Below are 72,089 nucleotides of genomic sequence, written 5' to 3'. Positions count from 1 at the left end.
TTGTTGTTGTATGGTTTAATTAGTGATAATCATATTTGTAAATACTCGGTATTTAGTGTATTGATGTAAATATCGATACTGGTAAATTTTTACCATGACTATTTATTGATCAAACGTTACACCTAAATGGTAAAGGGTGGAACAAAACATACCTATAGTAACATCACAATACAATCGTAGCATGACGATGAATATTTTTGCATAAATATCCAAAAAACATGTACACGCTATTTCTAGAATAAAATTCAATCTCCATGTCTCAGTAACTTCTTTGACCCCCCTTGCTCCATGAGCAAATATTTATAGTCAAAAGTTAAAAGTATTGCCCATTTACAAGCGGAAAGTAATATTCGTTAAAGTTGAAGTTCTGCCCATGGATAAACGGGTCAAAAAATCAAAATTGGTACCAAAATGTCCTATTTGTGCAAATCACTCCTATTAGTCTCTCTGGATGTATGGGCTGGGTAAGAGAATTGTCAAAGTTGTTTTATTTAGCACCAAAGTGTTTTTCTCCTTTTGTATGAAATATACTGCAGCCCAAAGGCTCTTCATTTCAAGTGAGGCTGACTTACGCAAATGTCCCCTTTTAGGCCCCTATTTAGATTTTATTTCTTTTTAAGAGGTTGTACAAATTCAGTCCTTGAAAAATTATTCTTTCGGGTCTAATGTTTGCTTACATAATTTTCAGTTTTCTCACAAAACATTAGACTGTAGTTTAGCGTTTTCTCATAAGATTTTTAATTTTCGCAAAAAATAAATTTTTAGATCGTGGCCTAAATAATCCATTTTTTGCAAGAGAAATAAAAAGAACACCATTTCCTAAACAGCATACAAAAAGGTGAAAATAGCACGGGCTAGCCAGTTTTCGGATTGGTAATTGAAAAACACCCAGCATTTGTAATGTTTTTGAAAAATAGTCATTATTTTGCTGCAATACGGAAAGTTCCAGCAAAATATACTGGAGATTGGTGCACCTGTGTATGAACTTCCAGCATATTATGCTGGAACTCCAGTATATTATGCTAGAATATTTTTCGGATTTTAGACAGTATTTTTGTTCAAATTTATCTTTACATAAAAAGTAGCTAAATTCGATTACTTTTGAAACTGTGACTATTTTTCAATTACCACTTGTTAATCTGGCTATTTTTGAATTTCATTCTACAAAAGGGACACTTGATGAAAATTTCACATCAAACTCTTTGGATGAGTCCAGCCCAAACAAAGGAAATCTTGGGCTAATAGAAACAAAATCAAGCCCATCTTCGGCTAATTGATTATAGAAGCCCATATTGGTCTCTCACAAAAGAGAAGTTAATTGAAAATTGATCGTACCAAAAAATGAATAAATAAATAAATGTTGGGCAGATGAACACATGATACTCAGAGTCCAAGAGGCATTGAATAAAGTGAAAAGCAATCCTCAGAATTTGTGAGAATTATAACGACAAAGTGACATACAAGATATACTTGAAACTACCACCAAAGGATGTGGTGCACTGAACGACACCGCTCTACCCTTAATCAGAGGTCTCGAGTTCGAGCTTTTAGTATGAAAAAATCCTTGGTAAGGAGCGCTTTTCCCCGAATAGAGCCCTACGCGGTACGAATCTGGATATTATAAGGCTCTAATGCTTACCTTTTCTTTAACGTGGTCCCTGTGATTACTATTCCAGAAATTTATAACAGGATGTATCTATTATTTTTTTCACCAATATAAATATCGGATAATTTTGTCTACAATCTTACTTTAAAAAAGGATTTTTTTTTATTTTTAACCCGTGCAAGATACTATTTATATTCGGTAATTAAAAAATTATATAAAATTTGTATATAACATACAAAATATATATTTATACAAGAAAATATATATTTTCGGCTATTATTTTGAGAGTGGCTAGGGAGTGTTATTTTCCAAAAAAAAGCCCATTGTGCTCTAGTTATAATCCGCCCTCTCAAGATCCATATTTTCAATTGAAAATGAAACTAATTACTCCTATTATTTAATCCTAATTTAGCTGGAAAATTATATTAGTGGAATAAGCCCTTGTGATTTTGTTTAGGTGGATCTAGCCTTTTTATTATATTCACTGCCTATGAGTGGCCTCATACATAAATCTGACAGATAAATTGTAGAAGGGAGCATGTGGTCACATTTTGTTTTTGTACTTAACTTAATGCTGTCTCATGTATTCAAGAACCTCACTATGCCCATGTATAATAGTTGGCTTGACAGGAGTAGCATTTAAATCACTCCTACATATATAGATCATAGTCACCATCATTTTTTTTGATTTCTCAAACGGCGTTCGATATTCGTATTGAGGCCTGAATATATCGAATTTACGCTGAAAAGTTTCATATTGGAGAGAAAACGTTCTCTAATAAAGGTAACTTGATACACACAAACCAGATACACATCGTTAAAGATAAAGAGGGTGTTTGGCTAAGCTTATTAGCTGATCAAACTGACTTATAAGCACTTTTTGGCTCATCTACGCGTTTGGTGAATACCCAAAGTGCTTATAAGCTAAAATCAGTCATAAGTCATAAGTTGGTCATCCCCAACCTATGACTTTTCAGCTTATACGCACTTTGAGTTTGAACAAGACTTTTACTAATTTATCCTTAATAACATTTTTTAATTCACAAAATATTTATACTAAAATAAATTTTCTAACTTTATCTTCATTCCATATTTATTTTTCATCCTTTTCTTTATAAAGAAAATTTATAATTTATAGTCTTTTGTAAAGTTTTGAGGTTATATTAGTCATAACAAAAGAATGGCTTATTAGCATTTCTCTACCAAACACATCAACTGCTTATTATCAGTTTCAATATGTCTATCCAAATATGTAAATGCTTATTTAAAAAATTAATTTCAGCACTTAAAAATGCTTTTTTGCACTTCAAGCTTGTCAGCTATTTGCAATCAGCTAATCCAAACGGGCTCAAAAAAATATTTATTTCTTTACCACACGTATTGTTGGTTAGACATCATTATTTTCAATTTGGATTAACCATGCGCAATAGCTTTCTTGCCCTCAATTCCGTTACAATGGAGTAAATAAGAATTGTCGAACATAAAAGCATCATTCAAATTATTCACCTCTACTACCACCATTCATCACAATCCATGGTAATTACCAATTATTGCGAAAGGTTTTCTTTTTTAGTGCGTAATTTAGAATTTTAAAAAACAATCCTTGGATATTATTTTTACCGTCTTGATCAAAGGTTTCCTTTGTCATTTTGCTTGAAATTAAAGTTGTTGTAACACTATCATGACTTAGGTTAGGGTGACTAGTGATTTCAGGTGAACCTAATACAATATACAAATTAAATGAACTAAAATCAATGAATTTAAATTATTCAAACCCTCATTTAGAGCTCACATAGTTAGTATTATTGTACCTAGGTATGCAAGAAGAATATTGACAAACATGCTTTACAATAACGGAAAAGGGTTCAAAATGCCCCTAAACTATTGAAAAAGGTTTAAAAATACCCTTCATCCACTTTTTTGGTTCACTTATGCCCTTTGACCGTTAGGTCAATGCTAAATTAAAAATAAGTATTATTCTTTTTGTAAAACTTAAAAAAAATATTTTGCAAAATATTTTCATTTTTTTAAACTAATGCACCAATAGTCCACTAATTTAGTAAAGTCTTTTTTTTTCTTTCAGTTTTTACAAAAAATAATTCAGTTTTTATACAAAACTATTTTTTTTCAGTTTTTTTTAAAGATTTTTTTTTTTGTAAAAACTAGTTTTTTTTGTTGTAAAAAACAGAAAAAAAATGTTTTTAATAAAATATTTTCATTTTTTAAAAACTGAAAAAAAAAATCAACAAAATATTTTCTGTTTCAGTTTTTTCAGTTTTTTAATGCATTTCATTTTATTTTCATTTTTCAGTTTTTTTTTAAAGAAAAAATATTATCATTTTTTTTAAAAAACTGAAAAAATGAAAAAAAAAGTCAAAAATGAAAATATTTTGTTGAAAATATTTTTTTCAATTTTTAAAAAACAAAAATATTTTATTAAAAACATATTTTTTCTGTTTTTATAACTTCTTCTCAAGTTTTTACAAAAAAAATGCTTTAAAAAAACTGAAAAAAAAAATATTTTTTTTGTAAAAACTAAATTATTTTTTTGTAAAAACTGGAAAAAAAGAAGAAGAAGAAAAAGAAGACTTTACTAAATTAGTGGACTGCTGGTGCATTAGTTTAAAAAAATAAAAATATTTTGTACAATATTTTTTTTTAAGTTTTACAAAAAGAATAATAATTATTTTTAATTCAGCATTGATCTAACGGTCAAAGGGCATAAGTAAACCAAAAATATGGATGAAGGGATATTTTTAGCTCAATAGGTGGATAAATGATATTTTTAAACCTTTTCCAATAGTTTAGGGATATTTTGAACCTTTTCCGTTACAATAATGATATTTGTGGTCCTATGTTTCTTGTGATAACAAGAACAACGAATCATTGACCTCACCACTATGGTTTTCGACAAGCCTTACAAAATCCAAAATCCAAAACCAAACTGCAAATGAAAATTCACAAACTGGCACAAGTCTGTGACTAGTTTTTGATTTTTATAAGAAAACAAAAAGATCAGAAGGGAAATTTTGGAGTAACGGTAAAGTTGTCGTCGTATAATTTATAGGTCTCGGGTTCAAATCGTGAAAGCAGTCATTAATATTTATATCATAATTGATTATCTATATCACATCTCTTGAAATACGACTCTTTTTCAATTTTTGCGTGAATACAAAATATTTTGTGCTTCGAGCTGTATTTAGGAAAAATAAAAGTGGATTTTTGTGGGGAATGGAGGAGAGAAAGAAACCAAAAAACAACCAAAGAATCAGGATAAGAGCAGAACTAATGATAAATTCAAGTGGGGTTTAATTTATTTTGGGGACCCTCTCACTGTTTCTCTTGTCGAGATTTTTTATGTTCCTTAGCTAATTCCTTGAAAATAACATTAGCATATCCTTTGACGGATAGTCCAATCTAACAATACAAAGTTACCTCAATTCAATTCTCTTTTAACACCATTTTGTTTGTCAAGACATTTTGACTAATTTTCCACATACCACGCTATACAGGTTAAATAATCACTATTTTTTTTTTATTGAAAAAGGGTTAAAATTACCCATATACTATCGAATATGATGTAAAAGTTCCATTCGTTATACTATTTGGTCGACTGAATCCCTAGCGTTATGCTTCCGTTCAAATTTGCCCCTAACTTTAACAGGAAGCCACGTGTCACTCCCACAGTCAATTAACCCATCCCTCAATATGTGGGGTGGGGAGGGGGTGACACGTGGCTTGCCGTTATTATTAGGGGCAAATTTGAACAGAAGTATAACGGTAGGGATTCAGTCGGCCAAAATAGTATAATAGAGGACACTTTTAAACAATATGCAATAGTACGTGGACAATTTTGACCCTTTTTGCATTTTTTATAATTGTGATGTTCGGGCCAGCTTACACGCATCTTGACTAATTCCACTGGATACCTACCACCTTTCGCTAGCAACAAGTACTAGGTAACTCTATTCACCAAAGTTTGGCTCAATGAGAAGAAATCACTTTGTGTGTTTATCTCCGTTGGAATTTAAACTAAAATAATCACTATATCGTCCTATCAACTTTATGGATTATGCTGTATTCATGTGATATACTTATTTGCTTTAGCTCAATTAAAATTTTATTCAAAAGGTTCTATATATGGTCCCAAATTTGTCGTAAAGGAGATGAAAGACTTATGAAAAGAGGTCATCCATACGTATAAAAAAAGCATAGTATCTAAACAAAATTAATTAAAATCCACTATTCAACATCTCTATCTCCATTGAATGCTCATTTCAAGCTTTCATTGCTATTTTTCTGTGTCTTTTTTCTCACTTCACAATCAAGAACAAATATATAATATAAAAAAATCTTGTATCAACCGCTATTCTTAATTTCTTATTACTCAATTCTTGATTTCTTGTCTATATGTGCTATTTGAATGCTATGGATTTTAGGCCCTAAAGGACAAACAAGTGAACCACACCACACCACTATATGGCAACTACTACTACACATCTCAAATTCCAAACCCAACCCATTAAACCCAAACGTCGTCGTTGCCGTGAGACCACCATTACTACTTCCTCCTCTTCTGTTGAGGAGTCTTTTAGCTCTTCTGTTTTTTCGCCTACCCCCTGTTCGACACAATGCCTGAACGAAACTCGTAAGATTGATACACCTACTATTGTTTCTCCTGAGAACTCATGGTGTTGTCCTGCTTCTAAATCTACTGTCACACCCCCTCCACCCTCGCCGCCGTCATCCATTTCCGCTTCCTCCTCGCCTTCAAATCTCAAGATCCGGTACTCGCCAACTACATTTCCTAAAGTTATGGAATCTCTCGGCAGTACAACAACAGCCACCTTTTACGGTAATGGAGGAGGTACTCCTATCCCAAACAACACCCATGAAGCATTTCCATCATCTTTCAGTAAATTCAACTCTGCACTCACAGCAGGGCTTTTAAACCCTATGTCACCGCCACCTTCTATGGACAATAAGACTCGTTCAAGCCCGACCCTTTTTGAAATGATGGCAAATGAACCCGAATGCATTCCGAGATCAACAATCAACAACACCCCCATTTTGAATGGGGGCTTAAATCAGAAGCTTTCTACTTCCCTTATGCCACAAGACAAACAGGCCTTAATGCAACAACGACTTCTGGATCTTTTAGCCTGTAGGAGCCCAGGGAATCAGTTTAATGATTCGGGTTCGAGTGATGTGAAGTTAACATTGAGTTCTAAGGATGGTTTCAGTGTTGCTATGAATGTTCATAGGCAGATCTTGGTGGCCCATAGTAGGTTTTTTGCTGTAAAGTTGTCTGAGAAATGGGTAAAGCAACAGCGGAATTCAGGTCCTTTCATTGTTGAGATTGCGGATTGTGATGATATTGAAGTGTATATTGAGACTTTGAGATTAATGTATTGCAAGGATTTGAGGAAAAAGCTCATGAAAGAAGATGTTACCAAAGTCCTTGGAATCTTAAAGGTAATGCTTATGCATCTAAATTTACTTTATTAGTTGCATAATTACCTAGTAATAGAAATCGTTTGATAAAATCTTCGCATTACAAAAGATGATGATTGAATCAGTTAGTGGTTAATGATTAGTAGTTAATGAAGTGGAAGGAGAACCGTTAGGTTTCAAGTTCATGGGCAGAATTATCCGGTACCTGTGTTGGTTTGAAATAGCCAGTACCCAGAATAATTGAGGTGCGCGCAAGCTATTCCGGACAACATCGGTATAAAAAAATTACTTAGTCAAATGAATGGGATAAAGGATTCATATAACTGACCGCAACTGATTTATGACTTAAACGTGGTTGATTATTCTTAAATCACTTAGCTAGATAGATTGTGACCTCAATGGTCAATAGTAAGTATATGCTTGGTCCATTTTGAACTGTGAATAGATGTGGTTACAACAACAACAACTTAGTATAATTCCACAAGTGGGGTCTGGGGAGGGTAATATGTACGCAGACCTTACCCCTACCCCGAGGGGCATAGAGGCTGTTTCCAGGAGACCCTCGGCTCAAGACAGCAACAAGAGACGATACATTAGTACTATCAATAGACTCATACTAAAATAACATAAAATAACATAAAATACATAATATAACATAAAATAACAAAATAACAACAATATAAGAAATATAGGAAATACGAAAAAGATGGAAGGTATACTAATATCCAACAGATACATCCCTGTATCAGTAGCTGATCAGTAGCATCCTAAGATTAACTCCTAACTGGCTAGTCTCACTCCAGTGCGCTGTAGAAATATCCACAACTTCCCCTATCCTACAACTTTAATGGTCGACCTCCACAACTCCCTGTCAAGGGCCATGTACTTAGTAATCCTAAGACGCGTCATGTCCTGCCTGGTCACCTCTCCCCAATACTTCTTAGGTCTCCCTCTACCTCTCCTCGTGCCCACCACAGCCAGCCGCTCACACCTTCTCACAGGTGCATCAGTGCTCCTCCTCTAAATGTGCCCAAACCATCTGAGTCTTACTTCCTGCATCTTGTCCTCCATGGGGCCACGCCCAGCCTCTCTCGAATATCTTCATTCCTAATTTTATCCATCCTTGTATGCCCGCACATCCACCTCAACATCCTCATCTCTGTTACTTTCATCTTCTGGATGTGTGAGTTCTTAACCGGCCAACACTCGGTCCCATACAACATGGCAGACCTAACCACTGCTTTATAAAACTTACCTTTTAGTAACGGTGACACTTTCTCATCACATAGGACTCCCGTCGCCAACCTCCACTTCATCCACCCCACCCTATACGGTGTGTGACATCCTCGTCGATCTCCCCGATCCCCTGAATAACTGACCCAAGGTACTTGAAACTACCCCTCTTAGGGATGACTTGAGAGTCAAGCCTCACTTCCACTCTCGCTTCCGTCGGCTCGGCCCCAAATTTGCACTCGAGGTATTCCGTCTTTGTTCTGCTCAACCTGAAACCTTTAGACTCAAGGGCATGTTTCCAAACCTCTAGCCTCTCGTTGACGCCGCGTCGTGTCTCGTCAATTAGGACTATGTCATCAGCAAATAGCATGCACCATTGCACCTCCCCTTGAATATGATGCGTTATGGCATCCATCACCAGGGCAAATAGGGAAGGGCTGAATGCAGACCCTTGGTGCAACACCGTAAGAACCGGAAAATGCTCGGAGTCGCTTCCTACTGTCCTAACCCGAGTCTTAGCTCCATCATACATGTCTTTAATCACCCTAATGTAGGCTACCGGGACCCCTTTAACCTCTAAGCAGCTCCATAAGACCTCCATAGGAACTCTGTCGTACGCTTTCTCTAGATCGATAAACACCATGTGGAGATCCTTCTTCTTATCCCTGTATTGTTCCATCATCCTCCTAATAAGGTGGATAGCTTCTGTGGTAGATCGGCCCGGCATGAACCCGAACTGGTTGTCTGAAATAGACACCGTCCTTCGCACTCTCATCTCTACCACTCTCTCCTAGACTTTCATGGTATGACTCAGTTATTTGATACCTCTATAGTTGTTACAACTCTGGATATCGCCTTTGTTCTTATACAACGGAACCATTGTACTCCACCTCCACTCTTCAGACATCCTATTAGTCTTGAATATAACATTAAACAACCTCGTAAGCCATTCCAAGCTTGCTCTACCCACACACCTCCAAAGTTCAACCGGAATTTCGTCTGACCCGGTAGCTCTGCCCCTCCTCATCTTACGCATTGCCTCCATGACCTCATCGACCTCAATGTCCCTACAATAACTTAATTCATGGGGGTTGTCTGCATTCCTCAATTCACCTAGTACAATATCCTGATCCCCTTCTTCATTTAGAAGTTTATGAAAGTAGGTCTGTCATCTCCTCTTAATCTGGTCATCCCCCATCAAAACTTTGTCGTCCTCATCTTTTATGCACCTCACCTGGTCCAGATCCCGAGCCGTCCTCTCTCTCACCTTAGCGAGTCGGAATAACTTCTTCTCCCCGCCTTTGTTCCCTAGTTCCTCATATAAACGAGCAAAAGCTGCCGTCTTAGCCTCCTTCCTAGCTACCTTATATCTCTCACTGTTCACTCTCTTCTCCTCCTCGCTAGTGCTCCCTACTAACCGCAGGTAAGCCGCCTTCTTCGCTTCCACTTTACCTTGGACAACTGCATTCCACCACCAGTCTCCTTTGTGGTCCCCGGCGCGACCCGAAGATATCCCTAACACCTCTCTCGCTGCCTTCCTTATACAGTTCGCCGTCGTCGACCACATAGTGTTTGCGTCCCCACTACTTCTCCAAGCTCCCATTGCCGATAACCTTCCTTCCAACTCCTGAGCTTTATCCTTAGTTAAGGCGACCCACCTAATCCTCGGGCGGCCTCGTATTGACCTCTTCTTCCTCCTTATCATAATGTCAATATCCATCACCAAAAGCCTATGTTGCGTTGCAAGGGTCTCACCTGGGATAACTTTGCAATCCTCGCACAACCTTCTGTCGCATCTCCTGAGGAGGAGATAGTCAATCTGAGTCTTCGCCACCGAGCTTTGGTAAGTAACCAAATGCTCCTCCCGCTTCGGAAAACTTGAGTTCGCAATCACAAGATCGAATGCCTTGTCAAAGTCCAACAGCGAAATGCCCCTCCGTTCTGCTCCCCGAAACCAAAACCGCCATGCACCTCAGTATAACCACCTGCAGACGACCCAATATGACCATTGAAATCTCCTCCTACGAATAACTTCTCGGTAGGCGGAATACTATGAACGATGTCATCCAACCCCTCCCAAAAGCGCCTTTTAATCTCCTCATCCAAGTCTACTTGCGGTGCGTACGCGTTAACGACATTTAAAGTACACTCACCCACTACCAATTTACTAGTCATTAGTCTATCATTCACCCGCCTGACCTCTACCACCGACCTTCTAAGATTGCTATCTACCAGGATACCCACTCCATTCTTACCCCTCAGGACCCCAGAGTACCATAACTTATACCCATCTGCGTTTCTCGCCCTCGATCCGACCCACCTAGTCTCCTGGGCACACGCTATATTAATCTTCCTCTTCTGAAGGATTTTCGCCAACTCTATAGACTTGCTCGTTAGCGAACCTATGTTCCATGACCCGATTCTCAACCTATAGGCTCCCTTGCCTCCTCTACCTCCCCTGCCTCCCGTCCCACACCCTGACCCCGGCCCCACACTCTGCCCCACTTGAGGACATGCCCTTAATCTATCATTCCAGACTGCAGCGACTACACCTACGACAAATCTAAAGAAGACTCGCTAGTGCCCAACGGACAACGAATCAAACTAGAAGGAAACAAGTGACTACAAGTACACTAGTTGAATGATTGAACTATTGTAAACTAAAGTAACATCAATTTAGCTAAAACCAAAAGGCAAACAGTAGAACGGGAGGTACCAACTCCCGAGAACCAAACCTGTGTTGATTTGTTGTACTCGATGTAGTTGTACGCTCACGCACCGCTTCCCACCGCCCTTTGCTGACGCTCGTCCAGGTTGCTCTCCTTTGCTAGTGCTCGTGCGCCCAACTTGTCTTTAACAACTTCGAGAAGTTCCCTGAAAATACAGAAAATACCACGACCCAAAAACCAAAAAGGGCTGTCACCGCTACCACTGATGTAGCCCTGACAGTAGTAGGGGAAATGTAGGGATAAAGCAGAGAACTACACCCAAAAGCCAAAAGCCTTAAGTACCTTAAATGGTAATTAAAAACAAAAATCTTAATCTAGAAATGGAAACCCTAATTGCCACTGATTAATATCCAAATAGCCTACAGATCCAAAAATTGAAACAGTATATGAAAAATAGATAAAATTGTGAAAATTTTCACGGAAAGAGATAAGGAAAATTGTGATTATACCAAACACAGAGGGGAAAATTTGAAATTCAACACTGTAAAGAACAAAGCATATGCAAGAGAAATTAAATGCCACAAAAAGGATAAGAAGATGAAGTAAAGAATGGGAGAAATTAAGCTCACTTGCAAAAGAACGCGCAAAAGAGCTGATAAATGAAAAGGCAGCAATTTGATTCTCCGTTCGATAGTTGTCCGTCGCCGGTAGAAGCTACTGTTCCGACGACTAATGAGAGCGTTGAGAAAATTAGACAAAGACAACAGAATTTTTACAGAGAGAAGATCCTTGTTGATAAGGTTGGAATAAGAAAATTGCTCCTCCAAGCTTGTTGCCCTGTAACAACTGTAGCAGCACGCGGCGACGTCAAAGACGCAAATGCCGGCGTGGGTGTATACTGTATATAGAGTTTATATACACTCTATAAATAGATTTTATACACTATAAAGCTAGTAAGCTGCAATGTTTGAGAGTTTGTGTATACTGTATATAGAGTTTGCTGAGGTGGGAGGAAATATAGTAAATTTGTGATAGAGGAATTTTGGAAAACTGAATTCCGGTACCGGAAAGTTGTATCGCCGGCGGAGGAAATAATAACGTTTTAATCCCAAATATATTTTATTGATTATTGTTAATCACTTAGCTAGATAGATTGTGACCTCAATTGTCAATAGTAAGTATATGCTTGGTCCATTTTGAACTGTGAATGGAAGTTAGCCATCAATATTGTTGTCTTTGTTCATTAGACATGCATATTGTTTGTGTCCAACAGTTATTGAATTGTATTGCTTGCCAATTTATTGCAATGTGCTATGTAAAGGGATAGTTCATTTTCCATGCCACTTTATTTAAGGATCATGAATTTTTTTGAGATAAAGTTTAGTCTTTATGCACATACACACACATACACGCATATGTGGGTAAATAGATATGTGCACGGTATTTTGGCCCTGGCTAACAAAAATGTGTTACAGGTTTCTGCAGCAATTGGGTTTGATGCGGGGGTGTTGTCGTGCCTGGAGTATTTGGAGGCTGCTCCTTGGGCTGAGGATGAAGAAGAAAAGGTGGCTTCACTATTGTCTGAGCTTCGTCTTGAAGGGGTAGGTGCTGGGGAAGTTTTAAGGAGGGTATCTCTTGATGTTACATCAGGGACAGAGAGTGCAAATGGGAATGAGGAAGTGCTTCTCAAGTTATTGCATGTGGTTCTTGAAGGGAAGGATGAGAAGGCGAGGCGGGAGATGAAAGGCTTAGTATCCAAAATGTTGCATGAGAATTCATCTCATAATGACTTGAGGAAGGAGTCACTGTATTCAGCTTGCAATGCATGTCTGCAATTGCTCCGCCACCATTTTTTACGGGCAGCAGATGCAGATATGGTGGATGTGGGTCAGATTGCTCGACAGGCTGATAATCTGCATTGGATTTTGGATATCTTGATTGATAGACAGATAGCTGAAGATTTTTTGAGGACTTGGGCTTCTCAGTCGGAATTATCTGAGGCACATCCTAAGGTGCCTGCACTTCATAGGTATGAGGTTAGTAGGGTTACGGCTAGACTGTTTGTTGGTATCGGTAAAGGGCAATTACTAGCTTCCAAGGATGCTAGGTGCTCTCTTTTACAGACATGGTTAGTGCCATTCTATGAAGATTTTGGATGGATGAGGAGGGCATCAAGAGGTCTTGACCGGCATTTAATTGAGGATGGTCTCAGTAATACTATTCTGACCCTACCAATGGCATTGCAGCAAGAAATTCTAACATCTTGGTTTGATCGGTTTTTAAACTCTGGTGATGACTGCCCAAATATCCAGAGGGGATTTGAGATTTGGTGGAGAAGGGCTTTCTGGAGGCGAAATGGTGAGCCTGAACGGCCTCGTCAAATGCGTGTCATGACTGCAACAATTGAGAACTCTTGAGACTTAACCAATGAAGAGAAGAAGGGCCATGGCCACTCTATGATTGTCTTGTTCCAACTCTTGCTATTCCGTAGCCCTCATCTTATACCAATACTGTCTTTTCCTTCTTCCTTTGAAGCAAGTAGCACAATTTGATACTGCAGAGTCAAACTTATGGAGATGATCATGATCCCAAGTTTAATCCGGGAGAAAGCAGGCACTTTTTTTCTGTTTAGGTGTCATGTGATATGAATATAGTTTCTTTCTAATCCATGTAGAGTTCTCCTGTCTGTGACTAAATTTCCTGAATTAGTGGTTTTAAGTTCACAAAAAATCATCCCACTTCAAAGTTGTGCAACATCCTGAATGCTAATTTCTGTTACTGGGATAATTCATATATTCAGTATATCAAGACATGGATAACTAATTTGAGCAAGCTAACGAAGTTGAGGTAATTTGGGAGATAATGGTGATTGTCACTGCTTATGAGGGGACATTGATACTGGTTTTGTGGTGGCAATGCCAAGGGTGCAGCAGGATGGTGAATTGCTTATTGTCTTAGGTCTTCATGGATCTTGAGATCATCTGCTGGCAAAGTGTGGAAGCAAGACTGATAGTCATCGCATTTCTGGTTGCTAATATTCTTTACATCTATGCACCTTTGTGAGCCAGTCTCTGCTTAGGACTAGATGCATTGTTTTTCCCTCGCGTGAATACTTCCCTAGTGTGAACTGTGAAGCTATTCAATGTTCATTCCATTGTTTCTCACCCCTTGCTGGCCAAATTTTATGAAGTTTTCCTTGTTGCGTGATGTTTAACTTTCCAATTACTAATTTTGTTTTGCATGAAAAATGAGTTTAATTCTATGATGCTGTTCTTCTATGTACTATCAGAGACTATTGACTGTTGTTCTTCTGGTTATTGATTAGGTTGGCACCTTTAGTGAAAGATAGTCATGTCTTCTTTTGTTTGACTGACTATATGCTGGTATCCAATTTTCCTCAACTTTTGGAGGAGATTCCTTGTCCTAGGATTGTAAGACATCTAGCTTTAGCTGTTTTATTTGAAAAAGAAAAGAGAGTTAGTTATTATTCTTATCTTTTGATTCCACTATTTCCACGTGCTTGAAATTCTGAGATGTATAATAGGCTGTGTTAGCTGCTGGTGATAAAGTAGCTATCAACATATAGTTTAATATACAATAAAATTGTTAAACCATCAGAGTCAATTACAGGTAACTTTTTACAGAAACATGGACTGAGAGCCTGCAAAACATGGTAAATGATAAATTACAGCAGGTAAACCTACATTATAGTGTGAAATTCTTTTGTATCGTCGGTGTATATAAGTCAAACTCTTCTCTTTAAAGCTGATGCATTTTCACCAAGTATGGTTGTGGTTTCCAGCAGCTCTTAGCTTCAACATCTACTTTCAAGAGTTTCTCCTATTTTCTTCCCTTAATAATCTCACAACTCAAAATCCTTTTCTTCTTCATCATCAAAGTGAGTAAAGTAAGATGGTCCAGTAATCAAACAATCATAATTCAGTTCACCTGGCTTTGCTGTCTTTTGCCTTCATTAAAAAACAATAAATTTTGATAAACAAGAAACCCAGTTAATTTCAAGCACAAAAGATGAGCAGTGTGTTACCATTCTTGGTCAATTAGCATCTCATCAGTCATCCCAAATTTCTGCAACTCCTCCCTTGTATGGTGCACTGACAAGCAGTACCTGCAGATTTTCACAAGTCAAAATTAGTTCAATTTTCCTAGTTTTGTTGTAGCTGGACTTCATCATAAAACTAGGGAGAGCACCACCGAAGGTTGTGGTAGAGTCGTAAGTACACCTTCATCCTCAGCCAGGGGTCTCATGTTCGAGTCTTAGTTATGGCAACAACAACATACCAAGTATTATCCCACACCGTGGGGTCTGGGGAAGGTTGTATATACGTAGACCTTACCCCTACCTTGTGAGGATAGGGATATTGTTTCCAATAGACCCTCAGCTCAAGAAAGCATAGGTACCACATTAATGAAAATATAGACAAGAAGGGACAGTACTAAAAAACGATATAGAAGCAGAATAAAAATAACAAGATAGTAAGGTAATCAACAATGAAATAAAACAATGGCTAGTCACAAAAACCTACTACCAACAGAAAGCGAAACTGCGTCCCAATACTACTGTTATGAATACTCTACACTGCCTACTCTACTACTCTAATCCTCGACCTCCGTATCTTCCTATCACATCCTCGAATCTTGGTTATGAAGCTGCTTTTATTAGGGAGCACTTTACCCCTCTCCCTCCCCCCCAACGTGGGACTTCCGTGCACGGATTTGGATTTAGTAGAGTCCCAATGTGGGTATCAGACACCAGGTGGATAGCTAACAACAAGAACAACATACCTAGTATACTCCCACAAGTGGGGTCTGGGGAGGGTAGTATTTACGCAGTCCTTACCCTCACAAGGTAAGGAGACTGTTTCCGAAAGATACTCGGCTCAATACAACAGAATCACAGCAAGTTACGACAGAGAACTACAACAAACGAAATAGTAACAACTAAAAATAAAACGAAAATATGTTTGTTTACCTTCCACCATAGCCTCTTTCCATGACAATCATGCCCCCATTACTCATATTATGAAGTCCTTCAAATTGCTCAACTGTCCATTTATACCATCTCATCAAGAAAACTCTTAGAGTAAGTCCATGAGAAACTATAACCAAATTCATATTTGGACTCTGCTGACCAGGTGGTTGAAATCTTCCTATGTCAATATCACTTCTAAGAGTTTCTCTGAACCCTGCAGCTCCCTTTTTCAAACAATCTCATCACCAAACAAAATGCTCAAAAAACTCAAATGAATCTTGAAAAAACAAACTCACCTGTGATTCTATCATAGACATCTGCTGCTGATTCTCCATTAGGAAATCTATAAAAGAAACGACCATAACGAGCTCTCACAGCTTTCTCAATCTTCATTTGTTCTTTGTCCTGAAAATTTCCTACATAAACACAATTCATAAGATGCTACTACTACCTCCGATCCAAAATAAGTGTCATTTTAGCAGAACCAATTTAGTCATGAGTGTCGCTTTAGGACGCTAACAAAGCGAATTAATTATTATTATTTTCTCAAATCTATCCTAGCTGCAATAGATGATCTAAAAATCTGAGGAAAGATAACAAGTAAGTTGAGGAGAATATAAAAGGCTATTCATTCAAATAATCTTTTACTCCTATAATTAATGCTATTAACTTTAATTTGTATGCGCGTCAAAACACAAATGACACTTATTTGGACTAAAGGGAGTAAAAAGAAAGCCAAGCAATGTTAAGAAAACAACCCTAAAAGCTAGTTCATGATCATATAAAAAGACAATAGCGCATTCCCTCAACCAATCCATCGTACACTTAAGGATGGACATATGGAGCGCGAACGACGTGGCATGAGAGTCTAACAACAACAATAACAAAAAACCCAGTGTAATCTCATAAGTTGGATTTGCGGAGGGTAGTGCGTATGCAGAATTTACCCCTACCTTATGAAGATAGAGGGGCTGTTTCCGATAGACCCCCGGCTCAGAGTTCAACATTGTATAAACCAATAAATGGTGAACCTAGCTTTGATACCCGTCAAAAATTAAACTTTGCGCCTGATTCAACCCTAAAAATTAGCTCATGCGTTGAAGATTACATAACAAACAATACTACGTAATTCCATTTCCTAGACCAATATGAAACATTTAGCAAGTAAAAAATTTATAGACAAAACTTGTTCATACCAAAGTCTTGCTCTCTTAGTCGAGGCTCTTCTCTAACACCAGCAATTCTTGAACGTTCAAATGACTTAGCCAAATTACGCAAAGTTTCAATACCTCTTTTATAAGGTGATACATAGAAATAAACCTTCCAATCATCTCCACCATTTTTCTCAATTATTTCCCTCATTTTCCTTCCACATTCCTCTGCTTCTTCTACTCCTTTTTCTGTCAATCCAACTTTAGGATCAGCTACTCTTGTATATACACTTTCATCTACATTTCCTTCACTCTGTCCATGTCGTACGAGAATAATTCTTTTTGGCCTAGGTGGTTTGACAATACCTGGATATGATAATACTAGGTTCTTTTCTGGGAAACTGCTAACCCAACCATTTAATTCTGTTGATTTATGTTGCACTTTAGAATATTCATCATTGCAACATCGGATGGCACTAGATTTTGGGTGAGGCTTTTGATGATTTACTCCAAAAGAAGTTGGATAAATCTTGGAGAAAAGATTACTCATTTAGATAAAATGTAATTTAGCACATAAACATGGTATGTTCCTAGAACTTTTCAGTACCTAGTGCTATCTAAGATTTTTCAAAATATTTCCTGCTAATTTTGATGCAAATGTGGCTACATAGTGTAATGAAGAGAGGTGAGAGTTTAGTGTGCTTTATTTTTGTTGTTTGTGCTGCGAAAATAAGAATGGCCAAGCAATTTTTGCCTTATCTAGCATGATGCAAGTGTGCGGTGGAGGATGGACTTGTGACATTGACAATAACAATGGTAATATGTTAGTAGTAAAAGGTTTTTGGCATGTAGTACGATGTCACATAAGGTTCGTTGTTGATTAGTGTCTATCCAAGTATGCACGCACCTCGACTAATTTTGGGAGAGAAATTCAAAAATAGCTAGATTTACAATTGATCGTTCAAAAATAGTCCAGTTTCAAAAGTAATCGAAATTTAGCTACTTTTCATGTAAAGATAAATCTGAGCGAAAATATTGTTCAAAACCCGGAAAATACGCCAGTATATTATACTGGAGTTCCAGCATAAGTATGCTTGAACTCCAGCATATTATACTGGAGTTCCAGGATAAGTATGCTGGAACTCCAGCATAATATGATGGAGTTCCAGCATAAGTACACTAGAACTCCAGCATAATATACTGGAGTTCCAGCAAGTATAATTGTCCAGTATAATATACTGGAGTTTGGAGCACCGGTGCTCCAGTCTCCAGTATATTATACTGGAGTCAGCAAAGTATACCGGTCCAGCATAATATGCTGGAGTTCATACACAGGTGCACCGAACTCCAGTATATTATGCTGGACCGGTCTCTGTTGCAGCAAAATAGTGGCTATTTTTTATTGACTTCGTAAACGCTGGCTATTTTTGAATGACCAGTCCGAAAACTAGCTATACCGTGCTATTTTTACTAATTTTGGTCAGAGGTGAATCTAGGATTTGATGGATACGAGTGCCATTGTATTTGAAGCAAACTTACCGCTAGTGGATGAGGTTACATTTGGTCGGTTCGCTTTGCATAATTCGATTCGGTTCGACCTATTTTAAATTAATTCGGTTCAATTTATAAAAATTTTGAGCATAGATAAATATGTGATAATCAAACAAAAAATATTTAGTCATATATTTGAAATCAAGGAAAAAATAACATTAGATGAATAAAAATAATAATTAAAATCATATTCAAATAAAATTTTTGAGATGTAGAAAAAGAAAACAGAAGAAAAATCTAATTTTATAATTTAAATAAATACTAAAAAAGGGGTTGTATAAAGAGAGAAAAGATAAAGAGAATAAGAAAAATAAAATAAAAGAATAGAGAATGGAAAAGGGAACAAGTAGAGGAAAAGTAATATTGAAATTGCATTGAGGAAAAATATTAGGTCATTTATTTGAAATCAAAGAAAAAATAACATTAGATGGATTAAAATAATAATTAAATCCTATTAAAACAAAATTTTGAGATGTAGAAAAAGCAACAGAAGCAAATTTAATTTTATAATTTAAATAAATAAGAAGTTGGGGTTGTATAAAGAGAGAAAATACAAAAATGAAGAAAAAAAGAATTGAAAAAAGGAACAAATAGAGGGAAAATAATATATATTAAATTGTGTTGAGTGCAGCTAGATTCGAACTTAGGTCTTGAAGCTAGCATTTCCATACTCTGAACATGGCACCTACAATCACATTATACTTGGGTGCCAATGTTTATTTATATACGTTTTATGTAAGAAATACTAGTACATACATGTAATTTTATCCGAGCAACCGGGTGGCATACCACCTCATATCCCCTACATAGATCTGCCCCTAATTTTGGTGGATACTTACTAACTTTTGTCGGTAAAAATATCGGGTAACTCTTTTCAATAACAATTATAATATTGACTTGGATAAGGTTATTACTAACACTTATAACCATTATCTAACAACAACAACAACAACTAATATTAGAGTTGTACCTACTACTTGCACCTTTGTATTAAACTCATTACTTGCTGCTCGAAATAAGTATATGGGATTAAACTCATTCTTAACTCAGACACTAGATGGACGGTTCTTATTGGGTAATTTGTAAGAATGACCTTGAAAGTGGGTGATCTTGATTTTTTGACTCTGCTTGTTATGGACAGAACTTCAAGTTTAACAAGTGTTGCCCCTCGTTTGTCCCTTCGTTTAGATCTGATTATAAATTATGTTTCAAGAAAGATCCGGTAGATAGAGTCAAAATTGAAGTAAGTCTGTATTTTTCAACCAAATGGCGTATAATTTATCTACTCCACATTAAAGATTTGAAGAATTAGTTTTCAACTTCACCATTCCTTTCGTGGGAATACAATTCGAGAATGAACGTCATATTTGGAACCAGACCGGGTAACTTTAAAGGTAGTCCCGGTGTTAGATTCTGAAGAACCGACGGTTCTATTGGCGACCCATTCAAAAAAAGCTGGCCGCTATGACTTTAATTAGCCAATCAAGTGCGGAGGGTGTTGTGCTCCTCTTCATTTTTTTCCGTTAATGACCACAAAGCCCAATATTGCTCTTGCTCACTACTTGCTCACTTGCCCTTTTTTATTACTTTAACTAGCGCCCGGCGCAAAGGAATGATTTTTTTCCAAAGCTGACTTCCTTTATCGAGCGACTCTCTCTATTGACGATAAAAGTGATGGTCTGGCCTGTCTGAAATAAGAGATAATTTTTCTCAGTCCTAATCCTAATAAATATCAAGTCGAGATTAAACAGTTCAAAAACTATTTTCTTCCAAAGAATAGATTCAAAATTAAGTTAAGGAATGAGAAATATGAAATAAGAGCTTATGTTTGTAAAATTTGTAAAAATGTCGACTAATCTGTTCGAGGGAACGAACTATAGTAAATTGTTCCAACACAAGGCTTCTTATGGGTAACACTTTTAACTTTTTGCCTTAAAGGCCTGCCCATAGGACAAGTCAAAAAATTAAGATCATCCATTTCCAAGTTCATTGGGTGTACCTTTTTGGTTCTTATCAGTATGAGCTTCACATGGCTTGAGAAAAAAGTGAAAATAGCACGGGCTAGTCAATTTTTGGACTGATAATTGAAAAATAGTCAGCATTTGCAAAATCATTGAAAAATAACTATTGTTTTGCCAAAACACAGAAAGTTCCAGCATAATATGCTGGATTATGGAGCTCGAGCGCATAAACTTCCAGCATATTATGTTGGAACTCTAGCATATTATGAAATTCCAGCACATTATGTTGGAATCTCATATGTAAAAAATTCAAACTCCAGCATATTATGCTTGAATATTTTCGGATTTTAAGGGTGTTTTTGTCAAGGTTTTATTTTTACATGAAAAAGTGACTAAATTTCGATTACTTTTGAAACTGTGGCTATTATTCAATTACTAGTTGTAAATTTGGCTATTTTTGATATTTTCCCCCGAGAAAAACGGCTATCATGGACAAGATTTAATCAGATGGGCTTTTGATAGCCCAGAAAGGTTTGCTCACCTTCAACGAGATAGTGTATTGACTTGCCTACGGAAACATAATTCTAATGGGCTTACAGATCGGCTCTACAGATCCTAGCCCAATTTGGTAAACTGAAAAACTTTTACTAATATTTAATGAGGTTTTTTCACTGTTAGTTCGCGCCCGAAACTATTTATACTCGATAATCGAAAAAATATATAAAATTTGTAAAATTTTATATATAACATACAAAGTATATATATATACAAAAAATATATTTATTTTCGAAGCGGCTATGTAGTGTGTGACACTTTTTTCCCATATAACATAAAGACATTTGTTACACTTTTTTCCCATATTTATCTTTTCCTTCATGAAAGGGTTGCGTAATTCGGGTGCTAAGGAATAATATGATATGGAAGTAAATCATTAATTCGTCTTTTTCCAAAGAACAATTACTTGATACTCTTGAGTTTTTTTTAAGTTTAATTTTTTCTTCTTTTTTTGGAGGAAAATTCTAGGTTGTGTTGTTGAAAGTGATTACTTTAAGACACATTCAGACAAAATATGATGACATTTATGCAAGGATAGTTTTATTGGTGAAAGTACCAATCATTGGATGACAGACATAGAAATCTCCCAATTATTCTTAATTATTGTAGGGAATAATATATAGTATAATAAGTTGACTTTGAGTCAAGCGACAAGTGCCCTAGTTTGCTTCTTAGGGCATATGTACCTTTAACATTAAAAAAAATGTGTCCCTCTATTTTATTATACTGTTTATTCTGTCCCTTCTTCATATAATCATTGTAATTTATGGCCTGCCCCTTCATTTGTTGATATTTCTCTTTTAAAAATTCTACTATTGTTTATGTATGATATAAGTATTTCAACATCAATTATAATCTTAAATTCATTAACTATTACCTTAGAGCAAATTTATAATCACATACATTTTTTCAAAATTTTGTTATCGGGGAAGAGAAGTAATTAGGCAAGAGCCGAAATTTTAACTATTACTTTATAAAATATTTAGTCGCGTTAGATTAAAAAGAAAAAAAGACAGGATGATGCATGAAGTATTGCACTTTCATGCAAGAATGGAATGCACCACAAAGGGTGTGATATAGACAACCTACCCTAATATAAATATGAGTGGTTGATTTTACGATTCGAACCTGTGATCTATAGGTCACAGGAAGACGACTTTACCGTTGCTCCGAAACTCCTCTTCAGTCACAGTAGATGTTATATCAAATCAAATAATTTAATCATAAGAATCAGAAACTAGTGCGAAGTGGAAACAACCTCTTGCAGAAATGCATGCAGGGTAAGACTGCGTACGAAAGATCCTTGTGGTCCGACCCTTCCCCGGAACTTGCGCATAGCGGGAGCTTAATATACCGGGCTGCCCTTTTTTCTAATCAGAAACTAATGTAATTATACGTATAACTTATCGATAATTAAATAATACAAATTTATCTACACAACACATATCTTGCATCAAGTTCTTTTCTTAAGAAAATACAGCGAAAGAAGTGTGGCTTGCTTGATGTGGAGTAGTAGAGAAAAGATACTGTTATTTAACTACAGTCAAACATCTCTATAACAATCTCGTTTTGTTTTGATAATTTTTTGGCTATTATAATAAAATGTTATTATAGAGGACATACATTATAACATAATATAAAAATCAATTTCGAGAAAAACATAATTTTTATTGGAAATGACTATTATATGGGGATGTTATAAAGAGGTCTGACAGTACTTGAAAACCATTCTATAGAATGTAATTTTACTTATATAAAAATGGTTATTTGTTTCCCCACATGAAGAGGGCCACATATTTGAAAATTGAAGATAATGTCTAATAAAACAAAATGGTCGAATCAGACTAAAATTGGCAGTACTAGAAAAAATTTCAAAGAAACTTCTTGTGATTGTCTACGGGGAAATTATTATTCTAGGAGGATTCGTGCAAGTTTAAACAACTTCTTTAGAAAAGAATTTTAAATTTTGTTGATATTGAAATCTTGTGTTTATATTAAATAGTTTATGATTTTGTATTTGTCATTTGCATTGACCGTAGTCCTGTCGGAGACTTCTTTCTTCCTTGTTAAGAAAGTAATAGGTTCAAGATATATACTATAACGCATTAATCTACCTATTAAATTTGGATCTTCGCATTGCATAAGATGGTATGAATATATATATATATATATATATATATATATATATATATATAAATTTATATATAAAAAATCACTATTATTTAGCATTATAAATTAATGAGTAATTAGACCATTAAGATGGGAATTGAATGTCGTATAGCATTTGAAGTTGCAAGTTACCTAAGATATTATTATTTTCAAGGAAAAGGATAAGAAAACTTGACTTACCATAAATCCACCAACCCCCCCCCCCCAATCCCCTTTCTCCTTTAGGAATTTTAGTCAATGTTTCACATGATGAGATATTTCCATTTTTCTGGTATATGGACTTTTAAGGTGATAACAATATCGACAAGTACCCTGGCGTAGTTATTAGCCAAAGAGAAAATTAAATTCAATATTTTATGGTAAGTAAAAATTAAAATAAAAAAATTCTATAGTTTTTAAAAAGTAATTTTGTAAACTAGCCGTGTAAAGATGTACTAGCAATCTAAAGATGTAATTACCATTTTAGTAGGTTATCCATTAATGTTTATTATGATATTATCTTTCAGTTACATTATACGTGTAATTATGTAAATATTTTTATACCGTCATTATATAAAACTTGAAATCTTATTTGATTAATGATGTCACGACTAGCGGCGCGTACTACATGCAAAAACTTACTGCAACATGTTCAAACAAAAAATTTCAATGCACCTAAAAGTAGCATTGACATGTATGTATTAATGTTTGTCTAATATGAAGATACTTACCTAGTTAATGAAAATGTGAAACAATTAAGGGAGAAATGGATGACTTCATAAAAAAGAGACCCACATAGCTTAAAAGTAGAGGTTTCACACACAAAAAGGAGTGTGAAAAAATTGCTTTAATTTGTGAACTAGACTTAATCGTATTGAAAGTGAAGTTGATTCAGGATTGACTTTGTACAGTGCAGTCCAGACATAAGAGTTATGCCAATCGGAGGAAGAGTTGATGAGGTGGCCTACAGACTTGCCGCCCAGCTTATCGGGAGTTCATCCGGTGTTCTATGTTTTCATGCTCTGAAAGTATTGTGGTGATCCATCACATGTATTAGATTTAAACTCAGTGTAATTGGAGAAGGATTTGACCTACGTACGTTGAGGAACCAGTGACTATATTGGACAGGCAAATTCGAAAGTTGAGGTCAAATAACATTGTATTGGTGAAGGTTTAATGGAGAGGTCAACCAGTCGAGGAGGCAACTTAGGAGACCGAGCACGATATACCGAGCGTTACTCTCATCTTGTTGACACTTCAGTTATGTCTCTATACTCGTTAGAGGACGAGCTTCTAATATTTCTGTAGTTTAGATATTGTATCACAAATTAAAATATTTTTACCGTATTTTAACTTCTCTTTTGATTACATAGATTTAAGAGAAAAACAAAAAAGATGAAACACTTCATTTAACAAATAAATGATAAAGAGGTATTATCTTGTACAAAATAAATGTTTCATTTGCACATTCTTCTTCCTTTTGCACCCACATGTCATAGGAAAGATTTCAAGAGTTTGTGTTATTTGGAACATGAAATTCAGACGTTTGGTGGAAATGTCTAATCCTAATTCTTGGGGATGATGGAGTGTTTTAAGAGATTTATAAAGTTGGAGGGAGATAATCTAATCCCTTAAAAGGTAAAATTTATTTAATGGCATATAAATATATTAAAGATGTAAAAACTAAATAAAGTTTTATAAAGTAGGTGTAGAATGTAAAACAAATATTTTAAATGTATATGAAGTTAACTGGCATTTTCAATGGGTATACCGTGTAGATTAACCCCTAAAAATATAGCATTGACATGTATGTATTTATGTTCATCTAATTGAAGATACTTAGTTAATGAAAATGTGACCACAGAATGGCTTTCATAAAAAAAAAGAAGAAGCCCACATAGCATAAAAGTAGAGGTTTTCACACACAAAAAGGAGTGTGGAAAAATTGCTTTAATTTGTTAACTAGACTTAATTGTATTGAAGTTTCTATACGGCAATCTCGCCATTTGATGGTTCTTGAGGTCCACAAATTCTGATAAGATTATGCATTAAAGAGGCAATTTTGTCGTAGAGACATTTTTTGGATTAGCCATTGGCGGAAAAAAGAAGGATATACCAAATACCAATGGTCACGAGCTTTCTTGAAGTGTCTTGGAAGGGCGACGTAAAACAAAGTAATTAATATCCGACTCACGTTTTGCCTATCGAGTCTCTATCCAGAACGCTTAGTCTAGATTGCGAGTGTCATATCGGAAGACTATGTCAAGAAAAGTTGTGCACAACATTAATAACAAACTCAGTGTAATCCCCACAAGTAGAATTTGAGAAAGATAAGTGTGTACATAAAGTTTACTCTATTTTGTGCAAGTAAAAAGATTGTTTCCGTTAGACTTTCGGCTCAAGAAAAGCATAAACTCAGCAGTAATAAAAAAAAATAGAATAGTGAAGTAGCTTGTGCACAAGAGAATTGTATGAAATTTAGCTCATATTTAAAAAACGATGATTATAAGATAGCTAGCGTGGTGCCCAGTGGAGTCAAGAATTCAAAGTTTTCTAGCAAGTCTAATTTAGTGAAAAGTAGTAAGTTTTGAGCAGGATCTAATATTAGTTACAAATAGGTTTAACTTAAGAAAGATGATTTATTTTGCTCTTCGTGTAATTTCTAATTATATAAATTTCCTTTTGAAAAATTAAGAGATTCATGTTAATATACGCATACAAATTAAATATAAGTTTCCTTTTTTCTTTGGCGGAATACATAGACAGCCCCTAAAACTAGTTCATATTTTTCATCTAGACACTTTAACTAAGGCAATAACCTATTGGACACCTAAACTCTATTTAAAATGTGCCAATTAAACACAAGTTGAACATTCTATGAACAAAAAAGAGGGCGTGCATTACAGGCATTTAACGTGGTAAATGCGACCATTAAAAAAATGACATGTCAATACATCCTCACTTTTCTCTCTATCTACCCATCTGTTCCCTACTCTCTCTAAGATAAAATACATCATTGTTCATCCCCTCTAATTCGTCTCAACTTTTATCCTTTTCGTGTTTTTATCTCAAAAAACCATTAGCCATATAGCAGGAGGACCATCATATGTTGGCTAGGACAAAGAGCTAAAGAAAAATAGAAGAAGATTTTGGCCGGAAAAAACTATCACGCCGACGAACACATTTTTTTCGACTAGAAAATTTAAATTATTAAAATACAATTCCTAGAGATTTGATTACTTATCCACCATCGATGTCTTTCTTAACAACTGCTTCAATTATTTTCTAATGAATGACAAGAACATAATATGCATCTCCTAAAAACTAATCACTCGTTGTTGGAGTCAAGTTGTGCGGTGAAACATGCTTATGAACCTGGGGCTGTGTTTGGCCGATTCTCGTTGTTTATTATGTTCCTTTTTTTTTTTAATTTCTCTGTTTGCATTAATTGTGGCTTGCAGAGAAACGGATTTTGCGGGATAGATTGGGTTCCAGCCAAAAATCTTTTCTCATTTATCATCTATTTTATCACTTCACTTTCCTTTCGTTTTTCAGATCTTAGAGGTCACAAAATATTTGATTTGTTTGGGAACGTTAAATTTTTCATCCATTCACGCACCTAACTTTGGGTGTGAAACACGTGCTATGACATGTAAGCAATGAGTGTCTAATAAGTACACTTCCACATGAGTTTAGGGGTTTAATTGGTCACTGTCTCAGTTGAAGTGCCTAGATGAAAAATATGGACTAGTTTAGGGACTGTTTATGTATTCTGCCTTTTTCTTTTCATAAATATCACTTCTAAAGCTGGGCCCGCCGGGATTTAATGTGGGCCACCAAAACGCGGAAGTCCAACCAAAAAAGACCCGTCGTACTCCTCCAAGTCCTTTCCCGGCCCAAAACTGGCCACGCCCCAAAAAGAAAGTGTAGAATGGTTAATTCTTCTAATTTTAAGTTAATTGTTTCTTAATTTGCTCAAATAAAATTTTATAATTCAAAAATTAAATTAAAGTTGCAATACCTCATAACTTTTTCAACATAAATTTTAATTATAATGTAGTTGATAAACAGTTTAACTTGCCGAATCTAAATAATTCGGACGGAGGAAGTATTTTCTTTAGTAAAATTTAGGCCAATATTTTATTGGCAGACTATTAACATGCGAAAAAAAATAAGAGTTTGTACTGATTCAACAAATGAAATCCTTAAATATTCAATCAATAATAGTAATTTTGAATAAAATAACATTATTTTAGTAATACAAAACCAAATAAATATTTATCCTAGACTCCTAATCGTAGTTTCTTGCTTATTATTGCTTACAAATAAGGAGGTTCGTAAACTAATTTAACCTATAGTAATTTGTCACTTTATGATGAAATTAAAATCAACGGGGTCGTGGACTTTGCAAAACCTAAATATAACTGGAACTTCTCACTGAAAACATTGTGTATTTGTTTCTTGAATTGATCGTAAAACTTTTGGGACGAAATTGCAACGACAACCATTTTTTGAAATTATATTAGGAAACTATGAATAGAGATGTTGAAAATTGAAATTGAGCGCAAAGCAAATGTCAATTTCATGCTCGCTACATAACTCAAGGTAATTCCTAGTAACGACAAGATTGAAAAAGGAATTGAATACTTTTAGTAATTGTCCCCCAAAAAACAAAAAAGAAAAAAGAAAAAACGGCAGCCCGGTGCACTAAATTTTCTGCTATGTGCGGGGTTCGGGGAAGGGCCGGATCACAAGGGTCTATTGTACGCAGCCTTATCTTGTATTTCTTCAAGAGAATGTTTCCGTAGCTTGAACCCGTGACCTCCTGATCACATAACAATAACTTTACCAGTTACGTCAATGCTCCATTTCAAACAAAAGAAGAAAGTAGATAAAAGAAAAACGAAATCACCTTTATATTTTGCTTTCTTACTTATGTCTCGATAGAGAAAAGGTATATTATTTAAAGTATAAGGATGACGAACACTGTTAATTTGATGAGACGAAAAAAAGAAATTGTGGGGTATTGATGTCTAGAAATAACTACATGAATATAACACCTATCAAATAGGAAGTAATCACTTAATTTGAAGTTCCGACTTGTTTTGAGATATTAAAATCATACTCATTCACAGTTTTAAAGAAGAAAACTCAGTTTCCTCTTCCTTTTGTCTACGTGTATACAATATGCATGTAAGCATCAAAGGCGGATCCAAAAATTTAAGTTTATGAGTTCCTATAGAAATTTTAGGTTAATATACAATAATGACTGAATTAACGGACGGGATTTCAAGCTATATATTTTTATACATTTAATAAATTTTTCAATGAAAATACCGAATGTAGACAAAAATTACTGAATTCACGGGAACCCATAACTAATGCACTGAATCCGCCCCTGGTAAGCATCACAACTATCACTATAACCAAACCCCCTCCCCCCAAACAAAGGAACAAAACTCAAATACATACATACATATATAAACACATTTACGATCATTGATGATTTGTTTAGTAAATAGTTTTTTGTGTGTCTGAATCAGTGTCCGATGATTGCATTAGGCCCCACTAAATACATATTCAAAGTTGTTAAAATAGTTGGCAGAAATGTTTGTCCCACATCGGTGGGAAATGAATAGTTGGGGGGGATTTTCCCCCTATAAAAGAAGGCTTAATGTTTAGGATTGAAACACACCTCTCATTTGCCTTCTCATCTGTTTAAGGCATTTGTATCTTCTCTCTTTAGTATTATTTCACTTGTATTTTTGGAGTGAAATAAAATATTGGTTGTGTCCGAGGAGTAGGCAAAATTAGCCGAACCTCGTAAATTCTGGTGTTCCCTTTATTGTTGTTTTATTGTCTTATTTATTATTTGGTGGCTGTCATAATTTTTGGTATAGTAGTTGTGACTTATTCACACTATATACATTTGACTTCCGCAACAATTGGTATCAGAGCCAAGGTACTGTCTTAGTATGCTCTGTGGTTGCAGCATAGTCTGATCTTCCACATCAGAAAAGATTTATCTTGGTAACTATGTCAAGATTCTGTCTTAGTATGCTCTGTGGTTGCAGCTTAGTCTGATCTTCCACACCAGAAAGGAAATAATCTTGATTTGTGTCGTCAGCTATTAAATAATATTTGTGTCAAATATGGGAGACAATAAACAAGAAGAATCTACATCAAGTATCAACAATACGTCATCATTGACATCTTCGCTTATGACAAGAATTGTGTCAAATGCGAAATTTGCGGTAGAAATTTTTGACGGGTCCGGACATTTTGGGATGTGGCAAGGCGAGGTTCTAGATGTCCTTTTTCAACAAGGGCTAGATATGGCCATTGAAGAAAAGAAACCAGATGTTATTGGAGAAGAAGATTGGAGAATTATCAACCGTGTTGCTTGCGGTACCATTCGATCCTACCTTGCTAGAGAGCAGAAATATCCATACACAAAGGAAACTTCTGCAAGTAAATTATGGAAAGCACTGGAGGATAAATTTTTGAAGAAAAACAGTCAAAATAAATTGTACATGAAGAAGAGACTGTTTCACTTCACCTATGTTCCTGGTACCACGATGAATGAACATATCACCAGTTTCAATAAGTTGGTCACAGATTTGCAAAATATGGATACAACTTATGATGATGGTGACTTGGCCTTAATGTTGTTGGCGTCACTTCCTGATGAGTACGAGCACCTTGAAACTACTCTACTCCATGGAAATGACGAAATTTCTCTCAGAGAAGTTTGTTCGACTTTGTACAGCTATGAACAAAGAAAGCGAGAAAAACAGAAGAACGGAGAAGGAGAAGCACTGTTTATGAGGGGTCGTCCTCAAAATCAAACGAGGACAAAGAAGGGAAGATCCAAGTCAAGATCCAGACCCAGCAAAGATGAATGTGCCTTTTGTCGAGAAAAAGGGCACTGGAAGAAAGACTGTCCGAAGTTGAAGAATAAGGCCAAACATAACAATGGAAAGGCTATTATGGATTCAAATATAGCTGACTGTGATGATTCAGACTTCTCATTAGTTACAACAGAGTCATCAACATCATTAGACATATGGTTGATGGACTCGGCTTGTAGCTATCATATGTGTCCCAACAGGGACTGGTTCGTGGAATTTCAAGAAGGAGAATATGGAGTCGTCCACACAGCGGATAACAGCCCTCTTACCTCATATGGCATTGGTTCAATACGATTAAGGAACCATGATGGAATGATCAGAACATTGATAGATGTTTGATATGTACCGGATTTGAAGAAGAATCTCATCTCTGTGGGAGCCCTAGAATCAAAAGGGTTCAAAATCATTGCAGAAAATGGAGTGATGAGAGTATGCTCCGGTGCACTAGTGGTAATGAAGGCTAATCGGAAGAATAATAATATGTATCGCTATCGTGGCAGTACAGTTATTGGGACAGCGACAGTGACATCCAGTGATGACAAAGAAGCAGAAGCAACCAAGCTATGGCACATGCGCTTGGGACATGCTGGAGGAAAATCCTTGAAAACTCTATCAGATCAAGGATTATTAAAAGGAGTAAAGGCTTGCAACTTGGAGTTTTGTGAGCATTGTGTTAAAGGGAAATAGACAAGGGTTAAATTTGGTACAGCGATCCATAATACTAAAGGCATTTTGGATTATGTACACTCAGATGTTTGGGGTCCTTCCAAAACACCTTCATTGGGTGGGAAGCACTATTTTGTAACCTTTGTTGATGATTTTTCCCGAAGAGTATGGGTGTATACAATGAAGAGCAAAGATGAAGTGTTGGGAATTTTTCTCAAATGGAAGACGATGGTGGAGAATCAAACAGGCAAGAGGATCAAGTGTATTCGCACAGACAATGGAGGTGAATACAAAAATGATCATTTCAATAAGGTCTGTGAAAATGATGGCATCGTCCGACACTTCACTGTTAGACATACACCACAACAAAATGGAGTGGCAGAACGTATGAACCGGACCTTGCTGGAGAATGTACGGTGTATGTTGTCCAATGCTGGCTTGGGCAAAGAATTTTGGGCTGAGGCAATTACATATGCATGCCACCTCATTAATCGTCTACCATCTGCTGCTATTGATGGCAAGACACCATTTGAAAAATGGTATAGAAAACCTGCTGTAGATTATAACTCTTTGCACGTGTTTGGCTCAACTGCATATTATCATGTGACGGAGTCAAAATTGGATCCAAGGGCAAAGAAGGCTATTTTTATGGGAATTACTTCTGGAGTCAAAGGATATCGCTTATGGTGTCCTATGACAAAGAAAGTAATATTCAGCAGGGATGTTACCTTTGATGAATCTGCTATGGTAAATAAGGTAACAAAAGATACCAAACAAAATAAAGGTGCTTCTAAGCAGGTGGAGTTTGAGGGAAAATTTATTTTTCCTACACAAGAAGCAGAGGAGGAAACAAATGAAGATTACCCTCTGGAAGGAGAGCCAGTAGAGGAGATTCCAACTCAAGAACCTCAACAACAACTTGAATCAATAGCAACCAGCAGGCCAAAAAGAACAATAACGAAACCTGTTCGTCTCATAGAGACAGTTGCTTGTGCAACCTCAATTGTAGCTGATGATGTTCCTACCACTTATAAAGATGTTGTCCAAAGTTCAGAAGAAGATAAGTGGAGGATTGCCATGAATGATGAAATACAGTCCCTTCATCAGAATCATACATGGAGATTGGCCAATCTCCCGAAGGGAAAGAAAGCAATTGGGTGCAAATGGGTATTTGCAAAGAAAGAAGGATTTCCTAACCAAGTAAATGTTCGCTACAAAGCAAGATTGGTGGCCAAAGGATATGCTCAAAAGGAGGGAATTGATTACAATGAAGTGTTTTCTCCAGTTGTAAAACATTCCTCCATTAGAATTATGTTGGCTTTGGTAGCACAATTGGATTTGGAACTAGTTCAGATGGATGTAAAAACTGCGTTTTTACATGGAAACTTGGAGGAGGAAATCTACATGACTCACCCAGAAGGATTCAAAGTTGCTGGAAAAGAAAATATGGTGTGCAAACTTGAAAAATCGTTGTACGGATTGAAACAATCTTCTAGACAATGGTACAAGCGATTTGACGAGTTTATGTTGCGGCAAGGGTACAAGAGAAGCAAATACGATCATTGTGTGTATTTGCACAAGCTTAAAGATGGTTCCTTTGTATATCTTCTCCTATATGTTGATGATATGTTGATAGCTTCCAAGAATTCGGAAGAAATTGATAAGTTGAAGATTCAACTGAAGAAGGAGTTCGAGATGAAGGATTTGGGTGAGGCAAAGAAAATTCTTGGCATGGAGATAATTAGAGATAGGCGTTCAAAGAAACTCTGTTTATCTCAAAAGGAATATTTGAAGAGAGTACTTCAACGTTTTGGCATAGATGACAAGACTAAGCCAGTTAGTACTCCACTTGCTTCCCATTTTAAGCTAAGTACTACTATGTCGCCAATGGATGAAGCTGAACGAGAGTATATGTCAAAGGTACCATACGCAAATGCTGTTGGTAGCTTGATGTATGCAATGGTTTGCACAAGGCCTGACATTTCACAAGCTGTTGGAGTTATTAGCAGATATATGCACAATCCAGGGAAGGAGCATTGGCAAGCTGTGAAGTGGATTCTACGGTATATTCATAATACTGTAGATGTCGGGTTAGTTTTTGAGCAGGAAGACAATCAGTCTGTAGTTGGATATTGTGACTCAGATTTTGCGGGTGATATGGACAAACGAAGATCAACTACTGGTTATGTGTTTACTTTTGCAAAGGCACCAGTTAGTTGGAAGTCTACTTTGCAGTCAACAGTTGCTTTGTCTACAACAGAGGCAGAGTACATGACTATTACAGAGGCTGTGAAAGAGGCAATTTGGCTTCAAGGATTGCTAAAGGAGCTTGGTGTTGAACAAAAAGGTATCATAATTTTTTGTGATAGTCAAAGTGCTATTCAATTAGCGAAGAACCAAGTTTATCATGCAAGGACGAAGCACATTGATGTTCGGTATCATTTCGTACGAGAAATCATAGAAGAAGGTGGAGTCACGGTGAAGAAAATTCATACTACGGAGAATCCTGCTGATATGCTGACAAAGGTGGTGACTGCGGTCAAGTTTCAACATTGTTTGGATTTGATCAACATTGTTGAAAACTGAAGATTGAAGATGAAGACACAATCAAAATTTGTTATTGAGAGAAAATTGAAGATGTGGAATTTTTGCCAAGGTGGAGATTTGTTAAAATAGTTGGCAGAAATGTTTGTCCCACATCGGTGGGAAATGAATAGTTGGGGGGGATTTTCCCCCTATAAAAGAAGGCTTAATGTTTAGGATTGAAACACACCTCTCATTTGCCTTCTCATCTGTTTAAGGCATTTGTATCTTCTCTCTTTAGTATTATTTCACTTGTATTTTTGGAGTGAAATAAAATATTGGTTGTGTCCGAGGAGTAGGCAAAATTAGCCGAACCTCGTAAATTCTGGTGTTCCCTTTATTGTTGTTTTATTGTCTTATTTATTATTTGGTGGCTGTCATAATTTTTGGTATAGTAGTTGTGACTTATTCACACTATATACATTTGACTTCCGCAACAAAAGTAACGCCCGTCCTAACAAAGCCGGTTCCATGTATAGTTGTATTCTCATAGCTCGAACTCGAAATCTCTGATTCAGGATGAAGGAATACTACAGGCTATACACTCCACCGGATCACCATATAGGTTGTTACTACTATATGATACCATATAAAACAATATCAAACTTTTTCATGACCATTGATTCGATGCTGATATTACTTAGACCGTTAGACGCAGTGATTACTAGGATTAGGTTTATGTGCCAATATTAGGGTATATAAGCATCAATTATCAAACCGGATCTTGACAATCCATTTAAGAACAAAAGTATGAAGCTTTGTCAAGTAATAATAAAGAAACAAGCATTGGTTTAGGCATCAAAACATAAAAACTAAGCTATTTTTATAAGTTTATTCGATCACGTCCATGTCATTATTTACATGTAAATTAAAACTTCCTACGTGGGCCGCCTTTATATGTTTTATTATGAAGCACACTTATGCCAAATTGCCAACTTCACTTATGTATGATTCGTAGGGGAAACAAAAAGGATTGTATTAGTAAGAAAATGATTAATGATCTAGCTGGAAACTTTCTGAAACTGAACCACATCTATACTAAAATTATTATTTTTTTTTGTTTCATTTTAATATTTTTTATTATCATTCATTTAAGATATGAATGTATAATTAAAATTTGACCTGGCGAATTTTGTTAGTTCGGACTTGAATTTTATATAGTGACAAAGCACTGACATGGCAAGTTGTTGGGCTAAACTGGCCCAAATACCCTCTTAACATGGTGTGATATTGTCCGCTTTGGGCCAAACACGTACGGTTTTCCCAAAAGACCTCACACCATTAAGAAATCCCTACACCTTATATGTAGGCTCCCAGTCTTTTCAGCTACCAAAATGGGATTTTATTCGCACATCCAACAATCATAACCCAGAGTCGAAGACTTGATCTTCAATCATTTATATTTTCTGAACAATCCTTCAATTACTTTAGCGTGAAAAAAGATACGATCCACGGATCAATTTATGAGATTCACTGTGTGTCACCCACATTGTTAGAGTATTTATGGCAACCGAATCCCACAACTAGCTTCTTTTTGAGTGCGCGCCTCCAAACCGAGTCTCGCACTTTTACTCTGCCATCGCCATACTCTTTGCGTTGAACCTGGGCTCTGATACCAGTTGTTAGGCTAAACTAGCCTGAATACACTCTTAACATGGTGCGATATTGTCCGTTTTGGGCCAAGCCCTCACGATTTTTCCAAAAGGTCTCACACTATTAAGAGATCCCCACCTTATATGTAGGCTCCCAGTCTTTTCAGCTACCAAAATGGGATTTTATTCGCACATCCAACAATCATAACCCAGAGTCGAAGACTTGATCTTCAATCATTTATATTTTCTGAACAATCCTTCAATTACTTTAGCGTGAAAAAAGATAGTCTTAAGACTTTACTATAAATTAAAATTTTGATTTTGCTATCCTTTTCTTTTCATGATCAGCTAAAAAAGATGGATTAATTGATTGCGACCCTAAGCTTATAAAGCTTTAGGGTTTTCAAGGTTTTGCCCAGGAAGAGGAAGGCATAGAAAATAACTATGTGGATCTTCTAACGTACGAAAAACTCTTTTAAAAAATAATGGTAGGGAATAATATAGGCAAGGATTTCCTCAAACAACTGTAACCATTATTAACTCATGATTGACGTGAACTTTTCATTGAAAGATTAAGTCAAATAATAAGACATATACAAAACGTAACAATTAATTTATATCTTCGAACCAATCCATGGGATTGAATTTTTAAATAACTTAAATTAAGTTTTCGAAATCTAGTGCTTATTTAATTGATAATATGCCAAAGGGTTGGTAGGAAAAACATTTTTCCTGGTAGTGATGAAAATGACTTGTTTTACGATTTAATATGAATCATACAACTTGTTGTGGTATTGAAAATTGTACCACCAAGAGTTGTTGTGGGTTGTGGATACATAGGATCACTCCACCCTTAATTAGAGACTTCGCGAGTTTTAAATCCCAAGAATTAAAAAAAAATCTGGTAGCTAAGGAACGCTTCATTCTTTAATGTGCTTGACAGTGCAAGAATCCGAATTATTCGGGAGCCCTATGCATGTATTGGATACAGGGTGAGAAATAAAAAATAAAAATAAAAACATGTTGGTTGGTTGACTTAGGTTGTGCCTTATTCTTTGTCAGCTAGCTTTTAAAATTCCCTTCCTCAAACATGTTTTTAGTTTTACGACTCTATTTTTGTTTTTACGCATGGAAGATTTATTTTCACACGTAAGAGATCCGTTTTTTACACATATAAGAGATCTAAAGAGACTATTTTCTTAATTTTAAAATTGTAAAGGGGCATGCATGATGTACAAATAGCACGAAATGGTTGGGGAACTTAAAAGAAGGAAATATGCAATGTTATTTACTACTATATTTTTGCCCCTAGAAATACATCCGAGAGAACCAATTGATGGATTATTATATGAAGCAATCCCAGCATCAAAATCACATGTAATCTAGATAACTAGTATAAACGGGATTTACGGATTACCTCTTGAAGCGTGAACAAAGCTCCTTTATCACGTGAGCCTCCAATTCCACAACAACTGAATTTTCCACCACCCGAACGTTCACGATCTCCGAACATTTCACGGTCTTCTACTGTGTTACCCAAATAATATTCGAAAATAGTAATTTCGTGTGGGCGAAATTTCTAGGAAAATAGGCTGAAAAATTTCGGCCACCATGACTACTCCTCTAGGTGGAAAACCTTATATATTTATAGCACAAGTTTTAAGGGTTAAAACCCTTTTTCCAAAACCTATTGGTTTTCTTTTCCACCAGAAAAAGGATTCATTTATTTCTTATTATTTAGGCACAGTAGGGACCATATAATTTAATTAACAAGGCTCCAATTATGAAATTAATTTCTAATTTTCGAAATTAATATCCACCATAATTAATTACGAATTATCAAAAATTCGTAATTGCACTCCTTATTCAATTTCGAAATTCATCCATTAAATCTTATTTAATTCCCCATGTTAAGATTCAGATACTAATCAATTAAATTAAATTACTGACGATTTAATTTATTGATTATTTTCTTTAGACTTTCGCTTAACTTATTTCATGTGTCGGATACAAAATCCACCGGCCGGGTTTACATATGAAAACTTATAAGTTTTCATAAAGGTGTATCATCAATCTCTAAACCGAGACATAGATTCCATCAACTAACTATTACTTCGCCAATGTAGATTATTATTATCCAATTTACCAGGCATATTGACCCGCGAAAGAATCTCGCCTTTTAATAAATCAAAATAATAATAATGTTCACAGCTAATAATAATTATATTAAGATTAAGAGTATAAGTACATTTAATGGCTAGAGAGTTTATTTTATTAAGTCAGTATAAAATACTTATCTCTACTTGGTCCGTTCAATACATACAAAATGTACTAGCACATGAAGTTGGAATTAAACCATTCCCATAATCAAGATAAATTACATTTAATCTTGTGCTACAATCATTCCTGATGGTTTGTCCAATTCCATCATTAGATTGTGAACTCAAACTTTATACTTATAAAAACCGATGATTTAATCTTTCGTTTATCAGCTAAACTCTATACACTAAATCATTTATTATATAAGCAAAGGACACAGACTAATATATGATCTATTTAAAACTTTATTAAAATTGAATAAGTAATTATTTCATAATAAATACTATATATCTAAACCAAACTTATGGTTAATAGTATATATATCAACACTAAAACCATACTGAGAATTTATTTGTATGATTAAAAGGCACTACTCAAAAGCACTTGCACCTCGTTAGGAAATGTTGTAAACACTATATTATAAATTACACGTACAACAAAAATTACTAAGCAGTAACTATCTTCATTTGTCTTAATCACAAGATGTAAACCTAACACTTGAGGATCAATAGGGTCAGAAGCCTGCAATCATTACTGCAGTACTATTTATAAAAATATTTATTACAGAGTCAACGAAAGGTAAAATGACCAGAATTAAGTTACTATTTCAGTGTGGGATTTTTTAAACAACATAGGGCACGTAGGATGGTCCATATATATAAAGTGCTATGGACCACTCTAACCCAGAAAAGATAAAGTTATAGCCTATAGGCAAAGCTAGTGCAGTGCTGTCGACTGTACAAATAACTTTGCTCAACAAAATTTCTAAAAATATAGCTGAATCCTGTATACTGTTGCTACTTGAGAAAAATCAATTTCTCAAACCATCTCCGACATTTTTGGGTGATCCTTTCTGGTTTTCAGCCTTGAAGCAACGGTAAAGTTATTTTTGTGTGACCTGTGGGTCTCGAATATGAACCGTGAAACCAATCACTAATACTTGCATTAGCGTAAGCTGCCTACATCCCATCCCCTAGAGTGCGGCCCTTCCCAAACCCTGCGTAAACGCGACATACTTGGTGCACTGGACTACACTTTCTAGTTTTTTACGTAGATGTCCCTAGAATTTAACTTATATGCATTTAAAATATTATTTTGTTTACATTATTAGCTTATTTTAACATGTTATAATTTTGTTTAGCTTATACGTATTAATCTTATTTTTCATGAAGTATTACATGTAGTTATTTTTTATATGATCTATTCGTGTGAAATTTGTTTTACACCATCCACATATAAAAGTTATTTTCGGCTTCTGCTCAAGTTATATATACTATATAATTATTACCTGTAGTATGCTATATTAGATTCTTTTGTGACCATTTCTCTCTTTTCCTATCCAAATTACTTATAAATAATTTAAATTTAGAGCAACTTTGATGTTTGGTAACATCATAATTAGCTTTTATTTTCGGGTGTATGAAATATGTTGTTGAAGTTATATAACTTGTCCATCAAATAACATGTTATGTTAATGGTAGGATTAGATGAATTAATTTCTAGCTGTACATTAAAACAAACTAGAAATAGTGTTATTAGATTGTGAGAGGAATGTAGAAACAATCCACATATCCATATAAAGCTATAGATTCAACCAGATCCACAAAGCAAACCAGATAAACATTATCCTACACTATCAAGATCTTATATATATTGAGAAATGAACAAAAAGTAATTAAGCACATGTTGGAAAACAGTACATGCAATAGCTAACAAACCTTGCAATAATATGGACCTACATAAAAAATCGAAGAGGAGAGGGGACCTAACACATAAAATCACAAAAAATAAAAAATAAAAACCAAAAAATAATATAATAAAAAATTGCGTGAGGCAAAGGGACTTGTTAACACAGTACACAACACAATGCCACCCCCACTGCAATTAAAGGTTGTCAACAAGCGCTAGTGCACAGAGGCGAATTCAGGATTGAATTTTTATAGGTTCAGAACTCAAGTTTCTGATCACTTTATTTAAGTTCTAGGTTCATAGTTCTATATTTTTAGCAGTTTTAATTTAATAAAATTTACCAAGATAAATTCAAATATATAGGATAAAAATTATGGGTTTTACATCAATAGTGCTAGATCCGCCCATGCTAGCGCATATTGTTCCTTAACCTAAAAATTAGTACCAACCAGTATACATATAGCATGATGTCATTTGTGCAATCATTCTTGTACCTATATGTATACAATGTACCACCTATGGAATATGCACTATGCACCCCTTGGTACACAAACGACCCGATGCAGAGGCGGATCTAGAATTTTAGTTCTATGGATCAACATTTAAATTTATGGGTTCATACATACTATTTATTATAATTTTAGTAATTTTTTACACCTAAATTTAAGCTCCGAATCAAAAGTACTGGATTCAATTGAACCCAATAGTTCTATGTTGCATCCACCCCGGCTCGAGGAGAGTGAGTAGAGTCCAGCAGCACAGTAATGGATATAGAATTTAATCTGATGTGAGTTTAATTTCGAGTTAAGAGAATGAATTTTGAAACTAATTATTTCTCTGCACATATATATCAAACATCAAATACAGCCAGACCAAAAACTCATTTTTGGAAGGAAAAAAATTCAATTATTTATTTATATATAAAATTCGAGTCGAAAATAATAAATGAATTTCTATCTAAAAAGCTGCATCTGGCATGGGTGGAGCCCGTGAGGTGGGTGGTTTAAGGAATAGAAGAAATGACAAACGACGAAGAAAGCTTAGTTACAGGACCACCTTTGCCTTTAACAGACAAAAATTAAAGTTAGGAATAAAAAAGAGGGAGGTCCACGCACGTGATTTGAGCGTGGGCACATCCCCCACTGGTGTGATTCTAGCAACTATTTGCAATAGTGTAGTCACTAAGCCAAATATAACCAAATTCATCATGTGATTTTCTTCAACAAGTGTTACTTTTGTCTTTTTGATTTTTGGCCCCCACAAAAAAAATCAATCACAAATTTATTTCCTTTCTCTAAAGTTATTTTTTATGTTAATATTTTTTTTGTTTTTATTCCGTGTCTGTTTTGGGGCTTAATTAATCTGAATTTGCGCCACAAAATTTCATTTTAAGAGTAAAGGCTCCTTATCAAAGACAACTTTCTTTTCAAGGCCCGAACACAAAATTCTTATTAAGAAAGAATGATTATTGGCTTCCTATCCAATGTTCGCTACCCTTTTTTTTTTTTTAAATTTCCGATATTTATTTTTTATGTTATGGAGAATACTATTATTCTCATGTGGCCTTTCCCCCCTTCGATTCCTTTGAGTTCTCTTGTCTTATATATGGAGATATTTCTAGTGTCCACACATTGAAAATGAGACATGTTCGAAGAGCTAGTTTAATCAATAATAATTAGGTTTTGTGACATTATTTTGAGAATATTTTACAAGTTCTTTTCTGAGTTGTGTGGAATATTTGATGTTATATTAAACATTTTAACAAGTTAGAGTCCTCTTCTTACTAGCTCATCTATCTCGCAAGATGCTGCTTATTTAATGTGCTACCTCTAATCTTAAACTACGGGTCGTTTGGTTTGAATACAGGCTATGCTGGGATAAGTTATGTTGGGATTAGTTATTCTGGTATTGTTTTTTATCCACTGTTTGGTCTGTCGTATTAAAAATGATGTTTGCATAATTTCTAAGAAGAAGGTATAAGTTATTCTCGCACTAATTATTCTACCCCCTGCAAGGTATAAGTTATCCCGCTACTAATTTTAATCCCGAGATAACTTATCCCAGGTTTTCTAACCAAACAAAGTATTAAGGTGATATTAAATTTTTATCCCAGCACTATTTCTACTTATACCTCATACAAAACGACCCCTAAAGATGCGGTGGCATGAATAGAATTCATTCGCCCTTAATCAGACATCTCAAATTAGAGTCTAGGAATGAAAACAAAATTTAGTTATGGAGCATTTTCTCTTTTAACTGACTCACACGGTGCAAATTCAGATTAGTATCCACCCCATTTCGAGTATTAAACACCGAGTAAAAAATAAAAATATAATAAAAAAAATAAAAGAGAAATTAAGACCAATAGAAAAAAAAATTGATGGTCCCAAAATTTGGAGAGAGAAAAGATTGGTGGGTGGCTTTAATAGAAGGGGGTGTGTTTAATTAGAATTAGTTGGAAAAACTGGACCACCTCATCTGATGACAATAGGGCCATAGTTTTGGGAATATTTTGCACTGCACAATGTTTAATGGCATCTAATTCTCAGTAGTAGGCTGACTCTTCTCACTCTTTCTGTCTTTACCTCTCCCCACCCCCAACCCCCACCCATCCAAATTCATGTTCTAAAAGGTCTAGTTTTGGAATTTTTGATCAGATGGTTAGCCCCACAATGAAGGAAGAAAACAGGCTAGGGGGAAAAAAACCATCTGAAAAAGCCTGGTTACAACTATAGCTTAGCTTCAGTTCTGGGGATTTGTATCTTTTCTTTTTGGGACTTTCCCCCCTGTGATGATAATGATATATGGGCATATAACAATTAACCAATAATGACATAATGAGTTTAGGGTTTCAATATAATATAAGTATAATATATGGTAGTAATCAAGAACCACAAAAATGTAGTCTTGGAGCTTGTAGGATGTGTACCAGGGATAATATATATAGGATTATGATCTTTTTCTGACTCATGGTTCCAGTATTTGATGTTTACTTCACCAAGCAAAGTTGATCTTGGAATTTTATCTAATACTCATTCCTATTCATTTTATGCTAATTTGACATTAGAGTTTAAGAAAGAACAAAAATCTTTTAGAACTTTGTTGAACATGTAGGAGGGGAGCTTTTGACATAATTGGTAAAGTTATTGCCATGTGATAAAGAGATTACGGATTTGAGCCGTGGAAACATCCTTTGCAGAAATACAGGGTAATGCTGCGTACGATAGACTCAAGCTATAATTGTAAACCACGATCGAATCTATGGAAGCATTGGTTTATACACTCCTCTTAGTCTTGACTCTAGGGATAATTTTTTCGCTATTTTTTTTGGAGAACCGCCTAAAGCTCCAACTAAAAAGAACGGAGAAGGTGATATAATTTTTCATCATTTCAGTTGAAGTACGAGTTGTACTTCAACTAGTCTCCATGTTCCTCGAATGGGTCTCTTAGTTGTTGGTTTAGTCCTTCCCTGGACCTCGCGCATCGCGGGAGCTTAGTGCATCCGAGCTGCCCTTGAATCTTGAACATGTCGTAATATTTGTGTACTTGTAAAAATATATCATTAAAAGTATAATAAGAAAATTAAAGCTAAATTAATTTCAATATAGAAAAGTGTTATTTCTCTTTGAACAAATTAAAAAGAGAAAATATCACATATAATAAAATAAAGGAATTAGACAGTTTGATGAATGATTAGTGTGGCAATATTTTAAAGTCTATGTTCCATGCACAATATAGTAAAAGATGTTTCTATAAAACCAGGTCAATTAAAAGCCGATTACATGTTACTTTATAATTATCATGATTAATGACTTAGAAAAAAAATTGTTGTATAACTTAAATCATATTTTAAAGCAGAGGCGGAACTAGAGTGCCGGGAGCAATCTTGGTCGAACTCAGTAGCTTTGATTCAAATTTTGTTTTTGTTTTAAAAATTCATTGAATAGGTATAAATTATTCTAATTTAGAATACACTAACTTAAAACGATTAAAATATCGAACTCATAAGCTTTAAATTCTTTTGTTTTAAAGGTTGTCGATTGAATTCAATTTACATCGTCTTTTAATTGGTTAAAGATTAATTATTGAAGGTGTCATTGATTTTCTTTCTAGGAAGTCTATTTTGTACGTATATTGATATCTTGTTTGCATGAGAGAGAAAGTGAGAGAGTGCAAAAAAGCATATATCAATGAAAAACATGGCTTAGAAGTCATCATCACCCCACCCCCACCCCCACGCCCACCCCCACCCCCTCGGGCCACATCTCTCTCTCCTTAACCCCTGGAACTCCATGTAATTTTCTCCTTTCCACAGTACTACACCATTGAATTTTCTGATCATCTTGTTGTGTTTTTAATGATGTTTGATCTTGTTTGGATTTTGATAGAACATGTCTGAGAAAACTAAGGTCCATTTCTTCTTCTTCTTCAGCTTCTCAACAACCGTCTATACTTCTTTTTTTATTCTTTATCATCATCAAACACAAGTTGGTACAAGCACTTGAGTGACTAAAAATCCAATCTTTTTAGTCAAAAAAGGAAAAAAAAACCCTTTTTTAGTTCACTTGATCTTTGCTTTTTGATGTTCTTCTCATTTCTTTCCTTTTTGGGTTGTTTTAATAAAAGATGCAGATCTTGGAACAAAGCAGAAAGCTGTAACAAGTAACAAGAAACAAGATTTGTATATGTTATATGTTATGATGGCTGGTCAAGAAAGTGAAGAGATTAAACCAAGGTCAATGGTTACAACTACTGGTTATTGGTATTCAGATCATACTTCAACACCAAGTAATAATATTCCAAATCTAGTAAATCATCAGTTACAAAGCTTTGAAACTAATCCAGAGATTTACAACTTGACTTCTGGTATGGAAATGATAGGGTTTCCATCAAACAACCCTCAAGTTATGTGGAAAGGTAATTTCTTTAACAAAAATAGTAGTAATACCATTGTTGGTCCTTCATCTTCCTCTTCCAAATCAACAAATGAACTGTTTTACCAACATGGTAATTTTACTACAAGTGAAAATATGTTAGTTTCACCAACAGAAGATCAAGGTTGGAATGAGAATAATAGATTACTTGTTGATGATCCATCTTTAAGATGTGTATTTCCTTGTGAAGGAAATGAAAGACCAAGTCAAGGACTTTCACTTTCTCTTTGTTCATCAAATCCATCTAGTATTGGTTTACAATCTTTTGAACTAAGACATCAACAACAACAAATAATTCAAGATGGTTTTTTGGGAAAAGCAGCAGCAAATATTCAAGGGTATTATCATCAGATTAAGGACTCAAAATATTTAGGTCCTGCTCAGGAGCTCTTGATTGAATTCTGTAGTCTTGGTACAAAGCAAAATGATCATTCAACAAAAGTATTAAAGCAACAAAAGTCCAACCAATGGGAAGATGAGAATGCTAGTTCTTCAAAAAAGCAAACTTTACATTCTCTTGACCTATTAGAACTTCAGAAAAGAAAATCAAAGCTGCTTCAAATGCTTGAAGAGGTATATACTTTATTCTCATACACTTTATTAATTCTAGCCTGCAGAACAAATATATTCTTTTTATTGTTTCTTTCTATGTTGCTCGGACTCTGCAAAAATATCACCAAATACGTATCGGATCCTCCAAAAATAATATATTTTTGAAGAATCCGACACTAGTGCGGTAGCATTTTTGGTGAGTTCATGCAACATAGGTTTCTTTGAATCTTTTACATGGAATAGTTGAGGTTAAAGATTTTTAACTGTTGTAAAATCAAATCTTGAACTAATTGAGAGACTGAAAGGCCCTCTCAATTAATGCTCACATGGTCAAAATTTCACTATTCCATTAATTTTTAGAACCCTTTATTCCTGTTCATTACTCATGCTAGCTACTCACTTTCTTTCACTATATACAAAAAGATAAAAATAAAAAGATTCATTTTTTTTGCTTTTCTTGGTTATTTTTGGACTGATTATTTACATGGGGTTTGTTTGTTTATTTATGTATATAGGTGGATAGAAGATACAAGCATTATTGTGATCAAATGAAAGCAGTTGTATCAACATTTGAAGCAGTGGCTGGAAATGGAGCAGCAAGAGTTTACTCAACCTTAGCATCAAAGGCAATGTCAAGACATTTTAGATGTTTAAGAGATGGAATTGTAGGACAAATTAAGGCCACAAAAAAAGCAATGGGAGAAAAAGACAGTGTTATTGTTCCTGGTACAACAAGAGGAGAAACACCAAGACTTAGACTTCTTGATCAAACATTAAGGCAACAAAAAGCTTTTCAACAAATGAATATGATGGAAACTCATCCTTGGCGACCTCAACGTGGTTTACCTGAAAGATCAGTTTCTGTTCTACGTGCTTGGCTTTTTGAACACTTTCTTCACCCGTAAATATCTCTTTTCTCTTCACTAGTTTCTCCTTATGCAGTTCAAGATTTAATTTTGATGAGTTCAACTTATAAGATTTTTAACACTGAACTCATTGTATTTTTTCTATTAGGATCAAAATTTAATATTTGATGACTTACCCTCCTTATAATATTCAGAGATTATTCAAAAGATTTGAACTTTATGTTCACTTCGTTAAGATTTTTACCACTGCAATCATCATTTTTAACTTTTAAAGTTTTTAGCGCTGAACTATCCTGCTTTTTATGTTAAGATCAAAATCGAGTATTTGATGACTTACCCTCCTTATAATATTCAAAGATGAATTCAAGATTCAAGATTTGAACTTTATGAGTTTATCACTTCTTTAACGTTTTTACTAGTGTACTCATTGTACTTTTTAAATTATGGTGCAAAGTCTAATATTTGCTGAAATTTAGCGATGATCAAAATCGAGTATTTGACGACTTACCCTCCAAATAATATTCAAAGACGAATTCAAAATTTGAACTTTATGAGTTCACTTCTTTAACGTTTTACTAGTGTACTCATCGTACTTTTTGAATTATGGTTTAAAGTTTAATATTTATTGAAAGTTTAATGATTTTTCTCACGCATATGTATGTGTATTCTGTTTAGAAAATACTGTTATAAGCTACAATTTTTGACTCTTTATTAATACAAACTATATATATTTACAGAGAGAGAATCAAAGTTTTTATATAAAACCAAAAGGAAACATCACAACCCCACTTGTAGTTCTAGTATCAAGGATCTTTCTTTGGGCCATCAATCATTGTTCACAAATATAGCTAAATATTTTGGGAGTTACTCTCTATCTGTTACAATAGTAACTCTTTTTCCTTTGTCGGTTTTAACTACCAGCTTTACACCCCCACTACCCCAGAAATCTGCATGCATAAGAATCTTTGTTAATATTCATTTTGTTATCACATAGTAGAAGTACAAATGTTTTTAAACTGATAGTCAGAAGTAGTTGTAGTAATAGACTTTATAAGTACAAACTATATTTACTTTCTTCTTTATGGTAAAAATTGCAGGTACCCAAGTGATGTTGATAAACACATTTTAGCTCGCCAAACTGGTCTTTCAAGAAGCCAGGCATGTCCCTTTCTCACCAATACATTATTTTACTCCATATATGAACAAAAAAAATTATGTTATCAATGGAAGCATATCTTCTTAGAATACTCCATTTCATAATATATAAAATTATTACATAATCAATATTTTGTAAATATTTCCTTTTATTGTCTTTGAATTAAAGTTATATACACTCGTAAATTGACACCGAAGGGGATCCTTGGGATAATTGGTAAAGTTATTGTCATGTTAGTGGCGGATCCAAGATTTTAAGGTTGTGGGTGCTTACTTCCTTTAACATAAAGTTGCTACCAACCATATAGTATAAGTGTACAACTATTCGAATGCAACGGAGAAAAAAATTAATAAGAAAAATATGGTTAATATTATCATTATCAAAAATGACTTCTAGTCACACGTCAAGCAGGAATCGAACCCACGCCTCTAACTTCAGACACACCTTTACTTCAATCTCAACATCACAACACCCATTAGTCTTTTTGGTTCCTGCGTGCTTGCTAGCATCTTATATTTTTTTTATATAACTATACACAATTTATGTGGAGGTCAATGGGTGCTAAAGCACCTAAAATTATTGCATAGATCCGCCATTGTGTCATGTGATCAGTAGATCACGGGTTCGAGCCGTGGAAACAACCTCTTGCAAAAATGTGGGGTAAGACTGCATACAATAGACCCCTGTGATCCGGTCTTTCCCCGAACCTCGCGCATAGCGGGAGCTTAGTGCATCTGGCTGCCTTTTATACACTCGTAAATCATATAACACCATCCGCGTAATTTAATCTCTTATAGCATGTCACTTACCATTTATAACAAATTGGAGTACCAATGCATACTTGTTAATAGAGTTAGTTACACTTACTACGTAGAACTTAAACTCGTTATCGTTTGCCAAGTGTCAGCATGTAAGTTCTAATGCATTTTTCTTTTGGGCAGGTGTCTAATTGGTTCATTAATGCAAGGGTAAGGCTATGGAAGCCAATGGTAGAAGAAATGTATTTAGAAGAAACCAAAGATCAACAAGAGAATCTTGAATCTCCAGATGGATCTAAAGGCCTTGATCATGACATGAATGGTATAAGTGTAGGCAGGCAAATTAATCAAAATCCTCAGTTACACATTGAAGATCAAAAGCCAAATCTTATAAGAATAGACTCTGAATGCATTTCTTCTATCATAAATCACCCTGAGAAAAATGACACCACCAACAACAATAACAAGAATTGTCTTCAAGATCATCATCAAGCTCATAACTTTCATAGTTTTGGAAGAGGTGGGGATCATTCTTTTGGCGCGATAGAGCTGGATTTTTCATCATACAATCATAACTCAACTGGAGCTATTGCTTATGGAAATGAAAATGTACAACATAATGTTGGAGGGGGTGTGTCTTTGACATTGGGTTTAAACCAAAATGGTGGAAGTGGAATGGGGTTAAGTACATTTTCACAAGCATCTCAAAGTTCACTGTTTTATCCTAGAGATGATCATACTGATCAAGATTGTCAACAAGTTCAATATTCACTTTTGGACAGTGAAAATCAGAATTTGCCTTATAGAAATTTGATGGGTGCACAGCTGCTTCATGATTTGGCTGGTTGAAAAGGAAGAAGAAATGGTTCTTGAATTAGTAGTTTAGTACTAGCTAGTAGTTATATGGGGTATAGATTAAAGAAATGATTTGAAATCATACAATTAAAATCTCTACATTTTGGTTTTAGGGTATTTTGATGACATGCATGAATTTGTTTCTGTAGCTGGTAATTGTTTGGGATGCTTGCTTTTTGTGACATTGGAAGAAATATTGGTAAGTGTGGCTATGCATCCAAAATTGCCAGTAATTGAAGCAAATTTCAGTATATACAGATTCTGCAGTTGTAATTTGACCAAAAAAAAATTAAAAAGGAAAAAAGTACTATTAGTAAATCTCTCTCTCTCTCTCTCTCTTGTTTTGAGATTATCTGCTAGCACAAGTGATGGAATCATATGTGGCTCAAATAATTCAAATCATAAAAATTCAATTTTGTGAGGATGTTTTGTTTTGTGGGATTGGTACAAGGAGAATTAAATTAAGCTGCAAAATTAGCTAGGCACTCAATTATCAAGATTAAGACCACTCAACAGAAACTGGAAAAAATATCATTATTATATAATTGTACTTATTCCATTGATATGATCACTCCAAAAAAAACCTTCATTTCATGCCCCTCAGAAACTTTCTCCAAATTTCTCCAATCATCAAGGAGTATTCTTTTTTCTTTTTATACCAAAGTTGCTCAGAAAAGAGAAATTTCTTTAATTATGTAATATTTTAAAGTTATATAAATATATATTTTATCAACAAAAAAATTTGGACTAGGTAGAAAGAGTAATATTCTTCTAATTGATTTTGCTTGACTTTTGATTCAAAGGAAAAAAAGGTGTGGAGCTTAAATAACCTTTACTCGGAATGCTTTTTAAGAGATTATATGGTACAATTAGGTCAAATAAACCCTTCTGGAATAAGTATTCAACTACTTGTGAACCTTCAGATACTATTTTATTCAATGTTTATTTGTATCTTAATGCACATATTTAATTTATTTGGAGTTATTAGAGTGGGAACTATTTTTTGGGAAATATGAGTCGAAGCAATAACAAGAATATTTCTAGTAGAATATCTTTTAAATCCCTAAAGAGACGGTTCACTAACAGCTTGTTTGGATGGTTGTTGCATATTATATTGTATCATATTGTTACTTGAAATACAATGTCTGTTTGATTGTTAATTAAATTTTATTGTATCGTATCGTTAAATCCATCATTACGTAACGACGAAAAGTGCCACTTTATGGAATGACGGATTTGGTGTAGTGGCGCCATTTTCTTGGTTTTTTCCTCTCATCTTGTTCTTCCTTATTATTAAATAATCATATTTTATCCTTTATTCTACTTTTTATATAATAATTCTACTCCGTATCCTATTTTTTCTTAGTAATGTTGCAAGTTTATTCTTCATATTGTTGGTACGTGACATCATAAAACGACGACAAATGATACAATCTATCTAAACGTTGTATTCATCAAACAATATAATACAATACAGTACAATACAATACGATATATTATGGAACTACATGTAACAACAATCCAAACAAGCTGTAATAGACCGAGGCTGGAGAGTAACTAGATTTAATATCTTTTAAGGTTTGATATATAGCTCATAGGTAGCACTGGTATTGAAGAGGAAATTTCTAAAAAAAAATTTAAGGGATTGAGCTAGTTTACGTGCACCTTAATTATTTCGTTAGATATATGCTACTAACATTTCACTAGCACACGTACGGTAACTATATGTCTGGCAAGGCTTAAACAAATAAAATGAGAAGAAATCACCTAATATTTTTTAGTCTTTATTGAGATTTAAACTCTTGTCTACTATAATTATAATGATTGTTATAATGTTTATTGGTAAATCATTCCCCGTGTGAAAGATGAAGTATGAAGTGCTTACTAGTCAAGATCAAAGTTTAACCATCCATATAATATTAATTATATTCAATGAAGAAAGAATATGTTTTTCCTTTTAGTTACTCTATGGCATTTTGTTTTCTTCTTTTGTGATATTTTGTGTGGCAATTACACAAAAATTCTCTTACATGCTTGTTATATATATACTTTAGTCATCGACCTTGTACTCAAATTCCTCTTACGCACTTGTTAAATACGGGAATAATATTACACACCAAAATTTTTAAAAGTGTGTCAATTACACACCTCTTTTGCCATGTATCATACGCGTATATTACACATAAAGGAAGCGCGTAAAACTAAAAAATTCACTTGGAATTAAGTTTTTTTTATTTTCCCCTTTTTTAACCATTTTCTTTTCAAATTAAAGAAAAATAATATAATCCATGTCTTCTTCCCCAACTCCAAACCCTAGTGTTTCCTCCCCCTCCCCCTCCCCCCCTCCCGTTTCGTCTTCTTCCCCAACCCTCATTCTAGTTTTATTTAGCCTTCGTGTTTCGTCTCTTCAACCCCCATAACTAAAAAGAAGAAAAAAAGAACATAGGAGCTATTGGATTTTATAGAAATCACCATTATTGACTTTTTGAAAAAGCTTGAAAATTTAATTAGGTCTTATTGATTTTGGTATTTCATGACCTAGAAAATTAGTTTGAATTCGTGATTATTGTTGAGTAAAAATTTACTTAGGTAATTAATTTTGATAAAATTTAAAAAACGCCATTAGCAAGTTTGAAGCTTTGGGTTTGAACTTGAATTTGAAATTGGTATAAGGATTTGTGATGGATGTTGTTAAAACTTATTAAAAATCGTCTAAGAATTGAATCTATAGTTAGGGAAGAAGGTTCTTGTGGTGGAAGGATTGGAGGTGGTGGAGAAGATGATGGGGTTGGGGAAGATGAGGAGGGGAGGGAGGGGGTTCTTTTTTTTTTTTTTCTTTGGGAAGATGAGAAGAGGGGGTTTGGCGGCGGGGGGGGGGGGTAGAGGTTTTTTTCTCTTCAGTTTTTCTTTTTTTTCTCGATTTGACACATGTCAGATGCTGATTGGTGCGTGTAAGAGCAATCTTTTAAGCCGATGTGGTCAAACATCGAAGTGGTGTGTAATTGACACACCTTTAAAAAATTTGGTGTGTAATATTATTCCCGTATTTAAGAAGTATGTAAGAGGAATTTGGGGACAAGGTCGATAGGTAAAGTATGTATTTTGCTATTTTGTGTCCGCAGCAGAATAAGGTAGTAATGGCTGGCAGTTGGAGTTTAGACACATGTAAGGTATTCTATTTTTAGAAACTTTATGTTTATTGCTTTTTTCTGTTTCAACGATTTTTTTAAATACTAAATACTAATCCTCTTTCGTGATATATATATCGTCTCTTTGCTTAAAAATGAAAACAACAATATTTATCTTTGAAAGTTAGAGGAGTACTCGAAGTAAAAGTAAAGTGTTAAGTTATTTCCTTTGAGAAAACAAAAAAGCATAAAGAAGGATGGTCGGTTGAACGTCCTTTATCAAAAAATTATACGTAAAATATTATACATCATATATAAATTAAAAAATACCTTTTGTACATATATACTATGTATATATTATATCTTGAATACTCATTGCGAAATTTCTGGCTCCGCTACTAGAATTGTTGAGGAAGTAAATTTGAAGGCTTCCACGTCAAAAAAATTTAACTCCAAAATTGATGAAAAGGAAAAAATATACTAGTAATGTCATTTTCTTTTCAATTACAGCAATGCAAAAAGGTGAAGGTTAATTAATCGTTAATACTTCATAAATCAATCAGTTACTCTATTTTTACTTATTTGAGCGTAAAGCCTAGCTATTTCATGACAAAGTGAAAAGCACTCTAAGATGAAAACTTTTCCATTTTCAACAATATGACACAAGGCCTTTACAAAATTTGATGAAACATTACTTTATTGACTCCCAACAACGGGAAGAAAAAGAAAACTCAAATTGTTGGACAAAAAGAGGATAACTATTAACTTTCAAGGAGTGATTCCTAAGATCAATTTCAACAAATAAACCCATTATTAGCTTATTCAGAAACTAAAAGTATATTAACAGAGAGTATAATATAGTTTTGTTTAATTTACATTATATATAGAACAATGATTTGCTTAAAATTTAAAATTACGAAAGAGAATGTGTCGAAACTATAACGAAAAATTAGTTTAGTTACAAGTCAACCTTCGAGTTGCGGCTAGGTGGATTTAAGTAATACAGTTCCACAGTTGATCGCATAAACTATCTGGATTAGAAAAAGATTTAAATCATATATATTTATAGTATATAAAGAACTTTTATATCATTAATATAATTAATTAATCAGTGCATATGCATCCCAAGCATGCTTGGATGAGGAAGTCAAGAGGTGTTTATGGGAGGATTTGGATGAGATGGTGCGTGGTATCCCGCATACCGAGAAGCTTTTTATAGGAGGAGATTTCAACAGCCACATTGGAGCGACTTCTGGAGGGTATGATGATGTGCATGGTAGCTTTGCTTTTGGAGATAGAAACGGAGGACGAACATCTATGTTGGACTTTGCTAGAGCATTTGATTTGGGATAGCAAATTCGAGTTTTCAGAAGAAGAAGGAGCACTTGGTCACCTTCCGGAGTTCGGTGGCCGTGACTCAGATTGATTATTTATTTTGCAGGAAGTCCGATAGAGGTCTTTGCACGGATTGCAAGGTCATCCCCAGTGAGAACCTCTCGACCCTTCATAGGCTCCTGGTCATAGACCTTGAGATCACGAGGAAGAGGGCGATGTATAGCCTACATAGGATCAAGGGGGAGCCTTGACAGAAGTGTCACGACCCGGAATCCCCACCATCGAGACCGTGATGGCACCTAACATTACACTTGCTAGGCAAGCCAATGTTAGAGATTTATTAAGCCCATTTTTAAACCTTTCAGTGAATAACAACAATAAAACCATAACAAACTAAAAAGTAGTGCGGAAATCCATAACATTCTTAATAATTATACACAACTACCCAGAATCCGGAGTCACAATTCACGAACATTCTAATATTTTTACTATAAGTATTTGTCCGAAAGAAAATACAATTGTCTGCAAAATAGAGAAAATAGTAAAGTATGGGGTATAGAAGGGGACGCCAGGGCCTGTGGACGCCGACAGGTCTACCTTGGATCTCCTGTGGAATGAAGTTAGCAGCTCGTCTTAATATCAGCTTGGACCGACACCAAAATCTGCACAGGAAGTGCATAATGCAATATCAGTACAATCGACCCCATGTACTGGTAAGTGTCGAACCTAACCTCGGCGAAGTAGTGACGAGGCTAAGACAAAACACTCACAAGCAACCTGTGTAATATAACAATACATATATCAATAACAACAGTAAAGGAAGAACAAAACAAGCAATGTTGGGAGGGGGACATACTGGGGATCACAAGGTAAACAAACAAAGCAGTGATAAAGACTTGATCAATCAATATGCCTCAACAGATAGAACAAGTAAAAATAGTAAAAGAAACTGCATGGCATCACCCTTCGTGTTTTTACTCTCAATCTCACCATATGAAATAATAGAAACAACACAGCATCGCCCTTCGTGCATTAACTCTCTCATAACATGGCATGACATCACCCTTCGTGCGTTAACAATCACAATATGGTACGACATCACCATTCTTGCATTATCACTCACAAAATATGGCACGACATCACTCTTCGTGATTTTACACTCTCACTCACCAAAACAAGTAATAATAATAAGAGAGAGATAGAAATGACAATAACAAATTTTATTTCAACATTTGATTCCACAATATCAACCTCATCGATAGAAATAACAATAACAAAGGTCCATAAACATGATAGGAGTGCTCAACATAATAAGTAGCTAGTCTAAACAAGGATAGTATTATCAAAGAAAGCAATAATCACAAGAATAGGATCCACTCGCATGCTATAACTCGACAACAACGCATAGGTACTCGTCACCTGACCTATACGTTGTACCTAACATTCAAAGACATAGCAAATAGACAATTAAGACTTAATCCCTCAAGCCAAAATTAACCACGACACTTACTTCGCTCCAACGGCCAACTCAAAGCTCAACCACCGCTTTTTCCTTCACACAAGCCTCCGGACCAATAGAATCTAGCAAATTACCAACCAAACAATTCAATTTAAGCCTACTACCCACGATTGCAAGGGATTTAATTTAGGCCATGTTTGAAAAAGTCAACAAAAGTCAACACCTGGGCCCGCTTGGTCCAAACCCGAAATTTGGACCAAAACCCGATTACCCATTCACCCCCGAGCCCGGATATATAATTAGTTTTGGAATCCGACCTAAATTTGAGGTCTAAATCCCCAAATTTTGAAATTCCTAGTCTCTACCCAAAAATCCCCAATTCCACCATGAAAACCTAAGATTCTAGGTTGAAATATTGTAAAATAAAGTGAAAGATTTAAAGAAACTAGTTTAGAATCACTTACCTATGATTTGGGGAAGAAAAGCTCTTTAGAAAATCGCCTCTTGTGTTTTAGGTTTTGAAAATTTGAAGAATGGGAGAAACTCTCGTCTAAGTCTCTTTTCATCAGCTGCAGATGTCACAAATGCGACCTGGGCTTCGCAAATGCGAAGCCCGCAAATGCAAGAAATCCACTGCATTTGCAAGGTCCCCCACACTTCTGCTTCCTTCGCAAAAGCAAAGAAATGCTCGCAAATGCGATCCAATGATCGCAAATGCGAAGACTGCCTCCTCCTGTCCCCATCGCAGATGCGGAGGAAAGTTCGCAAATGCGAACTCTTTAGAGATCGCAAATGCGATGATTGACCTCGCATTTGCGAGGTCTGAGGCCTGCAACAAAAATCTGATGCACCAACAGTGTTCTAAGTCCTATTTTCACTCCGTAGCCTATCCGAAACTCACCCGAGCCCTCGAGGCTCCAAACTAAACATGCACACAAGTCTTAAAATATCATATGAACTTGCTCGCGCGATCAAATCACCAAAATAATACCTAGAACTATGAATTTAGCACCAAATCAAATGAAATTCTCAAGAACACTTTAAAAATTTTATTTTCTTAATCGGACGTCTGAATCACGTCAAACCAACTCCGTTTCTCACCAAATTTCACAGATAAGTTATAGATATTATATTAGACTTGTATTAGGCTCCAGAACCAAAATACAGACTTGGTATCAACAAGGCCAAACATCAATCAATTCTTTAAAACCATTAGATTTTCAGACTTTCAATTTTCAACAAAAAATCATAACTCGAGCTAGGGACCTCGGAATTTGATTCCGGGCATGCATCTAGGTCCCATATTTTATTACGGACCCACTAGGAGCGTCAAAATACGGTTCCAGATCCGTTTACTCAAAACGTTGACCGAAGTCAACTAAAATTAACTTTTAAGGCAAAAATTCTTATTTTTATCAACTTTCAACATAAAAGCTTTTTGAAAATACGTTCGAACTAAGCACGCAAATCGAGGAGGGTAAAGGAGATTTTTAAGGCTTAAGAGCGCAGAATCGAGTTCTAAAATATAAGATGACCTTTTGGGTCATCACAGGAAGCTAAAACGCAGGAGTTAGGGGTTAAGTTGTTGACTATGGTGGCCTGGAGGAGTTATGGGCCTCAAAAGGTTACTCTGATGGTCACAATAGAGACTGGTGGTTGAATGGAGAGGTGCAAGGAAAAGTGGAAACCAAGAAAGCAGTGTATCTGAAGCTAGTGGAAAAGGTAGACGAGGATGAGAGGGCGAATAGGGAGCATTATAAGTTGGCTAAGAAAGAGGCAAAGCTAGCAGTTACCGCGGCCAAGACTGCAACTTTTAATCGTTTGTATGAGGAACTCGAGAGTCGAGGTGGGGATAAGAGGTTGTTCAGGTTAGCCAAAGTGCGAGAAAGGAAGGCGCATGACTTGGACCAAGTGAAGTGCATCAAAGACGAAGAAGATAGAGTTTTGTTGGATAATGGGCTTATCCGTCGGAGATGGCAGACCTACTTCCATAGTCTCTTGAACGAAGAGGGGGACATGAGCATTGTACTAGGTGATTTGGAATTCTCCGAGAGTCGTTGTGACTTTGAGTATTGTAGGCGAATTAGAGTTGATGAAGCTGAGGGGACTATGCCTAAGATGAGCAGGGGCAAAGTGACCGGGCCAGATGAAATTCTGGTAGAGTTTTGGAAGATTGTGGGCAAGGAAGGCTTGGAGTTGCTCACTAGATTATTTAATGTTATTAGAATGAAAAAGATGCCCGAAGAGTGGAGGTGGAGCACGATGGTTCCTGTATATAAGAACAAGGGTGATATCCAAAATTGCAATAACTATCGGGGTATCAAGCTGCTTAGATATACTATGGAAGTTTGGGAAAGAGTGATAGAGCTATGGGTGAGGATGAATATATCTATTTTCGAGAACCAATTTGGGTTTATGCTGGTACGTTTGACGACAGAAGCCATCCACCTTGTTAGGAGATTGATGGAGCAGTATAGAGAGAGAAAGAATGACTTGCATATGGTGTTCATCGACTTAGAAAAGTCGTACGATAAAGTTCTGTAGGAGGTTTTATGGAGATGTTTGGAGTCTAAAGGTGTAACTGTTGCCTATGTTAGATTGATTAAGGACATGTATGATAGAGTAAAGACCCGAGTGAGGACGGTGGGAACTCGGACCATTTTCCGGTTATGATGGGGTTACATTAGGGGTCCGCACTCAACCCTTTTTTGTTTGCTCTGGCGATGAGCATACTGATGCGCCACATCCAAGGGGAGGTGCCGTGGTACATGTTATTTGCAGATGATATTGTATTGATTGGCGAGATGTGAGATAGTGTGAACGCACAATTAGAGGTATAGAGGCAGATCCTGAAATCTAAAGGTTTCAAGTTGAGTAGGACCAAGACAGAATACTTGGAGTATAAGTTCAGTGACGAGACTCAAGGAGGGGAAGGGGGGGTGAGGATGGACTTGCAGGTCATCCCTAAGAGAGGAGGTTTTAAGTAAATTGGGTCTATTATTCAGGGGGATGAGGAGATTAATGAAGATGTCACACATCATATTGGGGCATGATAGATGAAATAGAGACTCGTTTTCGGTATTTTGTATGACAAGAAGGTGCTACCAAAATTTAAGGGTAATTTCAACATAGTGGTGGTCAGACCAACGATGTTGTATGGGGATGAGTGTTAGCCAGTCAAGGTCGCTCATGTCCAGAAGATGAAGGTAGCAGAGATGAGGATGCTGAGATTGATGTGCGGGCATATCGGGTTAGATAAGATCAGAAATGAGGTTATTCGCGACAAGGTGGTTGTAGCCCCTATTAAGGACAAGATGCGGGAAGCGCAATTTAAGTGGTTTGGTCAGGTGAGGAGGAGGAGCACAGACGCCCCGGTGAGGAGGTGTGAGAGGTTGACATTGGAGGGCCTACAAAGAGGTAGAGGTAGGTCAAAGAAGATGTGAGGAGATGTGATTAGACAAGACATGGCACAACTTCTATTGACCGAGGACATGACCTTTGATAGGAAGGTATGGGGTCGAGAATTAGGGTAGTAGAGTAAGTAGTCTAGAGTGTTCATAACAGTAGTATTGACACGCAGTCTCGCTTTCTGTTGGTAATAGGTTTATATGACTAACTGTTATTTTCTTTCATTGTTGATCACCTAACTATCTTGTTATTTTTATTCTGATTTTGTATGATTTTTTGGTACTCTCCCTTCTTGTCTATATTTTCATTAATGTGGTGCTTCTGCTTTCGTGAGCCGAGGGTCTATTGGAAAAACCTCTCTATCCTTACAAGGCAGGGGTAAGGTCTGCGTGCACACTACCCTCCCCAGATCCAACGGTGTGGGATAATACATGGTATGTTATTGCTGTTATTATAATATAACTAATTATCGGATCTATTATTCCAATAATGTAAGAATTTTACACTTGAACCTAAACAATAAAAAGAAATGTATATTTTAAGCCGTTGTGAAAAATAATAGTTGAAAAAAATATTTGTTATATATATGTGTATTATATACATATAATATTGGTATTATATGTACTTTTAGCTAGTAAATATAATTAGTTTAGGTCAACCGGTCAATTTTATTTTGCAAAAAATAAAGGGGGTAATAAATAGCAATTTGGGTCGAGAAATCCAGCCCGCGTAAATAAGTAAATCCAATCCAATTAGATATGGGGCCTAGTACAAATTAGCGGAACACACGTCACGTTGGTTTTGAATCCAATCGAACATCCATTTGACGTTTTGACCCGACCCTCTCCCTCTCTCCTTCCTTCTTCTTCCGTCCTTCTCCTGCGATCTGATTGTTGTCAGGTAAGCTCACACACCACAAAAGCTCTTTATTGTTTTTAATTTTACTTATGGAATACTATAATCACCTTCCTTTGATCGAAACTATTCTCAATTTCTGATCAAGTTTTGATATTTTTCTGCTTTTCCATTCGGGTTTGATCCTGTTGTGTTCTGGATTGTTAATTGAGGTTTTTTTTCTCGTAATGTATTCCAGAATTTAAAGTGACGTGATCAGTTTATTGACCAGATGGATTTAGTTGCAAAGTACCAGGTACTTATTTTGTTTCCTAAAATGGGCACTTTCTGATGAACAAATATTGTGATAATTTGTAGCATTAGTTGTGATTTAATTGATTGAAATGTGTTTCAGGGTGTAGTTGGAAGGGTGTTTGGTAATGAGAACTCCGGTTCAAGTGAAGATAGGTATGTTTTTTGTTTCATCAATTCCTTTATTGATATCTCTAAAGGGTTCAATTCCGACGTGCATTTATGAATTGTGGTGGTTTATGCGAGCTACATTTATATACAACTGAAAACGAAAACAACTATGCACAGAATCTCTATTTAGTCGGAGTTGACTATATGAATCCTCAATATCCATTTCACCGATTGCCCTTTGGTCTGGTGGTAAGACCATAGCAAGTGATTTGTGAGCTAGGTGCACGTCGCACTAGAACCCTGCTGCATGCAGAACCTAGTATTTAAGTGGAGAAGGGTGGAGGCAGGACCATTATATACCGAGTTTCGAAACTTGCACCACTTGCTCTCGGGGATTCCTTGGTTATCAAAAGAATAAAAATAAAAAGCCTTATAAAATAAATAACATTATGAAGGAAAGACAGTAAGATAAATGATCCACTTCCTGGCAAGGAAAATAGACTCAGGTCTGTATTTATTCACTTTGAATTCAGATAAATACTTTCTTTAATCATATATCTTGATGGGTTAATTAGGTGTTATATCCATGGAATGTGAACCTTGGTAGATATTGCTGCAGTACTTATATTTCCAATATGGTTAGAAGAAATGACTTCTTGCTAGAATGAGGGAGACGTTCGGGATATGATGACATGACCCTGGAAATTGAATTTGTCCCTTAGATTGTCCAGCTGATTATGTTGTGCTACTTTTTGCTGTTTTTAAGCAGATCAAAAACATTATTTCCACCTTGCAGAGTAGTCCAACTAGTTTAGCATGTTTATTCATCTAGTTTGTTCTTTTGACCAATAGCTATGTCGAACGCTTGCTTGACCGGATTAGCAACGGTGTGCTGGCTGAGGACAGGAGAGCAGCTATGCTTGATCTTCAGTCTGTTGTCACTGAAAGTCGTGCTGGACAGATGGCCTTTGGAGCAATGGGTTAGTGTCTCTTGTTAATTCCTGCCCTATTTTTCTTTACCAGTGAGTATGTAATGATGTTTATTTATATCTTATGTTTCTTGCAGGGTTCCCAGTGATATTGAGTGTCTTAAAGGAGGAGCGCGATGATGTTGAGATGGTACAATTGCTTTGTTGCCTGTTTTAAATATGAAAGATATGTTAATGTTATTTTAGTGGAGTTTCTGCATTCTGTGTATTATTGGCCTGAAATCAAGCTATAGTGCTAGGTAATTGGGTGCTTTATTCCTCGAGTGCTACAAAAGGTAAACTTGACTTGAGCGAATTTATTGACATCCATAATGAAGTCAGGGCTAATTCTTGAAAAGTATAGCTGTTACTTATTGTAGATGTATATGTTAAAAACTAATGTTGTCAATGTTGTCAGTGACTGAGTTTGATATCACCCACTCTGCGGGTGATGATTTCTTGTGGACTCATGTTGTCTTTACTGATTCTAAAAAGAAAAGAAAAACATGTCTTATTAGTTATTATATGCTGGCTGTTATTTCAGATTTTTCCTTTTTCTCCTTCAGTTTTTTGTTTTTGTTTTTGTTTTAAGAATTATTACTAATATTAAGATTTTATCCTAAGGAGACTTGCTAGAAGGAAAGAACACTTTGAGAACTACATTTTCAGATTTTCTTATACACAATAATTTCATGCGTTGGACTATTTTTCTGTTGTTTGTGCATCAAACTGTTTGGTCTTCTGCTGTAAAGAACTATTCTTGTTAGACACTATCTCCGACTTAAAACTTTGTGCTACTTTCTCAGCAATGTTAGTGGAACCTTTTTTTCATGTTGGAAACAACAAGGTATTTACTACTTTTTATTTTATTTTATTCAGGGATTACAAGGTATTTACTTTTGAAAGATTTAGTGCAATTCGTGATTCTTCTGGTTGATCCTTGCATAAAAAAGTCTACTACTTTCTTACTTTATGAAAAAATATATACACAACAACAAATTTTAACTGAAGTGGTCCGTTATTTCCATTGATGGCGAATGGCAAAATCTTCCTTTTTTTGCCAATTGATGCACGTTTTATGCAACATTGTTACCTTGCTCATCTCACTTAGTACTAAAAGTTACTCATATTTGGTGCTTGAAGGTCAGGGGGGCTCTGGAAACTCTTGTTGGTGCCTTAACTCCACTTGATCATGCAAAAGGGCCTATGAATGAGGTTCAACCAGCTTTGATGAATAGTGACTTGCTTTCGAGAGAAGTAGATAATATCTCTCTTCTCTTAAGTTTGTTGGTAAGGATGTTCTTTGCTATTGTTCTTGCTTTGTTTGAATTTGTATAGTGAATAATCTCTTTGCGATTGGCTGAACTAATACCCTGCAGTCAGAGGAGGATTTCTATGTACGATACTATACACTTCAACTTTTGACAGCCCTCCTAACTAATTCTCCACAAAGGTATCTTTAGTACTTTCTCTGCATATTATTACAAGTATTTGTCCTTTTTAAACCCATTTTGAGGGGACGGCATGCTGAAATACTGTTCAGGTTACAGGAAGCTATTCTGAGCATTCCCCGTGGTATCACACGGCTGATGGATATGCTTATGGATCGTGAGGTATGAACTGGGAAATGTTAAAACTGTTTATGCTCGTTGTCTTTGTGGGATTCTAACCTTTGGCATGTCTTGAAGGTCATTCGAAATGAGGCACTGTTACTTCTAACTTACTTGACGCGTGAAGCTGAAGTAAGTACTACTTCCTTTCCTTGGTGGCTGCCCTCCCCCATGTTTTAAAAATATTTAGATTTTAGTTTGTGGCCTAACATGGCTAATTCCTTTACAATCTACAGCAAATTCAAAAAATTGTGGTCTTTGAAGGTGCTTTCGAAAAGATATTCAGCATTATAAAAGAGGAGGGAGGTTCAGAAGGAGGTGTTGTTGTGCAGGTTTGGATAAGTGATCTTACGCTTAAGTCTAAAATGTTTTTTTGTGGAGTAATAAAAGTAGGAGAACTGAGATGACTCTGATGTTCCATTCCCCCTCTTTCTGGAGGGGGCCTTAAATGATTTTTCAGTGATCATGCGCTCAATTCGCTTAAACTGTCATTGAAATATTTAGGGTTTCTTCACTCAAAATTCTTGCTGATTTGAGTAATTTTTTTTTGGTAACTGAGCAACTCTTGATATTGGTTATCAGTCAACATTTCAAGACAAAATCAAAATATACAAATTTTTGTTGTTTTCTTATTTGAGACTCACATGATTTACCTCCTTTTTTCTTTACTTTTTGGGTAAAGGGAACTCAATGACTTATTTTTTTTACCTATTGACTTAATGGTGATGAGAAGCAGTTTTGCTTTGTTGATAAATTGCTAGTCTTTCTTAGTTTCTTTTCTTTGTTACTATCGTCCTTTAAACTTCCTCTTCTCCCCCTCCCCCCCCCTCCCCCCGGGTAGTGGGGAGAGCTTTTAATCTATCTCTAAACTGAGAAATGAGAATTGGCCTGTGTTGAGCTTTGGAGCTTGCTCACTGCTCTTTATCCAAATAGCTTCACATGATAAATATATTTTAAGTGAAAGAGGGGAGAGGGGGCCGATGTTTTCTATGAGATGCCTAGTCCAGGTCTTGAGACCATAGCTTGCTGCTGGAAACATAATAGGCTTTTTCCACTTCATTAGGCATACTTAGTCTGAACCATATCTATGATACAGCACTCCTTTGAATCTTTCCTAATTTGGTTTCTCCATTTTTTCCCTTAATGTCCTAGGACCCGTATCTTTAGGTGAAGCAGCTGCTTTTTGTTGAACTATCTTGAATCTCTTTCAATAGTTCGGCTTTGTTTTTTTACCCTTCCCCTTCAACCAAGCAAAAAGATTTCAATTCATTACCGGGCATGGAAGCACTCAAGCTAAAGCAATACACCTAAAGAATGGCTAATGATGCTGGAGTTTGTTCAAAAGTTTTGAACTTGTGTCGTCTGTCATTCTCTTACCTTTTTACTTTTTCAATTTATTATTTGGGTAGAATTTTCGTCATGTTCTTACTTATTTCAGGTATTCAAACACCTTCATTCTTTGTTGTAAATCTTAGTAGTTCATGGTTTCCAGAAATTGCCTACATGTGTTACAGTACACTTGCATCTGGTTTCTTAGAAAATGTGTGACAGTAATATTAACTTGGTCCTGATCACTGCTTTGTTGTTGAACATTTAACGGAAACCTTTTGTTGCTTTCTTTGTGGAATTCTTCAGGACTGTCTTGAACTGCTGAACAATCTCCTCCGCAATAGTGCGTCAAATCAGGTTTCTGCTTGAGTGCGTCCCTAGTGTTCATTACTCATATAATTTTTATGTTCCTAGTATTTACTATGACTCTATTACAGGTATTACTTAGGGAGACGATGGGCTTTGATCAGTTGTTATCAATTCTGAAGCTCAGAGGGACCACCTACAGATTTACACAACAGAAGGTTAAACCCAAAATCCATTTGTTTTTCTTTCATTCTTTTTATATATTAAATGGGCTGCTAATATGATTTACTCCTGTACGTAAGCCTTACTGGTCTCTTCTCATTTTCTTGTGCCTCACTTGATTGCCAGTAGACAATTAATCTACTCAGTGTGCTAGAAACCATGAATTTGCTAATCATGGGTGGCCCAGAAACTGATCTTGGCAGAGATGCAAATAAGCTGACTAATAAAACAGTCTTGGTTCAGGTTTGTTCTTTAATGTGAGACTGCTTACGTTTGGATTGCCGCATCATCTTCCTGACCTATTTGATTGATATTGTAGAAAAAGGTCTTGGACCATCTCTTCATGTTGGGAGTTGAAAGCCAATGGGCTCCAGTTCCAGTGCGTTGTACGGTGAGTTGACTAGTTCTTGATGCCTTCAAATCGATGGCTTCTTTCTAGTTAATCAACTTTCATGGTTTCTTTCTTGCACTTTCAATAGTAGGATAGGCAAAATCAAGAAAAGAGTGTAAGGGGTTGAGGTGATATGACGGTTACTAAGACTTCTCTTCTGCGAATTCCATTTACACTATAACAGAGTGAACATTGTTCAGTATAATTGCTGCTATAGCTAGTGGATTCTTGAAACTTTATCCTCAGCACGGTTTTCATCACTGTCAGGCACTTCATTCCATTGGTGATCTGATTGCAAATCACCCTAAGAATCTTGAAGAACTTGCAAGCAAAAGGCTCGGAGAGGAACCAGATTTAGAGCCTGCTTTGAATTCTGTCCTCCGGATACTTTTGCGTACTTCTAGTAAGCAAGAATTCATGGCAGCTGACTATCTTTTTAAGAACTTCTGTCAGGTTGGTATCTTAACTGAGTTCTTGCTTAATTAGGTTAGATATTTCAAGGAGTTGGTTGTTACAATTTTAGAATGATGTCAGATATTGATAAACAACCCTTCCTTTACTATCTCTTTTTTTGGACTTTAGTTGTGCATTATGCTTTCTTGAAATGTACATGTTCTGTGTGATGTGTGCAGCAAAATCCAGATGGCCAGACAATGTTGGCATCTACTCTAATTCTTCAGCCACAATCAATGATTTATGCCCCTTTTGAGGAGGATATTAACATGTCATTTGGAAGGTAATCTATGCTGCTGAAACTTTTACTTCCTAGTTCTTCTTTTTAGAGTATTTGCAACGTCTTCTCACTGAATAAAGTATCCATTAAACACCCCCTCTCATCCCATAAATACACAACTAATTCGAAGTTCAAAATAAAAAAGCAAAAAGATAAAGGAAAGGAACACTTAATATGCTTCAGATGACTTCACATCTCAAACCCTCATCTCTATTTTTCTCTTTTTTTTTTTTCTTTTTCCTTTTTTGGGGGCAGCATGCTTCTACATGGTCTTACCACAGGTGAAAACGAAGGTGATCTTGAGGTAATTTCATGGGTTTATACACTTTCTCAATGGTTCTCTGATAATTTTCAAAATAGACACTTTTATAAAAAAAAAGACAAAATAGACACTTTTGTGCTTGATCGTTGTTGGTTTGTTTTCACATCTGCAAGACTATTGTTTGATTTAGGTCACTAGACTCATCCAGTTCCCATGATACATGATACATAATCCTTCGGTTCATGGAGTAGAAACAATTGACGATCCATACCTGGCATAAGCCTTGGCGTAACTGGTAAAGTTTCTGCCATGTGACCAGCAGGTCACAGGTTCGAGCCGTGGAAACAACCTCTTGCAAAAATGCAGGGTAAGGTTGCGTACGATATACTATTGTGGTCCGGCCCTTCCCAGGACCCGCGCATAGCGGGAGCTTAGTGCACCGGGCTGCCCTTTTTTTTAATACTTCTTTAGAATATATCATTTGTATAAGTAGAAAAACCATAAGAACGACAACTATAATACTTAAGTTTTAGAAGGTTAAAATAGTAAACTAATAAATATTGTAGATATCAGTTTTACTGAGTTGAATGCGGAAGAAAAACGATATCAGATTACTTATTAGGAGGAAAAAAAAAGATTATATCAAATTGTAAAACAAAAGGATATAATTTGGTCCATAAATTTTGTTAGGCAATATACTTTGTTTCAATCTTGATATAATGTGCTCTAAGGAAACAAATTCATTTTCTCAAAATTTAAACCATCATTTGTGATGCTTATTTACCTAACTTAATGTAATACGCTATCCAAACATATTTGCTCTTAATCTTCTTACTAATCAAAATGGAGCTAGTAATTTAAAAGGCTCATGTGTAGTTAAAGTTTATACATTGCTTGTCCTGTTTCAAAACACCCACTTCTTTCAGTTTTGATTTTGTTATCCAAGAATTAGAAGATTGTGTGTGTTTTTCGTAATTAGGGGTGAAAATTGACCTGTTATTTTTCTTGAATATATTATCATTTTACTAACAATTATCATTATTTCTGGGCTTGATTTTTGTATCTGCTGTGCACAAGAGGATTACACATTTTTGTTGTTCTCCATGCTTCCGATCATCTTTTCTTGGCAGAGCGCCAGAACCCGTAAACCCACTTCCCACCAGCAAGTGAATCATGAAATACCTAAAATATGTCAAAGAAAGGAAAATCCTGGTTTATAAAGCGTGTCAAATGATTGTCTCAAAAGATTTTGAATCTTGGTGTTTCTCCTTCTGTTAGCACATATCTATTGGTTCAGGAGTTGATATGTATACTCGGAGCATTAATTGTCATTTTGTCATAGATTCAGCATGTTAACTTTCAAATATGCAGACTTGTTCTAGAGCTGCCAGTGTTCTTTCGCATGTCATCAAGGGTAATAACCAATGCAAGGAAAAGGTATGCAAAGTTCCTCCCACCATCCAGAGATGTTTTCCTTTATCTGACTAAAATAAGTTTTTTACACATGAACAAAAAGGAAAAAGATATTTTCATCGTTGAGCGATGTTGTCAAAGTGTTTTTCTGCACCTATATTATTGTTATTGTTACTATCAGTTCTAGTCGAGCGTGCTCTGCACCATTATGTATTGTGGAGCTAGAATTCATTTATGTTTTATAGATATAGCAAGATACACCTTGTATTTAGGAGAACAGTCACGCTGGACTGTGCTGCTGTTTCTGTTATAAGAAATACTATAAGATATAGAAGTTTGTCTACCTTATTCTTTGGTTTAAACATATAAGTGAATTGCAGGTTCTGCAAATTCAACTTGAAGCACCTATGCCCACTCTCGGAGGCCCGGAGCCTTTGTTACACCGTATGGTGAAGTATCTGGCTCTTGCCTCTTCTATGAAAAGCAAAGATGGAAAATCAAGCACAAGCACATCTGAGAATGTGTTTGTTCAGCCCATTATCCTGAAACTGCTAATTATTTGGCTTTCTGATTGTCCGAATGCGGTGCAATGCTTCCTTGATTCACGCCCTCACCTGACGTATTTGCTGGAGCTGGTCTCAAATCCTACCACAACTGTATGTGTAAGGGGATTGGCTGCAGTACTATTAGGAGAATGTGTAATCTACAACAAAAGCAATGCTAGTGGAAGGGATGCCTTTAGCATAGTTGATGCCATAAGCCAAAAAGTTGGGCTTACATCGTATTTCTTGAAGTTTGATGAAATGCAGAAAAGCTCTCTTTTCACATCTGCTAAGCCATTTTTGCCACGTAAGCCACTGACAAGATCTACTGCTGCTAGTATGGCTGAGATTGAAGATGTCGGAAATGAATCATCTGATCAGAAGAATGAGAACCATCCTATGCTTACATCAGTATTTGATTCTCCATTCGTCTATTTTATGAAGCGCTTGGAGGCTGATATTAGAGAAAAGATAGTAGAAGCTTACAGCAGCCCAAAGACCCAGGTGACAGTTGTACCAGCAGAACTTGAACAAAAGAGTGGGGAAAATGATGTTGACTACATCAAGCGGCTGAAGACTTTTGTTGAGAAGCAATGCCATGAGATACAGGTAAGGACCTTAGGGGTAACCTATGTTCTGAATAAATGTACTTTTCCATGAAACACAAACATTGATTTATTTGCTTCTCACTATTTGTATATCTGCATATGGTTTTGTCTGCACAGTTGGGGTCTCAGTTGCACGACAAAGTTCCTAGGAAAATCAAAACTGCTGATATTTAATTTACTTGAGAAAAACTATCATGGCACTTTTTCACTAATTTAGCCATCTTTATTCTTTATGATTAAAAATTACTGCATCATGTAAAGACGACAACTTAAGAAAGGTAAGGTAATTCATAGGATTATACTAGTCATGTGTGCACCTATCCTCCAATGCAACCTGGGAGACCGTACAAATACTAACATTTCATACTTCAAGCAGCTTTCTTCTTTTTGTTTTTTGTATAGTTGGGATTCGTGTATGCAGTACTTCCATTTTGCTTCATACCTTTGTTTTCTGACAATATTCAACTGCTCTGCTTTCTGCAAAAAAAGGACCTTTTGAGTCGGAATGCCACTTTGGCTGAGGATCTGGCGAAAACTGGTGGGAACAACTCATCCCCTCTTGAGCGTAAAGTCAGTGGGGGCTCAGATAGAGTTCAACTGGAGACTATGCGTAGAGATCTTCAAGAAGCTTCTCAACGTATAGAGATGCTAAAGGCAGAAAAGGCCAAAGCTGAATCAGAAGCTTCAACGTATAAAAACTTAGCTGGGAAAACGGAATCTGATCTTAAAAGCTTGTCTGATGCATACAACAGTCTGGAACAGGCCAACTTCCGACTAGAAAAAGAAGTAAAAGCTCTAAAGAATGGAGACATCGAAGCGTTAAAGGAAGAAGCAAGGGAAGAAGCTCTGAAGGAGAGTGAAGCTGAACTGAATGATTTGCTCGTCTGCCTCGGACAAGAACAGAGCAAAGTGGACAAACTTGGCAATAGGCTAAGAGAGCTAGGTGAAGATGTAGATAAATTGCTGGAAGATATAGGGGATGATATTGGTGCTGATGATGGTGACGATGAAGAAGATGAAGAGTAGAATGATGTTTTTTTTTTTCTCAAGTAAATTTATTTCATTGTATTTCTTATTAGTTTTTCTCTTCTCCACTCCCCTCTGTTTTTCTGTGGTGCATAGGTTGTACATTGTAAAAATTTCCCAATACCAACATAATTTATGCCCGAACCAAGGATGTAAACCATCTTCTTGCATTATTTGTAATTTCTCTACTAGGTTGCTTTCCTTTGCCTACAACAACAACAAGCCCAGTGAACGCAGATCTTATCCCTACCTAATGAAGGTAGAGAGTCTGTTTCCGAAAAATCTTCGGCTCAAAAGAAGTGAAAATGAAGGTTGCTTTCCTTTGCATGTCCGTTTAAAATAAGTAATAGTGTCTCGTCTTTAACATTTTAGTCTTTTTAAATGACGCATAATTCATTTCTGAGATAAATAGAGGTAAGCCTTTCAACAAAATACGTGTGCAGTCAAACCTCTCTATAACAGTCTCGCTTGTTTCGAATATTTTTGGATGTTATAGTGAAGTGCTGTTACAGAATATATATTATAACATAAAAATTGGTTCCGGAAAAGCTTAGCTTTTATAGTGAAGTATTGTTATATAGGGATGTTATAGAGAGGTCCGTACGTACTTTGGTCAAATTTTGGGATTTTAAAACAATAGGAGATGACAATTTTGATACGCCATTAAACTTTTTTTGTTCCGCTTAAATAGTTTCAATAATTCTATAATTCAGGCATTAATCATAGTGATTCGTTTCTGTGCTTACCAACTTTGGTAGGAAATAAGATATTAAAGTAAACAACACTACAGCAAATAGACTATTATAATCCGAATTAGACTCATGTATAACTCCAACTAAAAAGAACTAAAAGGATGAAATAATTTCTCATTGTCTCAGTTGAAGTACTGAGCTTCCCGATAAAACTACAGAAATAAATACTTACGTTTATGAAAAATAGAAGATTTATGCTGTTAAACTAACTTATATATATTCAAAAAGACATCAGGTAACAACACATAAGAGAGAATTGACAAATTTTTAGCCTTATATTAGATTTGGCAATATAGCCAAATCCTAAAAACCTACTTCCTTATTTATTCTCTCTATCTCTCTTTGTCTCTCTTCCCATATTTCTTCTTCTATCTCTCCTCTCTCTCTCATGGTTTAGCGAAGATTAATTTAAATTATGCACAAAAGTCAGCGGAATAAAAAGGTAAGGTAGCCATATTGATCCCAAATCAGAAAAAAATATAAGAAAAAATTAAGAGAGAAACTAGGAAAAAATAGGTTTCAACTTTCTTTTTCTTCTCACTTCTTATTTTTTTGGTTGGATTGAGCGAGCTGTTACACCTCCTTTTTACATTCTCGAGGAGGATATGGGGGAGTTTTTCCAATTTAAGTGACATTATTCGAAATAAGATTATTTCATTTATTCTTCAAAGTCGCCACTTGGAATATTTTAATTGGTGTTCCAAGTCACCGGTTTATTTTAAAATCCCAAATCGAGGAAGACCGACTTTCCTTTTGAAGTCTGCGAACCAGAAATTCTAAGTAAGGAATTATGTTAACCCGGGAGAAGGTGTTAGGCATTCCCGGGTTCCGTGGTTCTAGCACGGTCGCTTAATCTAATATAATTGGCCTATTATCTGATTTTAATACATGTTTTAGCCTATGGTACATTTTTAACTTATTAGCCGCTTTTAATTAATTTTAGGAAGATTCAACGTTATCTAAAACACGTCTTGAACCACGCCACATGAAATGCACACCCGAGTTTAAGGAAGTTAATTTAAATTACGCCCCTAAAGCAACTACGCACTTTCAAGTTGGCGAGGGCCATGGAAAATTCAACTAAATGGCACACCTCGATTTATAAAGGATTAAAATTAATTGAGTGAGGGCCATGTGTTTTGAGATTTTATTTGGCATGACACGCCTCAAATTATTCTAGTAAAAGAGTTTCTAAATTTAATTTTGAGGGCCATAAATTATATGTTCGGCTAATATGACACACCCCAAGCTAATTAAAGGGTCTAGTCAATGATTAAAAGACTAAGGGAATTTCTACTTTATTTAAAGCAAATGTTTAAGCTAAATTAATAATCAACGAATTTGCATTAGTAAAACTGCTCCAATTATCTCGAAGACAGTTTGGGCTAGCAATAGTCCTCAATTGAGGTGACTGGTTCGAAAAGAAGAACATGCCCACACATGATAAAAGCATACAATCCTCCTATTCACAAATGCCTTCAGGCTTGGGCCCAAAATGAGCCCAAATTTAGTGAAAAATGAACACCTAGAGACATGGACTCAAGATCGAGTCTCTGCGGGGCCAAATCAACTTGGGCACCTAAAGCCCTGGGCTCCGAATGGCCCTTCTAGGGTCCAAATTCAAAATAAATTTACACGATTTCAGTATTGTAAGCAAGAAGCCTATTAGTTAACCGAAGTACAAAATGCAGAAAGTTTGAACACCATTCATTTGAACCTTAGAACTGTTATTATAAATCCCATACACAGTTATTTTAGCAGATATTCTAAACCCTAGCATATTCCCAGATGCAGAATACATATATTAGTATATGTTCACCTCTATCCCATTCCCCACATTAAATTCCATTTCAGATGACCTTAAACAACTAGTTAACTTCCAAATACATACATTCTGCTGCCCATAACACATTTGACCCTTAATATCAATCAAAGCCAAATATTAAGGGATATAAAATTCTAGCTTAGACTATAACAGAATCTCTCAAGCTCAAGGAAACAACCAAACCATATATGTTTAAAAAAATCAGAATTACTAACTAAATATTGAACTCACCTGTAGGATTAACATATAAGTAACTTGACTATAAGAAACTACATCAAACCCTCAGCAAGCTAAAACAAAGGGACATCAGTAGTTCAGCTTAAACTATTTTTACAATCAAGAGAAAAGACTAATATAACATGCTTAAAATTAAACTATTATATAGTGCTAAAGAAATAGAGGAAACATGAAAATAAAACTCACTAGCAGCTTGTATTCAACATGTTTCGCATTCAAATTGCAGATTTGCATTTCACATGTTGTCTATGGTTCCAAAAATACCTGGAAATCAAAGAAAGTAAGAAGAATGAGGGATCAACAGTAGCAAAAGTGTATCAGCAGCAATGTAACAGTGTTAACACAGCAAAACAAACCCAAACTTCAAAATCAGCTCCAAACGATTCAAACCAGATGCATGATTTGGGATTTTGAGAAACTCTAATTAACCAGAGGAAACCAAAGAACCAAAACTAGGCCAATTTTCCGCAATTGTTCAGTATTGTTGAGTTTTTTTAGGGACTTCAGCCGTCTCTCAAATTTTCAGTATTTTTAGCTTTCTAAAATCCCTCCAATCTAACTTGTTAGTGAAGAAACTACCCTTTTATAAGGAAGTTTTAGGGCAACATAAAATAATTCAAACTTTGCCCATTAGTCCTTTTGCAATTTTCGTTTTTGCTCCTATACCCTTAGTTTAAAAATCAGGTTTCTAAAATAACCCCAAACCCACCTTCCTGGAAGTTTTCCCAGTCAGCTATTAAAGATTCCCTTGCCTAAAATTCCGAAACTAACCCTTAAGGCCCCTGTTTTTACCCCTGACACCAAACGGGTCAAATTGACCCAAGGCAAACCAGACATGGGCCTTTAAAAACCCGAGCTAATCCCTTCTTTGGCTTCTGATTTTCAAAGCCTAAAACTCAAATCAAACTAAAAAAACCTACAGAATAATAGAGTAAACAGAATTGCCAAAATCAGCATTCTTTTTCTTTTAAAAAAATGAAATAAACAAAAGCAAGGACTAACACGAAAATTAAAGACAATATGCACTTAACAGGTTTTCTTTTCTTTTAACTTCAAGCATGCAAACAGAAATTGGTTCG

General features: G+C 35.6%; 4 protein-coding genes across 10 annotated transcripts; 3 read left to right on the top strand and 1 right to left on the bottom strand.

Annotated features, from left to right (window-relative positions):
* Nucleotides 1–5,937: 5,937 nt before the first annotated feature.
* Nucleotides 5,938–14,167, top strand: LOC107766035 (BTB/POZ domain-containing protein At1g63850-like). The gene is made up of 2 exons (XM_016584745.2): nucleotides 5,938–7,081; nucleotides 12,438–14,167. The coding sequence occupies exons 1-2, from the start codon at nucleotides 6,086–6,088 to the stop codon at nucleotides 13,377–13,379; spliced, it is 1,938 nt and encodes a 645-aa protein (XP_016440231.1). The 5' UTR covers nucleotides 5,938–6,085; the 3' UTR covers nucleotides 13,380–14,167.
* A 364-nt stretch (nucleotides 14,168–14,531) lies between these two features.
* LOC107766036 (phosphoglycerate mutase-like protein AT74H) lies at nucleotides 14,532–17,880 on the bottom strand. Of its 3 annotated transcripts, XM_075233022.1 has the most exons (6): nucleotides 17,149–17,849; nucleotides 16,249–16,368; nucleotides 16,113–16,166; nucleotides 15,953–16,025; nucleotides 15,008–15,088; nucleotides 14,532–14,930 (listed from the first exon to the last, which is right to left on the bottom strand). In XM_075233022.1, exons 1-6 carry the CDS (start codon nucleotides 17,651–17,653, stop codon nucleotides 14,825–14,827), a joined length of 939 nt encoding a protein of 312 aa, XP_075089123.1. In that variant the 5' UTR covers nucleotides 17,654–17,849; the 3' UTR covers nucleotides 14,532–14,824. The 3 variants fall into 3 exon arrangements, with proteins under 3 accessions (XP_075089123.1, XP_016440232.1, XP_016440233.1); XM_016584746.2 differs by having other exon boundaries at nucleotides 15,953–16,166; nucleotides 17,149–17,880; XM_016584747.2 differs by lacking the exon at nucleotides 16,113–16,166 and having other exon boundaries at nucleotides 17,149–17,848.
* A 25,240-nt stretch (nucleotides 17,881–43,120) lies between these two features.
* Nucleotides 43,121–48,517, top strand: LOC107766037 (homeobox protein BEL1 homolog). Of its 4 annotated transcripts, none has more exons than XM_075232954.1 (5): nucleotides 43,197–43,372; nucleotides 43,705–44,585; nucleotides 45,080–45,465; nucleotides 46,528–46,588; nucleotides 47,528–48,517. In XM_075232954.1, the coding sequence occupies exons 2-5, from the start codon at nucleotides 43,764–43,766 to the stop codon at nucleotides 48,191–48,193; spliced, it is 1,935 nt and encodes a 644-aa protein (XP_075089055.1). In that variant the 5' UTR covers nucleotides 43,197–43,372; nucleotides 43,705–43,763; the 3' UTR covers nucleotides 48,194–48,517. The 4 variants fall into 4 exon arrangements, with proteins under 4 accessions (XP_075088964.1, XP_075089055.1, XP_016440235.1 ...); XM_016584749.2 differs by having other exon boundaries at nucleotides 43,203–43,487; nucleotides 43,711–44,585; XM_016584748.2 differs by having other exon boundaries at nucleotides 43,228–43,487.
* A 9,757-nt stretch (nucleotides 48,518–58,274) lies between these two features.
* LOC107824297 (golgin candidate 6) lies at nucleotides 58,275–68,406 on the top strand. 2 transcript variants are annotated; one of them, XM_075232777.1, is made up of 20 exons: nucleotides 58,275–58,429; nucleotides 58,623–58,679; nucleotides 58,779–58,831; nucleotides 59,639–59,766; nucleotides 59,853–59,905; nucleotides 60,898–61,044; nucleotides 61,134–61,207; nucleotides 61,298–61,367; nucleotides 61,443–61,496; nucleotides 61,601–61,696; nucleotides 63,000–63,050; nucleotides 63,131–63,217; nucleotides 63,351–63,464; nucleotides 63,541–63,612; nucleotides 63,880–64,065; nucleotides 64,245–64,348; nucleotides 64,601–64,649; nucleotides 65,979–66,044; nucleotides 66,401–67,171; nucleotides 67,660–68,406. In XM_075232777.1, exons 2-20 carry the CDS (start codon nucleotides 58,656–58,658, stop codon nucleotides 68,194–68,196), a joined length of 2,736 nt encoding a protein of 911 aa, XP_075088878.1. In that variant the 5' UTR covers nucleotides 58,275–58,429; nucleotides 58,623–58,655; the 3' UTR covers nucleotides 68,197–68,406. The 2 variants fall into 2 exon arrangements, with proteins under 2 accessions (XP_075088878.1, XP_075088912.1); XM_075232811.1 differs by lacking the exon at nucleotides 58,275–58,429 and having other exon boundaries at nucleotides 58,521–58,679.
* The last annotated feature ends 3,683 nt before the right edge of the window (nucleotides 68,407–72,089 follow it).

The sequence above is a fragment of the Nicotiana tabacum genome, chromosome 1, assembly GCF_000715075.1.
Source record: "Nicotiana tabacum cultivar K326 chromosome 1, ASM71507v2, whole genome shotgun sequence".
NCBI classification, from domain to species: Eukaryota; Viridiplantae; Streptophyta; class Magnoliopsida; order Solanales; family Solanaceae; genus Nicotiana; species Nicotiana tabacum.
This window is presented reverse-complemented; position numbering and strand designations above follow the sequence as displayed.

Excerpts from the sequence above, each read along its gene's own strand:
- LOC107766035 (XM_016584745.2), top strand. The coding sequence starts at position 6,086 with ATGGCAACTACTACTACACATCTCAAATTCCAAACCCAACCCATTAAA. Across the intron at positions 7,082-12,437 it reads AAGTCCTTGGAATCTTAAAG|GTTTCTGCAGCAATTGGGTT; the intron begins GTAATGCTTATG and ends AATGTGTTACAG.
- LOC107766036 (XM_016584746.2), bottom strand. The coding sequence starts at position 17,653 with ATGAGTAATCTTTTCTCCAAGATTTATCCAACTTCTTTTGGAGTAAAT. Across the intron at positions 16,369-17,148 it reads ACTAAGAGAGCAAGACTTTG|GAAATTTTCAGGACAAAGAA; the intron begins GTATGAACAAGT and ends GTGTTTATGTAG. Across the intron at positions 14,931-15,007 it reads ATGCTAATTGACCAAGAATG|GCAAAAGACAGCAAAGCCAG; the intron begins GTAACACACTGC and ends TTTTTAATGAAG.
- LOC107824297 (XM_075232777.1), top strand. The coding sequence starts at position 58,656 with ATGGATTTAGTTGCAAAGTACCAG. Across the intron at positions 59,767-59,852 it reads GATGGCCTTTGGAGCAATGG|GGTTCCCAGTGATATTGAGT; the intron begins GTTAGTGTCTCT and ends TGTTTCTTGCAG. Across the intron at positions 61,497-61,600 it reads ACTTGACGCGTGAAGCTGAA|CAAATTCAAAAAATTGTGGT; the intron begins GTAAGTACTACT and ends TACAATCTACAG.
- LOC107766037 (XM_075232863.1), top strand. The coding sequence starts at position 43,764 with ATGTTATATGTTATGATGGCTGGTCAAGAAAGTGAAGAGATTAAACCA. Across the intron at positions 44,586-45,079 it reads TGCTTCAAATGCTTGAAGAG|GTGGATAGAAGATACAAGCA; the intron begins GTATATACTTTA and ends TTATGTATATAG. Across the intron at positions 45,466-46,527 it reads TTTGAACACTTTCTTCACCC|GTACCCAAGTGATGTTGATA; the intron begins GTAAATATCTCT and ends TAAAAATTGCAG.